The sequence below is a fragment of the Carassius auratus genome, chromosome 19 (genome assembly GCF_003368295.1).
Source record: "Carassius auratus strain Wakin chromosome 19, ASM336829v1, whole genome shotgun sequence".
Classification (NCBI taxonomy): domain Eukaryota; kingdom Metazoa; phylum Chordata; class Actinopteri; order Cypriniformes; family Cyprinidae; genus Carassius; species Carassius auratus.
The window spans coordinates 23,284,438-23,356,526 of NC_039261.1; the positions used below are offsets into that span (position 1 = coordinate 23,284,438).

Genomic DNA, 72,089 nt, shown 5'->3' on the forward strand with positions numbered 1-72,089 from the left:
TCGTTTTATAGAAAAAGCTGGAATCTAGTATACTAAAATAATTCCCTCAGACTGCATACAGTTAAGAAAGTAAAGTGCAGAAGATAACTTCAAACTTGAGACTCGTATCCACGTGTAATTATTTGTAAAACAGCGCCCTCTGCTGCTCAAATATTGCCATCGTTCACTTTTGTTTCGAAGCGGTTATCGAGGCTCTTATAAAGGCGAAGCGTCATTTTAAATATTTTAATACCGTTCATTTTCTAGTGTAATGTGCAAAGTCTATAAGTCAGCCACTCGTAGTCATCATTAATCACAATTTTTTGCAATTTGGCAAATGGTTTGACATCGCTAGTGGTGCAGAAACAGTTCACCTTTCAATTTAAATCATACTTTCATTTTAAACTTTAAATGTTTTTAAACCAATTACAAGATGTGAAAGAAATTCCGAAGTCTTAGGGATGCCTCAAAGTTAATATTGTTTGTTTTTATTATTATTAGAAAACTAGTATATTCACAATCTAAAAATGTTTTTAAGACCGTTATTTCTATCTTTTGTCTATTCTATATTTTTTGTCAGAAAGCAGTCAGTGCTGCACACAGAGATCTGATCTGATCATCATCAGTCTGTCTGGAAGAAACTGAACAAACTGAGACAGACTCAATCCAGAGGAACTGTGACAATGTCTCCAAGATGCTTCAAGAGACCTTCCTGGAAAGCTCCAGTACTGTTAAAAGTTTTAGTCACTTGTGTAAAAATGCTATAAAATGAGGATGCTTTCAAAAATAATGTCATAAATCGATTTTCTTTAACAAATAACTTCTATTAACTAAATTAAATCACCCTCACTTGTGCATAGTTATAAAGCGTCTTGGAGTCATTCCCACAGTTCTTCTGGATTGCATATTCTCTTTAGGTTTTTCTTTCTTCACCCTGAACTAATCAAATGTTTTACAGAGGAGTGGGGGGTGGAGGTCACTCACTGCTTGACAGTGAAACCTGGACCCTTGCTGTGAGGGCTTGTTGACCTGGTAAGCGTGGGTCAAAGGTTAAGTTTTCCTGGAGAACCAGTGGTTGTTTGTAACAAAGAGGCCTGATTTGTCTATGATTGCGATTGTTTGTGTGTTTTGAAGACACCGTGCATATCTGTGCTATTTGACTTGATTGACTGACACTGACAGGCTTTTGACTTTCTTTAAATGTATCCAAATAAAAGAGACAGAAAATACAGGGAGATAATGGAGATAATGCAGTTGTATACAGCCATAAATGAAGAATAAATAAATAAATATTTTAGAATTATTCATTTTCAATTATATATATAATGTATATATAAATATATTTAATTTATGTATATATTGAAAAATAAATAAATACATAATTGCAGCGAACATATGATTTTTGTTTTAAAAGTATAATTTTTTAAAACGTATTTAAAAAAAATTGTGCTCATGAAAGTTTACTGTACGGTGTGTTTATATGTGAATTTTCTAATGATAGCCTACATTTCATAATATTAATTTTTCAAAATGTTATCTTTCTTCACTATGTCCTCTCAAGACTTTTGTCCTAGAGCATAGTATGTTGGAAAGAGAATGCCAAAAGTCCCCGGATTGTTTACTATTTCAGATCTATTTTTTAAAGTGTGGATTCGTGCACACTCTAGTGGCTAATATTGCCCACAATCCAATGCGCTTTTGTGACGGATTCTGTCCAGAACTACAAACACGAATAAAACGCATAAAAAAACTACAAAGATGGCGGATGCGCGCGACCAGCGGTTAGGAAGAGAGGCTTCGAAAAAGGGGTTTGAGTTACTAATATTCAATTTTTAAGCTGGTATATATATATATATATATATATATATATAAAGTAGTCTGTGTTATATTTCATCTGCAACATCAATGTGAACCTTTCTAAACATCAGTTTGATCGTTAACTTTTAAATGCATCATGTATTAAATATTAGCAGAGTACTCGGCATAAAAGAGCCGCGACTGGCAGATCAGTGTGCTTCTTCTTTCTCTCAGATACGGTAGAAAGATAAATGAAATGCAATGTGACGGATGTTAACCGCAGTGTTGCCAACTTAGCAGTTTTGTTGCTAAATTTAATAACTTTTTTTCAGGCTACCCTGGCAATTTTTTCTTCCAAAAGCACCCTGCAACAAATTTTGCCACTTTAAAAATGTTTTGGCAACTTTTATTAACTTTTGATAAGTGTCTATAAGTGATCAAAGGCACACATTTTCCATCCAAATTACACTAACAGCGGAAACCAAAGATGCCTAACAGTACGAACATCACGTGGATTGAGTTAGCTACTATTTGCAATTGTTAAATGTAATAATAATAATTTAATAATAGTTCATTCATGATACACTTTGTTAGTAGCTTGTAGCTACTTGTGATTGTTGATCAGTTACAGTTATTAGTACGCTGTAAGAAAAATGGAAAAGATACTTGTCATTTTCCAAGTCATCCATTGTAACCCTGTTACCCAAAAACACAATGCGTAATTTAAAATGCAGGTAAAAAAAAACAATTTGTAAAATTATGTCATATTAATAGTAGATTGTGACTTTCGTGCAACATACTAAATAACTACTAATACACAGCGTAAAGCATAGGCTAATTGTTGAGAATGTGCATAGTATAACTAACATACCAGTTATAAAAAAATAAATAAATTGTAATCATCCAAAAATGTGTAAGTGTTCAATAATTCAAAGGATCTTGTAAACATCTTTGAGGGTTTGTTTTTAAGTCCGACCAGAGCCGTTGTTTGTTTCCTAATTGTTTGAGTCAAAAACTCAAAATTGGCCCTTTTATTATGTAGGCCTCATACCTTTTCTTTCCACTTCATAATATTTGTGTATAATTGTATTGTAATAAGTGTGTATCGAGTCAACCTGAAAGTCTCATTATGACTGAATAAGTGATATTTCGGCCTGCCTTTCTCTTTCGTTTTCACTTTGTTTTGTTGGTCAGGCCAAAACTGGCCTTTGAGCACTGGCATAGCTTTTGCTTCTCGTATTTAAATGTTAACCTTATACAAGACACACAAGTGAATACGTGTCTGTACTGAACAGGTCTTCTGAGGAGCTTGAACAGAACAACAGAACAGGGTGTGGCGTGGACTGAGAGATTACTGTCTCTGTGTGGATGACTGACTGCTTAAGTGTGTGTGTCTGTGTGTGTGCATGTTATGCAATTTTCCATTGCATGTCATAATTGCATGCAGAGTGCGTGACGGACGGTCCAGCTGAGCCGTGATACATGAACTGATCATCTCCAAAGTATGCAGTTCCACACACAAACATTTGCATTCGTCGAAACCACACATTTATTCCAACATGACTCAAAGGAGGCCACCCACAATGATCAAATCGCATCAAAACTGAATTTGAAATGCAGGAACCTATATCTGATGCACTCTGTGGCAGTGCATTTCAATTCCTCATTTAGACTTATTTACTCTCAAGCCTTCCTGTTTGGTTGTTGTGATGGCAACAGGCGTAATGAGCTCATCACACGGGCTAGGTCATTGGTCTGGAGACCCCTGCGGCTTGACCAATCACAGTTCGATTTGATGACGCGGAGGGCGGGCCCAAGACCGCCGCTGACGTCATAAGTAGTCTGAACGAGCCTCCGCGATTGGCTGGATTCGTGAAGGTATAGAATGTGTAAAATGAAAGAGTAGTAGTTTGTTGTTGTTTTTTCCTGGAGTGCCACAACCCTGCATAAATTAGATTCAACACTAATTAAACACACACGTGACAGCTAATCAAGACTTTCAGGCTTATTTGAAACTTACGTGGTTATGAGTTTTGTAAAAAAAAACAAACAAAAAAAAAAAAACTGCAGGGCCCTCCAGGAATCGAGTTTGACAGTTTGAGGTTCTAGAGGTTTTTAAATAATTTAAGATTTTTTAAAAGATGTATACTTTCATATAACCACCACCAACTACGTTTTTTTGCAGTCTTCAATGCACGAATGTCCTGCTGAAGTGTATTTATTTATTTTGTAAACATTACTGGCTCGCTATTTTTTGTTTCATTCATTTATATTTTCTCTTTTATTTCACACTGGCAATAACGCTTTGCTCAGACTGACTACGAAAGTATTTTAGACGTCGCAAATTGTTAATATTCTCGATTTTGCCCACCTACTCCCTTCGGCTGCCCCTCCCTTCGAATCCCATTGGCTGATGCAGTTTCAGGATCGACCAGCTGTTTCTTGTTTTCCCATAGCGCGATTGGTCCGAGCGACCTGTCGATCAACCGGACTTTGACAGATGACTCCGCCCTCATCACCGCAGCTCGAATACTCATAGGCTACTGTACCCTTCTGTGAACGCTGATTGGCTGAGGGTGCTGGATGTCAAGGCTTAGAGCTTCATTCACCATTTTGCGACTATAGAGTACCCTGGAACACCGACGGCTGGACTTTTTCTCATTTTGCGGAAGAAAAACACTCTTTGCAAAAGCTTTCTTGGGGGTTCGTGGTTTTTATAGGCTTGGTTTTCGCCTTGACACCATTTCGACGGCACTGTAAATATTCACAGGGTGAGTTGAAACCTTTCATCTGCAGTACTGCAGTCATCTGCCTATAACGTTACATTTAACGCTGTGTTTCGCCTTTACGTCACGGATCCATCAAACGTTACAATGTTTCGCCGTCAGTTGTTTATTTTCCTCTTTATGGGTTCTATAAAATGGCGGAGTAAGCATTTTAACACACACTCACACACATTGAAAGGGAGGGGTGGAGGTGCACAGTCAGCCTAAAAACTTTCTTTCCTGAAAATATTTGTGTGACAACAGCTACAGCTTCAACGAACTGCCTTCATGTATTCCTTTGCCTTCCAGGAACTGTCACTGCTTATATCTATAGGTTTTTTACGTAAAGACAACGCGATTATTTTGGTCCTTAAACTTGTCTATATTATAATAATATGTTTTCAGATGCATTGAGTAAATTCAGTTCGGATGTTTTCATATTTATACCCTATAGGCGCATATATTTGAGAAGGATTGTTTGTTTGTTTTGTTTATCTCATGTTTAATAACACGGGTCGCCCTCGAGTCAGGATCCTCAGGGAGACGGGAACTGCTCTGCGGCCTTGTGTTCTGGAGGAGGCCTACAGCACTCGACTGTGTCATAGTGTGGTTGTAAGCGTAGAGTAGGGCACTACGACCAATAAAAGCGCTTGACACAGATACGGCGGTGTATGTACTACTCAGCAAAACTTTCGCAAGTCGACGACAGCAGCACCATTGTTGATGGCAAACAGGGCTGTTACTTTGTTTTAGAACATTTGTGTGTATTTGGAATCTTGCTGTTGCATGGGAACATTTCTTATTGTGCATTTGGCAAGTCATTACAAGATTGAGTTATAATTGTTACTTGAAGGGTCAGTGAGTGCGGTGGGCAGGCCAGGGAAGTTAAATACCCATTTAGTGCATTGCATATAAACCTTTTCTTTTGCCAGTTCAGATAGTTTTACACACATTAAAATAAATAAATAAATTACACTGTAAACTGTTTAAAGTTGTTACTGTACAAAGCACAGTAAACTATTTCTATAAAAATATCATTGCACTACTGTTATTTTGCATAGAATACATTGTTTGACAATACTATTGAACACTCATCCAACTGTATTTATTACCACCATTCTTACGTTGCTGCTGTTCATGAAGTATATATAATCCTACATTGCTCTGTTCATATTGTTCATATTGTACATATAATTCCTACATTACATTCCTATTTATATTCTGTATAAACTCTGCTCAATACTGTATATAGCAACTCCACTGTACATTCTGTAAATCATAGCTTCACTTACTCTGCACTTATATGTATATAAAACACTATATATTTAGGGGGAAGTCGTGGCCTAGTGGTTAGAGAGTTTGACTCCTAACCCTAGGGTTCGAATCCCGGACCGGCAATAACACGACTTAGGTGCCCTTGAGCAAGGCATTGAACCCCCAACTGCTCCCTGTACGCCTTAGCATAAATAGGTGTGTGTTCACACTGTGTGTGTGTGTGTGTGTTTGTGTGTTCACTGCTCTGTGTGTGTGCTCTTTGGATGGGTTAAATGCAGGGCACGAATTCTGAGTATGGGTTTCCATACTTGGCTGAATGTCACATCACTTTCACTTTTTTTTTTTTCACTATATTCTTGTACTTTTGGTTAGATGCTAACTGGATTTCATTAGATCTGTACTTGTACTCTGCATAATGACAATAAAGTTGAATCTAATCTAAATAAATAAATAAATTGTATTAATTTATGTATTTCGCAGACGTTTCGTTTTATGGTGACTCGTATAGCATTCAATGCATACTTTTTACCAGTTCATTGATTCCCTGGGAATCAAACACATAACCTTGATGTTGCTGGTGTCATGCTCTAGGGTTTGAGTTACAAAATCATTAACGTTATATACATTTCCTATATGAAGCTTATGGGCGTTGCCATGTTGACATCACATAACACAATGTGTCATGCAGATTTGACAGTAACTACTATATAATTATAAAACATATACAAGTTATATTCAATTAATAGCGTTTATAAAGTATTGAATTGTACAAGCATGACTTAAAAAAAAAGCACAAATATAATTGTATATATGAGCATGCAATCTACATGTCCATAAAAGGGTGCAATGATTAAAAAATAAAAAGTGATGTCAGGATAAAATCAGAACCGGTGGTACTATTGGTATAATAACTGAGTGGCCTTTTAAATAGAACCTTTCATTATTTAGTTTGTGTTATCTTATATGCAATGGAATAGTTTATTGACCCCAACATTTTACTCACCTACATAACCTAGCAATAAAAGTCATAGCAGGTCTTAGTAAACTATTTTATGATGGAATTTTCTTACTGAAGGTTATATACTGCATATCTTAGATTTGCATATTGCCTGCAAACTTGTCTTACAGTGCAAATGGCAGTGTGGTAATTGTGGTTTCTGCTCACAAGAATGGGACAGTTTTGCATTGCGGACCTAAAATGATCTGTTATATCTTCATCAATTCCAGCATGCACTGGCTTATCAAAAGAGGTCATTCATGTTCTGACCTTTAATCATCGTTAGATGCACATCCGTAATTTAATAAAAAACAGTCAGTCATATTTTATAGGCATAAACCCTGCATGCAGTATTTGGAGATATTAAAATTTTTAATTATTTGTCATTTGACTATACTGAATTATTTGTAATCTAATCTAAGAGTGTATTTAAACTGGGTTGTAGAAAGTGTATCAAAGTGTCTAAATATATATTTTGCAAACATTAATGTTGATAACATTTATGTGGGTTTTAAATGGACTTTAAACAGAAGTCTGGATGGTGTAGAAAATGGTGTTTTGGTAGGAGGAAAGAATGCGTAAGTAGTAATGTGTAAGGATGGTATTGTACATGGAGATGTTTGTAGTGTTGTGACAGGAAGTGAGGACTGTAGGGGTGGATTGTCTCTGTAACGAATGCAAAAAGGTCATTTGAAAGAGCGAGCGAGATAGAGCCTTAGAGTCACAGTAATACCACTGAACAAGGAATTCCCCCGCCTCCTCTGATCCAGCCAAAAACCAAAGTGTGTGTGTGACTTGTCTGGGCAAGCATTTTTCTTTGTGTTCTGTCGTTGTCAAATTTTCTTGTATTAAGTTGTGTTATATCCACTTTTTAAGACTACGTTATATAAATTCACACTTCTCAAGATGTTTAGATAAGATTAGGTACTAAACTTAAAACTTTATTTTGTGCACTAACTTGTTTTTGGTTGTATGCTCTGTTTTATATACTCCCAGTCCTCTATATGAGAATTGTAGTGCTGCATTACAAACTGCTCCATCTCATGTACTGTGTTTCATTGCAGGATCTAATTTAAGAAGGAAAGGACAGCGCAAACAGGAAGAGGCTTGGACAAGAACAGAAGAAAAAGAGAAGGGGCGGGATGCAAGAGGGAAACAGAGTGGAAGATATTGATAGGCTGGGACTCGCAGGAAATCAGGAGCATTAGAAACTCTCTTAGAGCAAGACAAGATGAAGCCCATTAAAAAGCAAGAAAGGCGGTCGCCCCCATCCACTCGTGCCAAGGGAGGTAAGAAGAGGACAGCGGACAGTAGCCCACAGGAAGAGAAGAGAAAAACAGAGGAAAAAACCCAAATTTCATCTACCTCTCCCAAGAGACATATCTCCTCAAATTCTGACTCATCACAGGAAGGGCCACTGACAAGAAGCGGGTCTCCGGAAAAGGTGGGGGCCCTCAGTATAGCAGTGGATTTTGGGAAGACAGAGGAATGCCCCAGAAGCTCAAAGTCTGGGGGAACACAGAGTGACAGCAACAGTAGTACGATCAGCGCCAGCAACAGCCCCAACCCTTCATCTAGTCGCAAGACAGCCACTTTTAAGGCCCGTGTGCCCAAGAAGAAGTACACCTCAGAGCACTATGCCGGAAACCATGGCAACGCCAGCACTCCCAGCACTCCCCCACAGAGCAGCAGCAGCTCTCATAACGGAAGTAGTGCTAGTCAGGGTCCAGCTTCCTCTGCTGCACACACGGACCTACACGGTCAAAGCCAGCTGGCTGAGGATAACATCACTGGGTACGGACACAATGATGTAACTGGGCCTACAGGTGGAACTGCAGGTGAGTGCAGAGAAAGGGACGGGCCGAGCGCATCCAGCCCACAGCGTTGCTCCTCAACCGACACAGCCAGCGAACACTCGGCTGACCTAGACGTGACAACTTCAAGACGTGATTCTAACTCCAACTCCCAAAAGCAACAAGCACATAGCACTTCGACATCCTCACAGGAGAGCCTGTCATCCGGTGTAGCCGGTGTCCTCGCCAAAGGTCTAAAAAATCAGAGAGTTCTGGCCCGACAGGGTCCAAGATTAGGGGAAGGCTGGCCTCACGATCGGGGCTGGGAAATATCTGGTGTGTTTCGCACTGGAGTTGTGCGGAGAGTTAGCGAGGAGCATGGGATTGTGGAGGTGCAACTTAATGGAGAAAAGACCATATGCAAGTACCCATTTCGAGTTGCTACTGATTCTGTTGATCTTATTTTAGATGCCTCACCTCCTGGTGTGGCCCCGGTGGCTATAGGATCACTAGTCTGCATCCCCTTCGGAGGAGGTGACGAGGGCAGTGAGGGAGCACAAAAGTGGTACAGAGAAGGTATAGTCACTCAAGTAGATTCACACCCAGCTGTGTCTTTCCCATACCGTGTTCAGCTAAGGGAAGATCGGTCTGATGAGAGAAAGGAGAGGAGTGGTGTGGAAGATGACGGAAGGGCTCAGGCCATTTGGGTTTCACGACAAAATCTCCGTCTTCTGGTTCCTCCTTGGGATTTTGAGCCAGCCCAGCCAGCAGAGCCAGGTATTGATGGAAGGAGGGTAAGAGAACGAGAGTGGGAGGAAAGAGAGGACATGGAAGTGGAGCAGGAGGTGGTTCAACTGACTAGACCAACGTTTGTTCAGAGTTTGCTGCAACCTTTCCCCTCACCCCATTCTTCGTCCTCTGTCGTTAACACTGCCATCACATCTGTACTCAGTGTGCCCCCAAACAGAGACTGGGAAAACCACAGAGAGAAGGATCAGGAAAGAGACTTGCATAGGCACTTAGAGAGAGAAAGGGAACGAGAACGAGAAAGGGAGAGGCAAAAGCATCATCAACCCCATCATCTTTATTCATCCACCCCAGATGGTGTGGACTTGGAAGTCAGCTGTCTTAGCCAGCTAAGGGATGGTGGCATCACTGCCTTGGAAAGCAAAGCTCTTGGGGCTCCTTCTCAGCATCGGCCCATTCTTTCTAAACCAAACTACCTCAGCCCTCACCTTTCTGTGGTGAGAGGGCTCAGTACCCCGATTGCACCCCATTTGCCCCTTGCTCCTCACCCAAATCACCCCCCTATGCTCTTGGGCCTGGGTTCAGCCACAGGTGCAGCAGTCATCTCATCCACGTCCCAGCTTCCTCACTTGCCCCCAAGCTCTTCTCAAAGCTCCCTGGACAAGACCCCCAGCTCCAACTTACATGGTGCATCAGGGGGTGGCTCTGGATCCTCATCCTCTTCGTCACGGTCCCGCACACCCCTCACGGCCGCTCAACAGAAGTACAAGAAGGGCGATGTGGTGTGCACCCCTACAGGCATCCGCAAGAAGTTCAACGGAAAGCAGTGGCGCAGACTTTGCTCACGTGAAGGCTGCTCGAAGGAGTCTCAGAGGCGTGGCTACTGCTCTCGGCATCTCTCCATGCGCACCAAAGAGATGGAATCCGGAGGCGGGGTTGGCCGAGACAGGAGTGGCGCCAGTAGCACTGGCACCATCACACCTGACCTTCGTTTAGGTGGACGCACCAGCAGTGAATATGACTGGGACGACAACTCAAGAGACAGCAGTGAAGCCAGCAGCCGTGGCGGGGACTCTCGACCACGTCTGGTGATGACTTCTCTTATACCACAAGAACTGACACGTGACATGTCGCGCTTTGACTTTGACGAGTGCGAGGCTGCAAATATGTTGGTCTCACTAGGAAGCTCACGCTCATGCACGCCCCCATTTTCACCTGTATCCAATCAGTCACCGTTCTCACCTGCGCCATCCCCCTCGCCCACGCTATTTGGCATCCGCCCAGATAATTTCAGCCCCATCACAGCACCACTGACCCCTCGCCGCCCTCGCCACCTCAGTGGCACTAAAATCCCTGGCACTCCCAGCTCAGAACGTGAGCGCCACATCTCTGGCATCGTCCCCACTTTTCAGAACAACTTGACATTCACTGTACCCATGAGTCCCAGTAAACGTAAACTTGATGTCCCCCCACCCCCGCTGCCTAGTACATCAGACTATGGGAAATCTGATCCCCAACTCAATGACCCCAGCCTCAGCCTCAACGCAGCAGCATTCAGGGTTCTATCCCCTCAAAGCCAGCCTACCACCCCCTCATATCTCTCATTTTCTCGACAGAGGAGCATCACAAGCCGGCCCTCATCCTCTGCCGCTTCCACTCCACCCCCTATGCTGGTTTCTCCCACACCACCCTCGCCACTGCCACAGGATCCCAGCTCACGTCGTATCGTTCCCCTACGCGATTCACCTGTCATTGTTCGTAATCCTGATGTGCCGTTGGCAAAATTCAGCGATGGTCCACTGAGTCGTAGAGCAAGCTCACGCTCTAGGGAGCACAGCCAGACCTTTCACCATGCCGTGGGCCTCCAGGCCCCTGTGCCCATAAATGGTGCTGCCACCAACGGAGCCGTTCTTCTTCGTAATCCTGCTCCCACCTTAGTCCTGGTGACTTCCTCTCAGTCATTGACAACTGTGGCTTCTGGGCATCCCGCCCATTCAAACTCTGCCGCTTTGAATGTGTCCACCTCTAATGCAACCACTGGACCTACCCTTGCACTAACTGGCTCAGGAGGTAAAGAGCAAGAGAGGAAGTTAGGTGGGCCTTCAGTTGCAGGTGGTGCTCTCCCACAGCCTGTGGCTTGCCATCCTTCACCCACTGCTCTGTTGCCCCTCATCCTACCAGCCGAGTCCCCTCACCCTGCTCCTCGCAAAGACATCATCATGGGACGGCCTGGCACTGGTAAGAAACCTTAAAGATGAATAAAACCAATTATAACACTAACGTTTGCGAATTATTAACATAGCGACTAACAGTTTAAAGTATGTAAAATAATTTTGGAATGTGAACGTGCTAACTTTATATTATTTGTAAACTACGATTCAAAAGCATTGTAAAAGTTATAGATTCTCATGTATCGCTAGTTTCAGAGTAAATCTCAGTGAAGTCCGTTTCAGTGTTCTTTTAAGTAGTATCAAATTCTTCCAAATGATCTAGGCAGTTATTCACATTTATCCAAATTGATTATTTGCACAATTTGTTTATAGTTTATTTTTACAAAAGAGATTTTTTTTTTCTGGATTAGTTTGTGCAGGCCAAAATATGTTTTGTAAGTTGGAGGACACCAACAAACACTTTCTATTTCCTCTCAGGCTGACAAACTGTAAAAATAAGGGGGGCTCAGAGTGACTTTGGTATGCTGGTCAGCAGCAGGTGTGTTTGGGTGTGTGTAGTGAAGAATGCACTGTGCTTTCAGGGTCAGTGTTTCTTTGGACAGTTGCAGCATGTCTGAAATGATACAAGGGAACTTGCCCAGACATGCATGGCTAGAGGGTGACTGGACCGCCCTGATTCTCATGAGTACTTAATCTGAGATACACAGATGCCTGGAATGACAGATGCACAAGACAGTTACACACTTTCTTTGTTTCACCAATCACCGATATACAGACATGTACATGAATGGCTTACATTCAGGTTCAGTCCGACATAGAAAGGCACCTTTTCACCAGTTCCCTCCTAAGAGAATAAAGAGGCTGTAGGTTTTCCGAAAGAGTGAATATATAATAGGCTTGTCTGTTTCTGCTTTTAGTTTGGACCAATGTGGAGCCCCGCTCTGTGCCAGTGTTCGCGTGGCATTCGTTGGTTCCTTTTTTGGAGACCAGCCAGACAAAAATGTCCATGCAGCCTGCAGATGGCCAAACACTTGTAAATCAGAGCAAAGGTAACTTCTGATCGCTAAAATTTGACATTGTAATATTTTCTTGTATAGAAATATAGACTTCATAGAATATACACAAAATCACATTCAGAATATGTTTTCTGTTGATGTTTTGAAACTGAATAAACTTGCAGAACCTCGCTGTGGAGTTGCCCTTGTGACTGAGGGACCTACTGACCATCCAACTCCACAGAGAGGTTCCCCGTCTTGCCCACCTCCTCCTGCTGAAGACCCACCCGTGGAGGGAGGAGGTGACAGTGAGACCGAGAGTGATGCTGATGACCTGTAAATATCTGTTTGCATTTCACCTCTTGACAATGACAGCAAACATTTAGATTACAATAGTAAAAAAAAATAGCTATAATATGCACATATTAGGGGGAAATGCCCTTTTATAAAAGTCACTATAATTTTTTCTTTAAATTTTTTTACGGTTTGCCTAATGTTTTTTATGCAATTTTGTTTTAAAAGTTTTTTCCCAGCTCAAGACACTGCTCCATCCACCAGTCCAGTGAAAAGACGCACACAATCTCTCAGTGCACTCCCAAAAGAAGGTGACAAGAAGGTAAATTTCGGTCTGCTATTAGTGTCCTTTTTTTAAAAAGATTTTATCAGTTGCCTTGTTTCCTTTGAATATCACTAGACAGCCTCGCCATTTTGGCCTCGCCAAAAATTACCCAGAAACTTGTCAAGGTTTTCAGGCCACAGAATTAAGCATTGCCATTGCCACATTTCCCTTTTTATCTTCTGTTGAAAGTGTGATAAAAATGTACACTCATTATTTCTCCAATCTCTGTCTCTTCTCGCTCAAACCACAAAGAGGGAAAAGGACCACATCAGACGGCCGATGAATGCATTTATGATCTTTAGTAAGCGGCACCGAGCACTTGTTCACCAGCGTCACCCCAACCAGGACAACCGTACCGTCAGTAAAATACTGGGTGAGTGGTGGTACGCGCTGGGACCCAAAGAGAAGAAGAAGTATCATGATCTTGCCTTCCAGGTACAGTCATTTTTGTGAAATATTATCAAATATATTGTCTTTCCTAAGACATAACGTGAAGTTAAAACTTGGTTTTACATCTGAATTTTGTGATAAACTGATTTTAGTTTTACAGTGGTCGATATACAGTATGTACTATAGATGCAAAAATCTGGAAAGCAGGATGGTTGATGGCCAAATTAATGCCAGTATGCACTAGAATCATTCAAATTGTTTTCATTTTTTTTCTTTCATTCTTCAAGGCTCCTTTCTTTGATCAAAAATACACTAAATCAGTAATATTGTGAAATATTATTACAATTACAACAACTGTTTTCTGTTTTGATTTATTTTAAAATGTAGTTTATTCCTGTGATGCAAAGCTGTATTTTCAGCATCATCACTCCAGTCTTCAGTGTCACATAATCCTTCAGAAATCATCCTAATATGCTAATTTGGAGCTCAACAAACATTTCTTCTTCTTCTTCTTCTTCTTCTTCTTCTTACCACCTTCTTACAAATGTATTAAATAAAATGGTCACAGATAAAAAATAATGCATTTACATTATTTTTGAGTAAGTAATATTAGAAATCGGAATATGTGCACGATCCAAGAGTTGCACTGTTATTATTGATTAAGCCTGTTACTTTACTATTAACTTATTAGTAACTCCCAGTGTAACAAAATTAATATATTTAAAATACATTTATTTCATATTAACCATAGTTTTATTAACATAATTAATGAAAAATACCTAGAGACTTACTGATAAAAAAATTATTCAACTTTATTTAGAGTGCCACTTCTTAATATTAAGCCTAAAATAGGTTTTAATGTCACTATTGATGAGGTTTGTATGATCTTTGAATAATATTGGTCTTTAAATGCAAGATATTTAAGGTGTACCTAAAGTATACTTTCAATAGATCCACAATCAAATATTCTTTAGTATATCTTTAAATGGACTTAAGCACTACTTTCTCACAATTAAAGTGCATTAAGTACAAAATTTGTTGTTGCAGTTTAGCATACCTAAAGTATAATTGCAGGGTATTTTAATTAAATACTTAAATATGTAAATGTATTTGTAGTATACTTAGCATAAAATAAATGTATTAAAAATGCTTTTAGTACACTTATTTTTCACATGCTCTCTTTTAGGTGAAGGAGGCTCATTTCCGAGCTCACCCTGATTGGAAATGGTGTAACAAGGACAGAAGGAAGTCCCTGTCTGAGGGCAGGGGAACTCCAGGGGCCAAAGAAGCTCGCGAGCGCAGCATGTCTGAAAGCACAGGTCTGTGTGGGAGTTTGTTTATATGCGTGGGTGTCTGTTGGTCGTGTGAAACTATGAGTGCATAGTAGTGTGAAACACAACTGATGCTGCATTAACTTTCTTTGTTTCCCCAGAGGCCCATTCTGCATCTCAGGGGGCTGACCACAAAGGAGCAGGACCCAGCTGGACTTCACCTCGGCCTGACGGTCACGGATCAATGGGAGGGCAGCTTCAACGGCCTCGCGCCTTTTCCCAGAGCGCTGTGCATACTTTGGAGAGGAGGGAGAAGGAGAGAGTGCTGGAAAGCACGGGACCGTTTCATCCCCGTGCCCCTGCTCACCCTCAACGACTGAGTGAGGATGTGACCAGTGATGAAGAGCCTATGGTGATCTGCGAAGAGGGGGATGATGATGTCCTAGGTAAATTATGTGCATCATATCCACCTCACTTTGCAACACAAAAGTGAGCTGTTTTCTGTGAATGTGATTCATTAGCCGCAGTAGGTAAATAACTGGAGTGTAGCAAATGGTACTGTTTACACTACAAACCGTAGTGTGTTTATAATACACTAAAATAAGATAAGAAATACAGGTTTGCAATATCAAGCAGATTTGTTTTGGGCTGCTACAAATAACTGGAAGTGAATGACATGGAAGGTCAAGTTACAAATTGTACATTAAATATAAGATGGATACATCTTTGGCAATATGATACATAGCAGCAACCTTGAACCATCCAGGACTCTTTAGCATCACTTTGGCTAGTTTTGCATATGCACCACTCGTAGTTTCTTCAGAAATGTACAAACTGATTACACTTTATTTTATGGTGTTGTCGTTACGGTGTAATTATACATTTAAGTATTGAGTAATATTAAAATAAAGTGTAATCTAAAAACATTCTAAGTAATGATATGTAATCTGTAATGAAATTATTATAAAGAATTGGCAAGAGAAAGCCTCACTTTTTATGCTTGAGGTCTGGATCTATTGAAAAAACATAGTGTTTTATGAAATCCACTTTATTTTTTCTGGATTCCATTTTTAATGGTTTAAATATATTTTAATGATTAAAAAGGATAACAAAATCAATTGAATTCATAAAGTTTTGACAATAAATTTTCTTTTCCCCAAAATTGAACGATATTGAAAGGTATTTTTGGGTCTCCTTAATTAAATGTAAATAATCAAAAAGTATAGCTAATCAATTAGATTCATAACCTTTTTATCATTTAATGATTTATTAAAAATGCAAATAATAGTTTTAAAAAAGTTTTTTTATTTTAATTTTAATTTTTTAATTCTGTGAAGTCTGTTTTCATTTCTCTGGATTCTGTGTTTTACAAATGTGTTATTGAAGTGATAAAGTGGTAATTATTGAATTGCTAATCAAATAAATATGTGACCCTGGACCAGGACCAGGGTTTTAAGTTGCTGGGGTATATTTGTTGCAAAAGCCAGCAATACATTGAATGGGTTAAAATTATAGATTTTTCTTTTATGCCAAAAATAATTAGGATATTAAATTAAAATCATGTTCCATTAAGATATTTTGTACATTTCCTACCATAAATATATCAAAACTTTAATTTTTGATTAGTAATATGCATTGCTAAGAACTTCATTTAGACAACTTTAAAGGTGATTTATTTCAGTATTTTAATTTTTAAGCACCCTCAGATTACCGATTTTCAAATAGTTGTATCTCAACCAAATATTGTCCGATCCTAACAAACCAAACCATAGATCAGTTGAAAGTTATTCATTCATTCATTCATTCAGCTTTCGTATGTTGTATAAATCTCAATTTAAACAATTGACCTTTTTGACTGGTTTTGTGGTCCAGGGACACATATGTAAAACCTTAACATATTAATTTAATTGAAAATATCTTAAAATGTAATCAAATTAAATTTGAACAGTTTATTTTATTTTTGGTAAACAAATTGTCATACAGCAGAAGCTGAATGTCCTCATATAGTGAAATGGTTGACGCTTAAGTGCAGTAGATGAGACTGCGTAACTCATTTACACAGACATGCAGAACATGCACACTTCATATTTAAACAGCCTTTTCATGGTTTAATAATCACAGACTCTATTTTATATCAGGATTTGTGTACAGCCCTACTTTTGATTTATTGATCCAGATTTAGTCAAGTTCTGTGTCATTCCGCGTTACACAGTAAATTCCATCTCTATGATTGAATTCTGCATTTTGGAAAACATAAGACCCCAAAACCCCCTGATCTGTAGATAATGCTGTGGAATGTACACAGCATCAGAAAATGATTATCTTTCAGCGATTCGGTTTTGATTTTACAAGTGTTTTGCATTCCATTCTTATTTTCTCATTATTAGTCAGTCCTGACTGATTCTTGAGTCTGTGTCTCCCACGAGCTCTGTGCTCTCTGATGCACCACCACCACCATCCAAACATCATTAATTCATTTTGGAAAGGCAAGCTCTCAGTCCCATGAGTGTGAGATTTGCAAGCCCTGGGCTCACAGCTAACGTGTGATTCCCCCACAGAAGACTCATTTGCAGACGGCTCCATTGACCTGAAGTGTAAAGAGAGAGTGACAGACAGCGATGATGAAAACGAGCATGCAGATGAAGCTGACAGCAAGGTAACACTTAATACATCACATGGGTAGTTTGCATGATATGTAAAGCAATATGTCCCACATTGCATCTGTTAGAGTTCGACTATTTTTAACCTTTTTTTTTATCCTCCCGTTATATTGATATTCATGCAGTTTTAGGTCATTTTTAAATGAATAAACGTTCTGTACTACATGCAAACTCCAAATTCACTTGGAAATCTGATTAAAAACAGTGACAAAAGCACACTTTCACATTACACAAGTTATAAAATCTTGATGTTTTAAAAATGTCAATTTTATTCGCCTCCTAACTACATCCAGCTGTCATTTGTCATCTAGAATAAAGTTAATGTTTATATTTAAATGATTGAAAAGACCATCTCTGTTTGTTAAGAAATATGCTTTAAATTAGATAAGCCTCATTTCCATAGCAACTGAAATTATATTGCTCTCATCTAGTTATTATTTATAAAACCAGATTATTTCTGCATCTGTGTGTTTGGTTGTCTGGCAAGTAACTATTATTTCTTCAGGATTTCCATGCCAGTGGATATACCCCACAAGGCAGCAGATGTCTCGAAGTGTTCTGTCTCTTAGATGGTTCACTAAACAACCTCTTTGCCTTAAAGGCATAGTTCACCCAATAATTAAAGTTCTGTCATTATTTACTCATCCTTGTGTCATTATTTTAGTATAATTGAGATACTGTTATAGCTTTTATCAGTATATTTGATTTCACTAATTCCATTCAAAAAGTGAAACTTGTATATCATATTCATACATTACACACATACTGATATATTTCAAATGTTTATTTCTTTTAATTTTGATGATTATAACTGACAACTAAGGAAAATCCCAAATTCAGTATTTCAGGAAATTAGAATATTGTGAAAAGGTTCAATATTGAAGACACCTGGTGCCACACTCTAATCAGCGAATTAACTCAAAACACCTGCAAATGCCTTTAAATGGTCTCTCAGTCTAGTTCTGTAGGCTACACAATCATGGGGAAGACTGCTGACTTGACAGTTGTCCAAAAGACAACCATTGACACCTTTCACAAGGAGGGCAAGACACAAAAGGTTATTGCAAAAGAGGCTGGCTGTTCACAGAGCTCTGTGTCCAAGCAAATTAATAGAGAGGTGAAGGGAAGGAAAAGATGTGGTGGAAAAAAGTGTACAAGCAATAGGGATAACCACACCCTGGAGAGGATTGTGAAACAAAACCCATTCAAAAATGTGGGGGAGATTCACAAAGAGTGGACTGCAGCTGGAGTCAGTGCTTCAAGAGCCACTACACACAGACGTATGCAAGACATTTAGTGAATTAGTGAAATAAATAAACTTTTGATGATATTCTAATTATATATATATATATGTGTGTGTGTGTGTGTGTGTGTGTGTGTGTGTGTGTGTGTATGTATGTATGTATGTATGTACAGTATATACAACATTTACTATGTTTTCTTCCAGAAACAACAAAACTGACTTAAAAAAGTAGTACATATGACATGTGACGTTGGCTCTATATTCCACATTGAGCCTTCCTGGAGCTAAAATAAAAAAAAAAAAAAAATCTGATGCAAACAATGCTAAGGTCATGCATCCCAGGGAATGCATGAACATTTAAAGATTATAGCTTGAAAAAAATGTTGGCCAAATGTGTAAATGTAATGTCAATATAAAATCACAGTGGTCTGAAGCCATACATGAACTTTGTGCATATTTGAATCGTAATTGTATGTGCAGTTATGAAACACACACACTGACACTGACATCAAATAAAGCATAAATGTGAATGAAATGATCAGATAATCAGAGTATAGTAGTGATCTTTTGCCACAAATTATCTTTTTCTCTTCAGCGCACCTTCCAACCAGTCCATTCCTCTTCGGCGCTCTCTCCAACTGGCACAACTGGCAACAAAGACATTGAAGATGGGGGTGAAAAGAACCTGGAGAAGAAGGAGAAGAGAGGCATGGGTGGTGCAGAACTGGATACTTGGGGAATTCAAGAAGGCAAAGGAGGAGGAGGAGGGCAGGTTTCGTTCCATGTTAATTCAGCCTCCGTCACTGGTATAACTACCACTTTTCCACACAATCCCGGGACATACCTTTCGCAAGGTGCTGTCAGGATGGCCCCCACCATGGTGACCAATGTTGTTCGTCCCATCACTAGCACCCCTATCCCCATCGCCAGCAAGCCAGCTGATGGGGGTGTGGCTGTTGGGACCCTTCCTCCAGACAGAAAGCCCAAGCTACTGATTGGTGCTGGCGGAGCAGGAGGAGGTGGGTACTTTCCCTCCTCTTCTCCCAAACCTAATGGGCAAGGAAGCTTAGTAACTAGCCTAGTCCTGGGAGGAGCCTTCCAAAACCAACCCACCGTTCAGCTCATCACCCCACCACAACCTACTCCATGCAACGGAGCCCCTAATAACAGCGCAGTTCCCCTTCCCCTGCTTCATCACCAGTTCCTCCCTGCTGCCTCTAGTGGTGGGAAACCCGTAACACAGGTGCAGTACATTCTTCCAACTCTACCTGCAACTGCCAATCCCAGCAGTCCCTCCTCCCAGCAGCCCTCCAGCATCCTAACCTTGTCCAGTGCCTCACCCACCCATGTGAGCCTGGCCAATGGTGTACATTCAGGGGCGGGGCAAGGATTAAGATATGCTTCAGTCCCAGCAGTGGGAGGAGTCAGCCCGGCAGGTGGAGGTGAGATTTGGGGCAGTTCACTTGTGGTGAAGAAACCCAGCACATGTTCAGATAAATTCAGGGTTCCCACAGGGATTTTCAGGACTTTAAAATTCATGGAAATCAATCAAATCTTTAAATCAATGGACATTTTTATAGTAAATAATAGACATTAGACTTTTTTTTTATAACATTTAATTTTCTCCCTTAAAAAAAAATTATTTGATCGGTGTAAATTACCGTACCGTTTAGGGATTAGTAAGAGTTTTTGAATGTTTTCATCTCTTAAACTCACCCAGGCTACATTTATTTGTTACAAATACAGTAAATATAGTAATATTCAGAAATGTTATTACAATATAAAATAATGGTTTTCTATTTTAATGTATTTTAAATAGTAAATTATTTCTGTAATCACATTAGAAGTCATTCTAATATGCTTGAATTGGTGCTCAAAACATTTACAAACATACACAAAACATACAACAAAAAAAGTGTAATTATGTTAACCTTTGGACAGCACTGATATTTTCAAGTTTCTGTTTTAGAGGTTTAACAGAGCAAAACCTATGGTTGTGTGTGACTGGACAGGATATTGCATTTGGTGTAAAATATTTGAAGTGTGAGTGAATTGGTTCAATGACTAAGTCGAACCACTTCACAAATGACTCATTCATGAACAAGTCAGTGAAATTCATTTCAAAACATGTGTGAACCCTGTATATTATTTGATGTGTCCCCATCCAAGGGAATGTGAGCTTTATTGATGCGTTTCAATAGATTTAATGAGGTTTCCCACACTTACAAGGATCAAGATTATGCACACAGTGTTTATCAAGTCTATTCTCGGTCTCTACTATATCAGTCCTTTTCATCTCTCTGCTCAGTTCATGCACAGTCCCCAGTCTTGCAGAGCAAGATGTTGGTTCCCATGGCAACAATGGGAACAGGATCTACACCTCCGCAGCCAATTTCCCTGGTGGGTCCACCCCTTCCTGTTCAACATGGGACTCAACCAGGAAGTAAGGTAGATTGGCTTGAGCTACTATCCCGCTACCGGAGTGAGAAGCATTTATTGTATTTGCAACAGATGTGTCGGCTTCATGCGCTTCTTTGCTTTTCAGATCATTCAAATTGCACCAATGCCTGTGGTCCAAACAAATGTGCATCCTGGAGGATCGGTGCATACCGGCAACTCGTTTCCTGTCTCTATGCCAACCGCGACTGTCATGGCCCCTGCGCCCACCCCTCCTCAGACGGTGCTCTTGACGCCACCACCTACAAGGTACTTTACTGCCCACTGTCTTTTTAAAACTGCTGCCAGACATCTGAGCACTGAAACATAACACAGTCTAACCTTCTGCTGACTGTGCCAAGTAGGACATGTTCGATATATATATATATACACATACATACATGTATACATACATACACATGCACACACACACACACATATATATATATATGTGTATGTATGTATGTATGTTTGTATGTACAGTATATAAATAAAAAAATAATTAATTTATGATTTTATTAAATATTTTTATATTTAATCATGGGCACCAAATGATAAGAAAATTACTGACAAATATGAAAATTCTGAAATGCATTGTTATTTCTAAAATTAGTTAGGAGTTTATTTCTTTTAAAGGAGTGTTAAGAGAGATCCAGATTCATGTCTGTCTTGGGAAAAGCCACTGTGTCTCCAATCTAACTTCTGCTGTGCTTTTGTTCACAGGATCACATATGTCCAGTCAACTCCTGGAGTTACAGCTCCTTTTCCATTGGGTTCAACACCTGCAGTCTCTTCCACCCACCAGACCCCGTCACCTGCGGCTCCATCTTTTTTGCAATCTCCAGTGGCGACCATTGGCTTCACTGCAATTGCCCCAGCCGGTCAGGCCTTGGTTCAACCTATTGTTGCAAGTGAGTGTTATAACTATGAGTTCTTTAAAACATCAACACATATTTAACACATCATGACAAACAACATTCAATTTCTACCTCAGGTCAGCCACCCCTCCTGGCTCCATGTCCACCCCTGGGTGGATTGTCACAACCTGCACAGGCCTCAACGGCTACCCATCAACTTGTGACCGCTATTTACCCCAGCGTCAGCTTAGCCGGAGGAGTTGTGTCAGTGACAGCCGTGCCACAAAGCACAGCAAGTTCCACATCAGCTCCAGCATCATCCTCAATGCATCAAGAGAAGACCCCCTCAGCTGCGGCTGCGCACCCACACGCACAGACAGACGCGCAGCTGCAGTCTCAGGGAAACATGCACATGGAAAACGAGAGAGGACCAGAAACTAGGAAGGACATGGAGAAACCGAGAGACCTGGTGGTGTCAAAGGATGGACATCAGACGCCACCTAGTGGTTTGGAGGAATCGGTGCAGCACGCACATAAAGGTGAAGTAACCTCATTCATTTCAGTTACAAATTTGGCTTTAAGTTAAGGTGTCTCCTTGTTATAGAGAAATTATACATAATGAGTAATAATTAACAACATGTACTTACTGTAAGGTCAGGATTAGGAATAGGGTTTGGTTTAGAGTTAGTTGCATATAATGATGCATAATTGACTGTTATTACCAAATGAGGGGCATGCAAAGTAAAAAGAACACTTTAAAATGTACATCAAAAATAGTTTTTATTGTACGTGAGTGTGTGTGTGTAAAGTGACTTTTAAAAAGTAAATTTATTAAATCAATTCTTATATTTAGCAAGGATGCATTAAATAGATCAAAAGTGACAATATAAACATTTATGTTGTTAGAAAAAAATATTTAATTTCAAATAAATGCTGTTCTTTTAAACTTTCTATTCATTAAAGTATAAAAAAAAAAAAAAGAAAATCTACAAAATATTTATTTTGTGCCATCACGGTTAGTATAAGCTTTTGGTTATACTACCCATCGATACTACAAAAGATACTACAAAATGGATATTATGGCTATTTCGAGATCTTTAACAGCATTGTCATTAAATGTCATTAAATATTGATTAAGCATTTGCATTTTACTGTATGTTCTTTCAGTCCCTTATGCTCAAAGTCATGTTCAAAATGTTCAATAGGTCAGCATTGTGAAGGGAAGGAGGATGGAAAGAAAGGGAGCGAACTGGAGCGAGAGTCTGAGAGAGATGTAGGAGGGGTCCCGTCTCAAACAGAGAGAGCTGAGAGAGCAAGAGCGATGGAAGGAGAGACCGAGAGTCAAGCTGAGATCAACAGCAAAGACGAGAGTCGAGAGGTAAGACGCTTCTCTCACACCGTTTTCAACTGTGCAGGTTCAGATCCCCACATTCTTCCATTATCACGTTTTGTTTTATTTCAGCCAGGACGCAGGGAAGCTTCTGTTTTGGACCCCCCACCACCCCCTTTGCAGACTGACTCCCCTTCAGTTAAAAAGACCAAATTCCGCCCACCTCCACTGAAAACCCCCACAGATGCTGGTGACAAGTGAGTGGCATTATTTGTAATAATTTGTTATTTAGCATTCATTTATTTTTATTTTATTTGTAGTTTAGCTGGAATATTAGCACTTCAACTCAAACTTGTTTATTTCAGTCAGTTGCCACGGAACATTTCTCATTTTCAGTTTCAAGTTAACATTTTTAAGATTGAGATTAGGTTTTCGGTTTGAAGGTCCGGTTTAAAGTTTACATTTTGGATCTAATATATTGCTTTGTTTCAGCTGTAATTCATTCAGTAAAGACTAGTTAAAGTTAAATTTACTCCAAATTAGAGCACTGGTTAGTCAAATCCTTTCATTTCTGCTCATATCTTTCGCAAAGTACTATTTACGTGATTTATAAGACAGTTGTTCTGCATTCTCTTTTTTACATAATTTCCCTCCTGATATGACAATTATTATTTCATTTTGTAACAGCTATATTTGCTCTTCCGCAGGGCGCTGTTTGGCTCCTCTTTTGAAGAGCGTCTTAAAGAGCTGCCAGAGTTCAAGCCTGAAGATGTGCTGCCTTCTCCCAATTTACAGAGTCTAGCAACTTCCCCTAGAGCCATCCTGGGCAGCTACCGCAGGAAGCGGAGGAACTCTACAGGTCAGAGAAGATTATAAATATAATGAAAAAATTGCATTCAAATACCATGTTTTTCTCAAACAATCACATGTACATTTATTCATTTAGCAAATGCTTTTATCCAAAGTGGCTTACAAAAGAGAAACAAAAGCCAGTAATATTTGTTATATACGATGTCAGGTTTATTAGACAACTACATTGGGAAGAAAGCTAGGGAAAGGGATCTAAGGGATACTTTTTGCCTAACGTTTGCTTTTTGTGTGATTTTGATCCCTTCTTTCATAACCTTTTCTTCCCTTCCTTAGATCTAGACTCTGTTGATGACCCCAGTTCACCTCGGAGGAAGAGTCGCTGCTTGTCCAGCTGCAGCTCAGAGCCCAACACACCCAAGAGTGCTGCCAAGTGTGAGGGGGACATCTTTACCTTCGACAGGGCTGGTGGGCTCAGTTTGATCTTTAAACTCAGTCTCATGAACCCGTGCATAGAAATATTTATTCATGTGTGTTTTCTTATCTTTTGTGTTTAGCAGGAGAGACAGAGCATATTTTGGAGGAGTTTGACCGTGTGCCGCCTTCCTCTCTGCGTAGGATGTTGGACCAGCGGCGTGCGCTCGTTATGCAGCTCTTCCAGGAGCACGGCTTCTTCCCCTCGGGTAACATCAAGTTAACCATCTCTCAGTACAGCACAGCCAGACTTTTGACTTGAATGGACCCTTTTAAAAACGGGGAAGTCATGGCCTAGTGGTTAGAGAGTTTAAGTTTCTGGCAATACCATGACTGAGGTGACCTTGAGCAAGGCTCCGAATCCCCAACTGCTCTGAAGGTGCTGTAGTATAAATGGCTGCCCACTGCTCCGGGTGTGTGTGTTCACTGTGTGTGTGTGTGTGTGTTCACTGCTGTATATGTGCACTTTGGATAGGTTAAAAGCAGAGCACGAATTCTGAGCATGGGTCACCATACACCTGGCTGTATGTCACGTCACTTTTAACATTTCCGGGTTTCTCAGCAGAGGAAGTCATCATAGGGAGAGTACCACAAATATATTTTTTGCATTCCCATTTCCTCAAATAGCAAAAGAAAACTCCACGATAGTGTTTTCAGAATAATGTCTAATGTACCGTCACTGCATCAGAAGCACCCCCGCATTTGCGTTATCAAATTTTTTGTAATTTGACGCAATGGTAATACAATATAAACTATAGTGTTATAAATGTACATACACTTTTTTTTTTTTGGAAGGATTTATGATGCTGCTGTCCAGTAAAAAACTGGACAAAACAAAGGGTCCATTGAATTTATACTTCTGTTGAGCGAAAAAATTGGTAAGAGAAAGAATTAACTGGGCAGCAAATTAGCATATAAGAATGTTTTCTGAAGGACCATGTGACACAGACGAGTGTAGTAATGTTAAAATGTACATTTTAAAAATGTTTCCACCAGAATTCAGAGTTTGTTTCAATTTTGACTTTACATATCAATTCTGAGAAAAAGCCAGATATAAACTTAAAAACGTGTGATAAAAGATCATTTTTATAAATGAATAAATATTTTTTTTTTTATATAATTAATATTTTTTTTTTTCAACTTTTTTTTTTTTTTTTTTTTTACAGTTATCTAATTCATCGTTTCAGAGGCTCAATGATATGCATATTTATTTTTGTTTTTAACTTTCAGTATAAAATGAAAAAAAACTCTCATATTTTTTTTCTTTCTGGTACAGCGCAAGCCACAGCTGCCTTCCAAGCTCGCCACTCGGACACGTTTCCCAGCAAGGTGTGCCTGCAGCTGAAGATCCGCGAGGTAAGGCAGAAGATCATGCAGAATGCCGGCAGTTCGGAAACCATGGGAGGCATGGCCAGCGGAAGCTCTGACTCCGCCTCTACTCCTGGACCATCCAATCCAGCGGCCAGGGAGAATTCCGAAGCGGACGAGAGGGGCAGGGACACGGAAGAGCCAAAGAAAGACATGGGCGAGCCGCAGGAGTCGAGATAAAGAACGACGAAGGAGACGAGCGAAACAAAAGAATGAAAGACGAATGTAGGGAAGGATTCTAGAAATGTGTAAACCCATTTCCGCTGGCGATATACAGTTCAGCACATATGTGGATTTTGCTTCGTTCCTAGTCTAACTGATTTCGTTTCCATTGCGTTCACTTCGTTGATGTTCTGTTGTTATGCACAGTAACACACACACACACGCGCGCGCACACACTTTATGCAATTACATAATAATATCACTTTCACACATTAACGACTTCCACAAGGAGCGCATGAGGTCACACTCATTTGCATATGCCACTCGTGTTAGGCCGTCATTGGTCCACCTCTGCATTAGGGCGTGGCTTCACTTTCTGTCGGAATTTTAGAGCCCTTCAATGCTGCACCACAGGCAGCACCAAACCAGCCTGTCTGCACACACTCAGTAGAGCCCCCTGCATGGGGCCAGCACAGATTTTATCAAATGGCTGAATGTTTTAGATAAGAGATTAGACTTTTTGAGGTACCGGTAACTTTCAATCCAAAATGGGGATAGGGTGGGTTGGGTGGGAGGGGGTACAAATGCGCTTGCACTTTTATTTGTAAAGGCCGAGAGACGGAGGAAAGCAATAGCCGGTGGAGGAGAAGGGTCTTCGTGCGAATGTTACACCCCCGTGATGGTGTACATGCATCGGCTGTTACTGTTCTTCAGCACGGGCTGTAAATTCACAGGGTTTTTTTTGTTTGTTTTTTGGTCCCAGAAGCAACAACTCGAGACTCGTAATCACGTAGACCAGCGGAGTAGAAAACAGAGGCTACGGCGACCACCACAATCGCATAAACAACAACAACAACAACACAGCACATTCAAAAGTGAGTGAGGAAAACATTGTCCTAGCCTCAAAAAGAAGACGCAAATGAATAGAGACACTACCCCTCTTCGAATCAACGTGTAGTTTTGCTTTGTCATTTTGTTGTTGTGTCGTAACGGTGGAACTGACTGATATCTTATTTTGTATTAGCTTGCGCCTCTCTTCTTCTTCTTCCTCTAGTAATATTTTCAGCATGGACTAATCCAGCTATCTAAGTGTTGAAGCGATTACATCGAAAATAAAAAAGACTCTGTTTTAGCCTCTTAGCTGAAGCTCCTCTTCTCTGGCCGCCAACTTAGGCTTTTCCCTGTACACTGTATATATATATATATATATATATATATATATATATATATATATATATATATATATATATATATATATATATATATATATATATATATCCGTGATGGCTGGGGAGGCTCTCTCTGTGTTCTTTTCCTTGTCTCTTTCTTTCGTTTTTATATTTCAATCAGGTGTTTGCACAATATATGGTCCTAGACCATGGTTTAAATCAGGAAAGTATTTGTTTTTAGATATTTAAAAACTAACCAACGACTTTGTTCCATTGCGTTCGATTCTCCCTTTCCACATCCCGTAAGGAAAGCCCTTGTTTTTTCATCTCCTTAAGACTTTTAACTGAAGTGTTGATGGAAAGCGCCACTTTAAGCACTGGTCTGGAGTCAGAGTAAGCTTTCATTTCGATTCAGGATTACGCAAGGGAAAGCTGACCCGAGACCAGTGCTGGGGCGGCATTTCTCAGGATCTCCTCTTTCATACTCTGCCTCTTCTTTCATTGGTGCAATAGGACGTGGGTGGGAATTTATTTTTGAAGTAGACGAGTGACCTGTTAGTGCCATAGATTTTCACTGTACAAGCTGTTATATAAAATATATATTGAAAGGAGAGTGGGGGGAAAAATCAATGAGTATCGAGAAAGAAATCCAAACTGAACAAACTAAAAAAAAGAAAAAAAAAAAAAAAAAAAGTAACCTAGCACTTTCTTGCGTCTGGTTTTGCTGAAAGAGAAGGAGTGATGAGTATAAAATGCTACTCAGTCTTCACTTGAATGTGTGACTATATAAATGTAAAAATATACCTATATATTTCTATATGTCCATGATATACAAATGTTTGTGTGTGTGTGTGAGCGTATGTGCTTAAAGATTACATTCACCCTGACAAATCAAACTTACTCCCGAGCAAATGCTGTTTGTATTTTCCCTCCTGAAAATGCAGTGGCACTACATTAAAAAGACTGTTAGCATATGCCTGAAAACTGGTGGCTACTGACGTGTGTGAGGAGAAACAGGCATATATAACCATTCTTCTCGATTCTGAACCTGATTGATCTGCCCTTTCTTTCCCTTCCCGCAGTGACAGACAAATGCTTGCACACACACACACATACCTGCACATGTATGCGTGTACACCTTATGATTGTGTATCCAATAAACTGTCTTTACTTTGGAGAAGGAGTTTTAGAATGAGAAAGGTGAGTGTAAACTCATCAACAGGCATGTTGACCATGTGCAATATTTCTAAACAAGAGATTATTGAAAAAATTAAAGACCTAACACAACACTTGTTTTTTGTGTAGTTCTTATCGCATGTATAATAAAGGTATGCGATGGATGGATGGATAGACACATTATTTTATTTGTTTCTTATATGAATTTTATTTGAATTAATGTACAATTATTTAATTATAATAGTTATTATTAGTATTATTATTATACGCAAATAACTTATTGTGCATGATAAATCAGAGGGATATTAAAAAAAGCATATGGATGCAGTGTTATTTTAATAATCTATTATAATATATTCTTCTTTATCAGTTCTTTTTTTTGTTATTTTATGTTTCTGTTATGTAAATCTGTTATCAGACTGATATTCATTGACTGATATATTCCAATAATTTAAATTATTTTGTCACAGATGCCCAAACATTTAAATTAAGCTTTGTCCTTGGATCTTCTAGCTTATTTATATATTGTCGTAAATTATTATCTGCTAATATTGCTTGTAAAGGAGTATTCTTTGTTGTACAACTTTCCATATCCTTCCAAGTAGCATTATAATATGGATCACACCAATTCACCACTGTCCTAATTTGCGTTGCATTATAGTAATCTTTTAATGAGGGAAGAGCCCACCCTCCTTTATCTTTTGGGAGCTGCAATGTTTTAAAGTGTACTCTGGGCTTTTTTCCTTGCCATATAAAACGTTAAAGCATTTTATCCCATTCTATTAATTGTTTTCCGGTTATTTCTACAGGTAGACCTTGGAATAAGTAAAGAAATTTTGGTAATACTTTAATTTTAATTGCTTCAATCCTTGAGCTAAAACTAAAAAAGGGGATTAGATTCATCTTTATCAGTTCTAACTTTTTATTTGCAATAAGGAACAGCTTTTTTTCTTTTAATATCTATCTATCTATCTATCTATCTATCTATCTATCTATCTATCTATCTATCTTTAAAGTATTATTTTGTTATTATTATTATTATTAACAACGTACAAAAATTACTACAGTAACTGTGCATGACAAAGTTAGAGGCAGTGACTCAGGTGTGTGACACCTGCTCCTGGAGTTGTTTAGAGTCCGGATCAATATAGCTCGAACTACATTTCCCATGAGGCTGCGCGTATTCTCAGCGCGTGAGAGAGTGAGTGAACGCTGAGGGTCGCGGAAAAAAGGTTTGTCATATTTTCGTTTTTAACCCAATGTTTCACCCCGCACCAGACAAAGTAGACGAGGGAACCGCTTATCGTCGCTCCACAGCCTCGGCACACTTTCAGACAGATATGAGCGGCAGCGGGCGGCCCAGGACGACCTCGTTTGCTGAGCCTCAGGGGGCGTCCGGAGCCGCTGCAGCATCCGCTGGAGCCGCCGCTGTCGTGGGGAGCAACGCAGGAAAGCCCGGGGTCTCGCAGGCCTTGGCGGACAGTTCCTCTGCTTGCGCAAATTTAAAACTGTCTAGTAAGTATAAAAGCGAAGTTATCTCATTTACGAGTGGACATATCGTATGGACACACTGTGTATATATCTGAACAGCACACCCATATTTTCCTGATATTGACAGTTATGTCATCTTCACGAAACTAGCCTAAGCTAATCAAAGAAAATTATTTATTTAAATTATAAACCGAGAAACACTGACCAACTGTGCGGCGTAGAGGCACATTAGGGACATAAAAAAAAAAAATCCAGTGGCGTTACCGTGGTACAGTGATGATAATACCATGGTACTTTTATATAACATGGTACTGATTTCCATATGAATGTGCATTTATGTTTAAATGGAACATATAATAATACAATGGAGCTACCAGAGGAAACTGTAGTACAATGGTCCCATATCCCAAAATAACCCAACTTTTCCATGATAAGATGTGAGAAAACATGGCAGTACCCTAGTCAGTGCAATAATGGATAATGGATAATGCTAAGTAGGCAGCACACTAGGATTTAAGACTCTATCATACACTCATAACAAGAACAGCTGGTTGACCAGCGTGTTTCTCCATGGTGCTGTTATTAAAGTGATTGTTTAACTGCTTTACTGGGCACCTTACTAGATTGTAGGGCATGATGTAGGGTGGTAACTACCCTTCCTGACACACCCTCTCATAATGTCCTTTGTGAAGGTCAGGCCCATATTTAGTGATATATGTGCCATGTTTCATTTAGACTTGCACACTGTTTTTACTAAGTACACTTGCATTAGGCTTTTTATTTTTAAGTTGATGTCCAATATGCATATCATTCTACAGCTTTTATACCACATTTGCAGTGGCAGTGATGCTTACAGGAAATGACCTTTTTTAAATCATAATATGTGAATATATTTCCTTAACAGTGTGTTTTGAATCAGTATACCCTGAATATGAAAAATCAGTAGGAGTATATTTATTTTAGAGAAAAGCATTGCTGAATGAATGTACTTGCTGCAAGAACATCATCCCTGACCAACATTTTCTGGTGCATAATTGTCTGTTTACACCCACGGAACAATCTGATCTAATCAGATCTAATGTCTCAAATGTGTTGTAGGAGACAGTGGGAAGGTGACCACAGTGGTTGCCACCCCAGGCCAGGGCCCGGATCGCCCGCAGGAGGTGTCCTACACTGATATCAAGGTAATCGGTAATGGCTCGTTTGGCGTGGTGTATCAGGCACGCCTCATTGACAGTCAGGAGTGGGTGGCCATCAAGAAGGTACTTCAGGACAAGCGCTTTAAGGTATGACACAGTCAAGCATATGAATACTTGCTGGCTCTTTCTGTTCAATAACACACATTTTTTAAGAGTAATTCCTGTGTACTAGTTCTCAACTGCATAATCTGGTACTAAATTACACATGAACTGTAATAGAGTTTGTCTCATAGTCTTTGACGTCAGCAACAACAAGAACACTGAAAATCCTAAGTTAGAAAAACAAAAATTATTTTAACAAACTACTAAATAAATAAGTAGAACTTCAGTCTATTTTTTTCTCTATTATACAAGCATGTTAATTGTAATTAAATTGAATTATTGACTAGCTCACAAACTCTATTTTATTGCGTAACATGGAATAGTAAATTTTTAATAGTTAACAGAACATATAAAAAATGTTATTTAGTAGTTAAAAATAAAGCAGAAAGAAATATAATAATAGATGGAAAACAAAAACTTTAACAAAAAAAAAAAAAAAAAAAAAAATAAAATTAATATGAAAAATAAAAGCAAATTCAAAATGTTAATAAATACTGTAATAATATATAAATAATATTAACCTAACACTGATTGTGACCCACCAGTTAGATTTGTTTAGATTAGATTAGTAAAGATTACTAAAAGAGCAATGTATTATGTAAATTCCAAGTGTTCTAAATTCTTTGTTACCTGTCAGTCAACAGATGCTTTTTATTCAGAGTGACTGGCCTTAAGGCCCGTTCACACCAAGCATGATAACTAAAAAGATAACGATAAAGATATAGTTCTAAATATCGTTCTCAATATTAAAGAATAGCAGAGTCCACACTACAACTATAACGATAAAGGCATAGAGAAACGGTATCGTTGGAATCATTTTCAGAACGATTTTTTTCCAGCTGATGAACGATACAAACATCGACATCCAATCAGAATCCACCCTGCTGTAACGAGCTCGAGGATTTAAAGCGGCAGACGCATGTGCGCTCAGAATACACAGACGATATTGTTCTCTGGTGTGGACGCTAATATCGTTATCTTTATAGTTATCTTTATAGTTATCGTTCTTGGTGTGAACGGGGCTTTACAGTAATTGGGATCAGTCTTGGGTTAAGAGACCTTCTCAGTCTCAGTATTCTGTATTGAATATTAGGGGTGGTGGAAAAAATCGATTATTGATTAATCGCGAGTATGTTATGGACGAGTATGAATCGATTATTAAATTTTCAAAAATCGATTTTTTTTTTTTTCATTATTTTATTTTGTAAACATTTTTATACCGGGAGTTGAACGTCAAGAACGCGCCCAGTTCCAGTTAGCAAGCAGCCAGAGCAGGTGAGTAAAATGGAAAAATCAGGAGCGAGCAACCAACCGTGTTGGAACTTCTATTCGTGGACACTGATTCTGAAGGGAAATATCTGTATTCAGAAGATGACGGCGATACTGAAAGTGAAAGTATTGCCCTACACCAAGCACAAACGGTGAATCCTTTGCCCAATGTAAATGGTCCTTTGCCAAATGTCAGAGGTGTGAACAATGTTTGCAGGGGTCGGAATGTTCATTGCGAAATTAGCAGGCGTGTTATTGTTGCGGGGACGAGGCGGGAGATTTTTTCCGCGCTAGACATGTATAGCCTATTTGTCTTCTGACCGCATTTCTCCGCAATCGCGGGGACGGTATTGTAGTGGAGACTTTGTCTAATGCCTCTGGGTATGTTAGACGAGGTCGAAGTATTCATAGGACAGTTAGGAGGCAAGGTGGAGAGTAGCAATGACACTGACAGTAGTCCGAGCTGTGCACACTCGGCGCGTGCGCGAGGCAGATCTGGCCGCGCTGCATAGCAGAAGCAGAGGCGATGTGACACGGGGCATAGATTTTGAACTAAAAAGGTCTTGTCTACTTGTGTTTGTGTGTCATATGAATAATATATATGTGCCCCATACATGGAATCAGAGTGCCTGCTGCATGTAGTAAACTGAAAATCCCAACCGCTACATGCATTCGGTTTGTTTCTACCATTTATTAGTAATGATTTACACAGTTTGTTTACTACTTACTGTTGTGAAATGGAAAATCAATAATCGCTAATCGAGAATCGTTAATAATCGAAAATCGACTGTAATCGAATCGGGACTTCAATAATCGTAATCGAATCGAATCGGGAAATCAGACAGATTAACCACCCCTATTGAATATCTCACGAGTATGTTATTTGACCGACACCATCCTCTATTTCAGCGTTACACCTTACACTACCAAACCCTACACTGTGTCCTTGAACGAGGCTCTTAAACCCAGGCTGCTGTAGGGGAATTGACTGTGTGTAAATACTGTGACTGCTAACAGTCTTTCTTCTGTGTTCATGAAGAACCGAGAACTTCAGATCATGAGAAAACTGGACCACTGCAATATAGTGAAGCTGCGCTATTTCTTCTATTGCAGTGGAGAGAAGGTAAAAGAACTGGGTCTATATTTACACCACTGTTGAAAAGTTTGGGGCCAGTAATGTTTAAAAAAAAATATATATATTATTAATATTTTCAGCATGAATGCGTAATGCATTAAAATGATTTACAGTGACAGTAAAGGCATTAATGATTTTAAAGAAAGATTCCTGGTTGCCACAAAAAATATGAACCAGGTCATCTGTTTTCAAAATTAGTAATAATAAGAAATGTTTCTTGAGCATATTAGAATGATTTCTGAAGGTGATACTGAATACTGGTGCAATGATGCTAAAAATTCAGTATTGCATTACACGGGAAGAAATTAAATTTTGAAATGTATTCAAATACAGTTGCTTTAACTGCAATGATTATATTTTGTGATTAAGCAAAATTAGGTAGTTTTATATGTTGTTCATGGTTAGCATCATCTGGTTATTGTTTGTCACAATTTTCAGAGATTAATGTGTCTTTATTCCACAGAAGGACGAGGTGTACCTCAATCTGGTGCTGGACTATGTGCCCGAGACGGTCTACAGGGTGGCACGGCACTTCAGCAAAGCTAAAACCATTATTCCCATCTGTTATGTGAAGGTGAAGTTGACTGAACAAACACTTCAATTCTTGAAATTTTAACAAAATTTTTAATCAAAATCTACCATTTTATTCTCTAGAAATGTATTCGGTGTAATTGTGCACAGTTCATCAGTTCATGCTGTTGATATGAAGCTATATTTGTACTTCCATGACTAACAAACACAAGCAGCTTTCAGTTAGGCTAATGTTACTACAGTTAGAATGAATCCCATCATGATTAATGCCTTTAACTGTTTGTCTACTGTTTGTCACTGACACACAGCCTCTCAAGGCTTATTGCTTTAATAACTTTTCATGCTTCTAAAACAACTCTTATTTTTGCTGACATAACCAAAGCCATAAGGACAGGAAATAAATTAGATAATAATATTACTGCCTATGTTTCCCAATCCAGTCCAGTCCCAAGGCCCGCCGTACATTATTTCCTGCATTTCACATTTGAAATGAGTCACATTGTAAGAATTTGTTTATTTATTTATATTTTTTTTAATGTATATTTTACTGCTCTTGCCAGAATGTGTGTGGGCCGAAATGTACAATTTGCATTAGTATAAATTTTTTTGTTAATGCTTTGGAAAGGATATAAAATAAATAATAATAATGAATAAGAAAACAAAAAAACAATAGCTAAATAATAAAAAAAACATTACTGAATCATGTTAATATAAATGAATAATAATTTAGTAATACAAAAATGCAGGCTGATTGAGACATTGCCTTTTTCTTGAATATAAAGATGCTTACTTGTCGTCTTGTTTTCTCTTAGGTGTATATGTATCAGCTTTTCCGCAGTTTGGCCTACATCCATTCCCAGGGTGTGTGTCACAGAGACATCAAGCCACAGAACCTTCTGGTGGATCCAGAAACAGCTGTTCTCAAGCTCTGTGACTTTGGCAGGTCAGCGATGTGTGTGTGAGAGAGAGCGTGATGGCTTCTGATGGCTTCTCAAATGTGTCCTTCTGCCCGCCAGTGAACATTATGTTCAGTTTTAATGGCTGTTACACTATAATAGTCATTTTATTTTGAGAGTGCAAGTGTGGGTCTTAGTTGGTGTCTAGATTTGATGTGTATTGGGCGATGCATTAACTCGCCCTGCCTCTGGTCTTTGTAAGTTATATTTGTTTTTGATAGTGCGATGTTAAATATGTTCTTGTCCACGGTTCATTGACAAAAGCAATATGCATTCAGATATTGATGGGGCCGGTCAGATTGTCTCTCTGATGTGATCTTTCGTCCTTCAGGCCAAACTCTGGCTGCTTTTTCTCATGGATATCAAAGCTGATTTTAAGAGAACCTTTTGAACCCTTGGTTGATAGGCAGATGGGTTGACCACAGTAATCCAGACCACATTTGTTTAATTCCTCGCAATTTTCAAGTATTTAATTTGTGATTGTGTAAGGCACTTGAAGGCATTCAAGCCATTAGGTTTTCTTTTGAGAGAACACGAACGCTGCTTTTTATGTCTGTAAAAAAGTGGACAATTTGGCAACTCAAGGGCTTGAAAATGGTTATTTGGCTGAGTGGAGAGATGCACATCAGACTGGAATAATCGCTTTGTTTGAAAGCAAAACAGCTGTATCGAATTGAGGAGCTATTTTTGCTCTCTTTTGTATTAGGATTGAGGGAGATTTTATGGTATTTTGTTGAGGAGCTATAAATAAAAAAAAAAAAATGTTGTACCGACTGTCTGATTAAAGTTTTTCTCAAAATTCAAATCTATCTCTCTCAGTGCAAAGCAGCTGGTGAGGGGTGAGCCCAACGTCTCTTATATCTGCTCACGATACTATCGCGCCCCTGAGCTCATCTTTGGTGCGACAGACTACACCTCTAACATTGACATCTGGTCAGCTGGATGTGTGCTGGCCGAACTGCTGCTGGGACAGCCCATCTTCCCTGGAGACAGTGGTGTGGACCAGCTAGTGGAGATCATAAAGGTAAACCTAACCCTTTTGAGATGTACTTTAAGATTCAGTTCAGTACTCTTAGGCAAGTGTTTCTTGTGGAGCAAATCAGCATATTAGAATTTTCAGCTGGAAAAATTACATTTTAAATATATATTATGTTATTATTAGGGTTAGGTTGTAAAACTATTATTATTTTAAAGGGGTCATATGATGCAATTTCAATTTTTCCTTTCTCTTTGGAGTGTTACAAGCTCTTGGTGAATACAGAAGATCTGTAAAGTTGCAAAAATCCAAAGAGAGATATTCTTTATAAAAGTTAAGAGTCAACTACACCTACCTAAAACAGTTCATTCTTACACACCCCGACATGTCTAGGTCACGATGTGGGAAGATTTACATGACACTGCCCAAATGTTCACGCAAAGAAAGAAGGCGTAACTTTTATTCTGTCTGTTGCCGCTGCCGTCATGCAGTGGAGACGCTGTTTCGTTGTGAAAGCAAAACTACTTTTTTGGTCTTTTGATAGAAGACACAACTAGAAATCAGTGATTAAGTTGTATTTACAGTACAACACTGTTCTGGAACAGTTCAACCCAAATATACAGAAGTGTGCAGCTCACTTTGTGGAGGACAAGGACTGTCTCCTGGAAAAGTAGCCTACAATGCCGGTGTCTGTTTCTGTTTCTGACAGTCTGGCGTTTCTGATTCACAGTCCGTAAGTACGTTTATATTCAAATGTAAGTTTGAGCAGTGTAGAGTAGTGTTTGTTGTTTCTCCGATCATAAATGCAGACATGGTTTAATGTTTACGCAGCGCAATACACAACACGTAAAAACACAGTATAAGTCATTATAATCAGTAATTATGTCCCCACTGGATGCAACCAATGCCTCGTTTGTAATGGGTTTTGTTGTTCTTGTCTCATCCAGCCGGGACACACTGCATCACTGTATGGTGAGGGGTGTAACATTTCTATCACGTGCTTGAGGTATTCTGCCAATCACAATGCACTGGATAGTTGGCCAATCACAGCACACCTCGCTTTTTCAGAACAATGACCTTTGTAAAGATCGACGGATTTCAGAAAGGCGGGGCATAGAGGAGAGACAATAATTTTATCTTAAACCACATAAAACACATTGCATTACACCAAATACAAAAAAATAATGATCTTTTTAGCAACATCCTATGACCCCTTTAAATTATAATAATATTTCACAGTATTGCTCTTTTAATTTTTCTGCAGCCTTGGTGAGCATCAGAGACTTTCAAAATCCATGAATGCTAGTGTTTTTTTTTTGTTTTTTTACTTTCACCCAGCATTCTTTACGGATGTTTCTGTCTGTCCGCTCAGATTCTTGGAACACCCACAAGAGAACAGATCCGTGAAATGAACCCGAACTACACGGAGTTCAAATTCCCACAGATCAAAGCACATCCATGGACCAAGGTAAAATCTCTCACAAATATCTGACTCTCATCTACAGCCAAAGCCATGAGCTATCGGTTAACAGTGTTACAAAACTGGCTTCTAAATATTCTCAAGTTACAACTTCTGCGAGTTTACTGCTTGTTCTGTCCAAGAGATGGGAAGAAACCATCTGACCGACATGTAATGAAACGATTTGAATAACTTACATAGGTTTTAGACTAGTTTACCAAATTCAGCAGTTACAATTACCTTTCATTTATCGTTTAATTCTCTACAGAGCCCCAGACAACAACAAAAAAAATCAATTAAGGAGCAATTGGCTCCTATAAGAAACAACTGACTAATGAGCTTCTAGATGCCACAAGGTTATTCTGAGGTCAGTGTAATGTTACATGGCATTGTTTACCTAAACTTTACACACTTTCCACAGTTTGAAACACTCAGTGAGTGCTTACACAAGACATTTCAATAAGTTCTACTGTATCTTATAAAATAGCTTACTTTTTGATGTTCATACATGTTAATTTCAGACTATAATAAAGAGAAGAAAAAGAGAAAGATATAACGGGTTCACGTTCCGCTTGAGCCGAGGCGCTAAAGCAATTGCTCATCACACATTAATGAGCACCAAAACTGTATTTATTTGTTGAATTTCGTTATAAATTGCTGATGATTTGTTTGATAAAGGGTAACATAGCACAAAGCTTATTGTGATTAATGGACAGGAAGTGTGCTACAAATAATATGAAGTTAATTAACAGAACACAGCATAGAGGCAAAAGATTGTGATAAGAATAAGCCATATTAGTAATGATTATAAATGAGAATTGTTAATGATGTTGTTAACTTTTATTTCACACGTCTTTGTCATCTTCAATCTCTCTCATGCAACACAACTGGAGATGAGGACTGTTTGAATACCTTTTTTCCACTAAAACTTTGATGCACATCATTTTATTTTATTTATTTAACCTTTATTTAACCAGGAGAATCCCACTGATATTAAAACCCTCTTTTGCAGGGGTGACCTGGCTTAGTTTCAAGTCTTTTTGCAACTTATTTCATGCCGAGGGTGCAGAATACAGAAATGACTTCTTTCTCAATTCTGAGTCTTTGGCACAGAGAGCATAAAAAAGCCCTGAGAATGCAAAAAGTGTCACCCATTGATTTTCTGTATGATATAGACACATAGGTAGCTTGGCAGCAGACAAAGAATTGCCTTCTATATAAAAGTGTACCAATGACATCGCCTTCAGGTGGCTAGAGGAGGCCATCCAACCCCAGAGTATAGCTCACAGTGGTGAGTCAGTGCTTTGCAATTTGTAATAAACCTCAACGAAGCATGGTAAGCTGTGTCAAGCAGATGAAAATTCTGTGCAGAAGTATGCATATATAAAATATTACCATAATCCAAAACAGATAAAAAAAGTGGCTTTTTTACATTAAAAGAAAAACTTATTTCAAAAATAAAAACCAAGTTTTAGCCTCAGCTTTTTCACCAGGTACAGCACATGTGATCTGAAAGTCAGGGAGTCATCTGTAGAAAAGAAAAAAAAACTGTCATCTCAATAGTAAAGTGACCACTATCCTCAATATTCACTTTAAGACCCTGTTTCAACAAAACCCAACTACAGACAACTTCACAAAGCCAACATCTGTGAAGGAGCTGCAATTGCTCTAAATGTAATCACAGACACCAGTGCTGTGATTCATTGGTGAATTCACACAGTGCATTTAACCTGGACACTGTTCAGAAGTTGTAGAAATCAATTCTAACAAGGTTAGATGTTGTATTAAAGGTAAAGAAACAGGTGTTCACATTATTTTGTCCTATTCTTTTGTGTGTGTATAAATAATTAGATACTCGCTGAAAAAATAAATATAATAAATAATGTGTATATATATTTGTTTATTAATTTTTTCAGCGAGTATCTAATTCCAGTCAGCTGTCTGTTAAGTCTAGCATGGCTTCCTCTTGATTGACGTTTCTCTTTCTTATGTCATTCCTCCACAGGTGTTTAAACCCAGAACTCCGCCTGAGGCGATCGCCCTGTGCTCTCGGCTGTTAGAGTACACACCAGTCACACGACTGACTCCGCTCCAGGCTTGTGCTCATGCCTTCTTTGACGAGCTGCGCCAGCCTGGCACCCGTCTGCCCAGCGGTCGAGAGCTGCCTCCGCTTTTCAACTTCACCAGCACAGGTGACTCAAACTCACTTTAGCCTGTGTAGAAAACACAGAACTCTCATTAAAACAAATAAAAACACTCCATGCTGTAGGGCAGGCTATGCCTAATGGAAAATAACAAATAACTTGCATAAAGTTTAAATAGGTACAAAACTGGAATTAGGCTAGGTAAACATGTATAATATATAGCATAACCAAATAAATAAGAAACGTAGAATGTTTATTAGCAAAATGAGTAAGAAAGCTTGAAGGCACGGCATACACCTTGATGTCAAATAAAATACATAAATGACACAAAGTTTAAATAAAGTAAAAATCAGCAAACAATGTGGAACCAAGTGAATAAGAAATGTTTTCCAAAATCTCCGTAGATACACGGCAAAAGTCAACAGGCTTTTCATAATCTAAAATATTGGCAAACAGGCGCTTTTGCATTTCGTTTGGAAACTAAATCATCCATCACCATCTTGTCTGTGTCTCCTCACTCTTCTTGTCAGTCATCTCGACTCACTGGAGAAATGAAAACTAATCTGTGATGCGACTTTCTTTCAGCACGCTGCATTGAGCAGCTGCGTTCAGTTTTTAATTGTAGTGTCTGTTCTTATACTGTACTATAATTATTTTTATTACTGTAAAAACATCTAAATGACGATGGGGGTCGGTGACACGGTGGGCAAGTGACGTGCACGGTGTTGTGGTTTAACACCGGTATCACCATGTCATCATTAATTACTCACCGTCATGTCTGTGTGCATGATTACATGTGTAATGTTCTTCAATGCAGCACAAGATGTTTATCACTGAATAGTGATTTAAATTTCAAATATCTTATGGTCGTTTATAATAATTTTTTGATACCTTTACATCCTTTTTTTTTGAAGCTTGAAAGCTTTAATCCCTATGGAAATGAATTGCACGGTCAGTACAAATCTCTTTTTGTGATCTGCATAAGAAATAAAATAATGCAAATTTGGAAAGACTTGAGTGTGCGTAAATGATGACAGATTTTTCATTTATGGATGAACCATTCCTTTAATTCTGAGGGTTAGAGAGAGGGCGGCAAATGGTCATGTAAAACTAAATTACAGCTACGTTTGATGCAAGAAACCTTGACTAATATAATTGGACTTCAGGGAAGAAAATGAAATGCATCAGAAGCGATTGAGGGGAGACTAGCAGCACTTGCTCAGCCCCTCCAAAATATCCTGTTGCTTTTCTTTCTTATTTAGATATTTTTTCTCTTTTGGTATAATAGTGATGCAGTGCTTGCACATGTTTTTTTACCATTCAACTCCGAGATGGTTTGTGTGAAACGTTTCTGTTCTTAAGAGCTTTCGATATAATTCTTCTTTGTTGGTTCCACTTCGAGGTCTGTCAACAGAGTGTGTTTCTCTTTATTTCAGAGCTGATGATTCAGCCGCAGCTCAATTCCTCTCTCATTCCACCTCATGCCCGCGCACAGACCGTAGCTTCCTCCAACGGTAATGTTCTTATCCTTCTCACTGATGCTCTGCGAGGGGATGGGGTTAAGACAACATGAAATCAAAACTCACCTTATTAACTTAATGTTAATAAAGCCTTCCTGTTTTGTATAGTGCACAATTAATCAGCGTATTTATTCCAATTTGAAAAATGCTGCTTCTCATTATCTTTCACGGACAATAACCAGCCCCTCCAGAAAAACACAGATTTTTTTGTGATTGTTGCAGGCAAAAAATCCTTGATTTTACGGCACGTTTTCTTAAAAAATGCGATGGAATATGCGGGATATTTTAGCAATTTTATGCGATGAAATTCTGTGAACTTGCAAAAACTGCGATTTGATGAAAAAGAGAGAAAAAGGTGATTCCCCCAACACCTTTTCTCACTAGGCTACTACCTTGATGTAAAGAGTAATTTCTTATTACTTCCCATGATAAGCGAGCATACTAAATCACAGAATATTTAAGTTGCAATCTCTTACTGCAACGTAAATTATTTTACAAACTACTAATATAATTACAACTGTAAGTTTTTGGTACTGTTCTGTAACAAAAAAGTGCAATCTTACAAGTGTAAAGTTGCATCAACTTCTGAATGAAACTACAACAGTGTTAGTAGCCTAGTGAGAAGGGGGTGTTGGGGAAATCACCTTTTTTTCTCTATTTCATCAAACCGCAGTTTTCGCAATTTAATTTGGCTCCACTGTCATGTAACAAATCGGGAAACTGCTTTGTGCGTTCTTTTGCGCTTATTTTTGTTGGCAAATAAGAATGATTTGTGTGCTTCAAGTTTCACCCTGGTTTCACCGCGGGGTTTGCAGATGATGTTCACGTCACGTAATTATGTCACTTCATAAGGTTCCCATGCCAATAGGGGGAACTTGTGTGAAGTAAACGCAACATTTTTCAACGTTCTGGTAATATATATGTGAGTTTTTTGCTACGAAAATACATATTTTGCTTTCTGAAATCGATAATTTATGTGGCAAAAGAGCAAAATATGCGGCCTTTGGCTGATTATGCATTAAATCAAGCGATTGCATAAACACGTTTTTCTGGAGGGACTGAATAACGTTCCCTGCTTCTGAAATTACTTTTCTGATGTAGTAACATCCTACTTTGGTATTAATTTAACTCCTGTTAATATACTATTCTTTTAAAGTAAAAAAAAAAAAAGTCTCTTTTGCTTTCCAAGGCTGCATTAATGTAACCCAAAATACATTAAAACTCTAATATGTGAATATATTATTACAATTTAAAATAACTGTTTTCTATTTTAATGTATTTTAAAATGTAATTTGTTTCTATGATGCGCAGCTGAATTTTCATCATCATTACTGCAGTCTTCTGTGTCACATGATCCTTCAGAAATCATTTTAATATGATTTGCTGCTCAAGGAATGTTTTATTGTTATAAATGTGTGGTGCCTAATATTTTTGTTGAACCGTTTTTTTTTTTTTTTCCGGATCCTCTGATGAAAAAGTTTAAAAGATCAGCATTTATTTGAAAAATGTCTTTACAGTCACTTTTGATCAATTTAATGAATCCATGCTAAAAAAAAGTATTATATATATAAGTGCTGTAAATCACAATTAAATTATATTAAATTATTAAATTATATATAAATACACACACATGCTTTTATATATTACATAAAAACTTGTGTATATATTAAATATATTTATATAAATATATAAATGCATATACATGTAAACAATTTTCTAAATATATACTGAATGTGTATGCATTTATAAAGATAATAAATAAACACAGTACACATAAATATATTATGTAAACAAAAACCTTTATTTACTTCCTTACTGTTTATATTTATCTTACTGACCCAAATGTTTAAACACTAGTGTATATAACATTTTGTGTGTTTGCTTATAACATGTCTTGTGTTTGCTGATCACACTGACAAATATTTTATTGATTTTGTCCCCTTTATTCTCTTCCAGATGTCTCTGAAGGTTCTGTACAGCCTGGATCTACTCTGACCAACAGCAACTGAGGCTTCCTCTCAAAAAAATCAAGCTTACACACCACAGCATCTGAGCTATCCAAGCGCACATCTCTCCCTCTGACCACACACACTCAGTCTTACACACTCTTTACCTCATACATGGCCTTTCCTCCCTATAGCTACATTTCCCGCCTGATTCTGGTGTCACGCGTGGAAGAATAACCAGTTTCAGCACGGCGGTCTGGGAACCCGATGTTTGCTGACTGTTGAACAAACTTACAGTCTACAGAGAAACATCCTGGACAAACACATACACCCCAACATACTGCCATACACATGCAAACAAACAACAACAACAAAAAGTTATACTGCTAATATTTGCTTCAGATAATAGAGGTAGTCGATCTCGAGAGCGCTGCGTACGCTCCTAGTAAAGCTCACGCGCAACTATAATACAACTCCATGTGTGTTTTGGAGGTCAAATATGATTGGTTCAGTGGCTAGGGGCGGGTCCTCTGTCTTAATTTGTATCTTAATTTATTTCAATCAGAGTGATCGATGGATGTTTGCCCTTGATTTGTTTAGGAGTAACACTCTTGTCCCTCTCAATAAACCCTATAGGGTGTAAAATAGATTTAGCAGGGAGCAAGCAGTCACGGTAAATGATGTGTCTTGTTGTAAATGTAAAGGAGAAGATGTGAGACTAAATGTGGTGGTTTTATACAGTTATTTTATTGTATTTAAAAAAGAAATGAGAATAATACCTTGCTTTTACCTTCTAGCAAATATATTTATTATTTTAAAATGGTGAATGGAATGGGCTTTTGGGCCAGCATCTGCAGTCGTTTCTCTGTGGAGCAAATGAAAAGCTAGTTGAGAAAAGGTTTAACGCTGTCGTTGACCATTAAGAAGGGAGAGAAAGAGATATGCAAGACTTTATTGTTGTACTGAACTGAAGTGACTTTATATTCCTGGGCATTTAATTATCATTAACTGTTAATAATCCTCTGGGTCTAGGCTTAATTTATGCTTGTGAGATTACCAAGTCTTTATATGTGTTTAGATGACGTCAGGTTTCATAATTCAGTGTTTCATTCAGTACGTCTTCAATCTTTCTGTGGTGCTCATGCTACTCTCAAGTTTTTTTTTATGTTGTTGAGTTTAAGCCCTGTTTAAGATGTAAATACAGACACTGTACGGATGTCTTTCTCTCCCTTCATCTCTCTTGGGCTGTCTTCTCTAAGCTCTGAAGAGCTTGACGTCCGTTTTGTTTGTCATTTACAGTATTTATTGTTTTGCACTGTAATGTTGGGGCAGAAAGTTTCACTTTTTTCTTTTATTTTTTTTGTGAAATAGTAAGCCTTGTCAGCGTACTGTATGTCAGTTCATAAGCTCATCTCTCAATCTGTGATAAAAGGGATTCATTTTTTGAGCGTGCGTGTCCAGAAGGGTCATGCTTTGTTCTTTACTTGGAAATTTGAGAAGGTTTTTGCTAAAGGTGCACTGGAAGCCATGCTCATACGGTCAGTTTTTCATGAAAGGGACGGTCTCTGAAGTGAATCGGCTGCTTCGTGGAGGTTTTGCCAGTCTGTGAATCCACACAGCATCATGTATGTGTACTCTTAGAATTTTTTATTTATATATATGTATGTATATGTATTTAAGAGTGTATTTGGCTTTGAAGTTTATTTTCCTCTCCTTGAAGGCTTGTTAAATGAATTGAGACCAGTCTGGAAGTCTCTTCCCCTTCATTGCTCCTATAATCCTTCCCTCCCTCCGTTCCTGCCTTAAGCCTGCCGTACAAACGTTCGTCTGTTATTACCTTTTTTTGTTAATTGTAAATTTCTGCCTCAGCGTTCTGGCCCAGGGGAATCGTGTCCTGAGAAAAAGAGAGAGACGAATGGAGAGAGCTTGTCAGAATAAACTGAATTCATTTAATAAAATGATGAAACTGAGTTTTCAGAGGCAGTGCTGGTGTGTGTGTGTGTGTGTGGTGCTGCAAGTGAATTTTAACGTCTTACCTGCTCAATTTACATCTATTTGAAAACATTTATGGTGCAGCCAAAAGTGAGACCACACTCAAAATTTGTGATGGAAAATCTGTTTTTAGAAAAAATTTGTATGTTTTCACTCAATTATAGAATTTGATATATTATATTATATTAATATATTATAATATTATATATTATAATTTACAACTAGTATTTTGTAATAAAAACGAATTGTATTCAAATAGAAAGCATTTTTACTAGTGGTCTTGAACCAATAAATTTAAATAATATATTAATTGTTGAAAACAAATTGTATTAATATAAAATCAATGGAAAATATTAGTATTCTTGAATGTTTGAACCCTGCTTAATGTATATACTTGTATATTATGTATACTAATGTATATGTTTGTGAAATATGCATTTGGTACAATATTTTTAATTGGCTTTTCATTTTATCAAGGCTGTTTGTCATTTAGCAGATGCTTTCTTGTTCAAAGCAACCTCTACTACAGGACGGGCAGTCTGAAAGTGACCTGGAGCTAAGGGACAGTCTCAAGGGAGTTAAAAAACAGTGAGTACAGAGTTATAACAATATTATTTTGTCACGTTCGGTTCTTCATGTGCGTTTTTTTTCCGACTTGTTGTGTAATGTTACAGCAGGTGAGGCTAATACATCTGAGAAAGTTACACTTTCTAAAGCTCTAGTGACCCTGCAGCACAAAAGCAGTCTTAAGTCTCTGGGGTATATTTGTAGCAATAGGCAAAAACACACTGTATGGGTCAAAATGATTGATTTTCATTTCATGACAAAAATCATTAAGATATTAAGTAAAGATCATATTCCATGGAGATATTTTGTAAATTTCCTACTGTAAATATATTAAAAACGTAATATTTGATTACTAATATGCATTGCTAAGGACGTCATTTGGAGTATTTTGTGTTATATGCGACCAAAAGCAATATTGTTTAGTCATTCAGCAAAGCACAATATTGACAAAACAAGGCCATCTGCTGTTTCTAATACAAAGACTTTAAAAATAGCTGTTTTGGATGTTATTCCACCTTCAAGCCTAAAACATTTTCAAATCACATTGTTGTAAATGAGCAATAAAAACAAGCGTGCACCAGAGGGCATCATCGCACAGAAATACGCAATGGCGGGCAATAAACAAGCTTGCATTCAATTCTGTTTATGGAGATGGTTTTTGAGGAACTTGTGGAGCCCATCAAATCTTGGCCTCACCGCACGCATTAGCATGCGACGCAGATTGTGTTAATAATTTCAGCCACCTCTGGCCTTTCCAGATTATCACTGTCTGATGTGTGCGAGCCTTAAGAGATGGTTGCCAGGAAACAACCTGCACATTAATTGCAAATGTTTCCGATAATTCAGTGTAATCTGTTCAGAAAATCGACTCGCCAGTTAAATGAATGGTAAGCCATGGAAAGCGGCCCATGTTCACATGTGCATGGGTGTTTCTGTCCATGTCCATGGGTCAGCGCTCGGCTGACAGGTCATTACTGGTAATACTTTGAGACGAGCCGTCAAGCGTCTGATGCTCTCTTCCACTGTTAATGCAGTGTATTGTGAGTAAACATGTTGACATCCAGGGAATTGCACTATGCATTTTAGTGTGTATTCTCTGCTGTTTTTAAAAATATATTTATAAAAAAGCGCCTGGTGTGATTTGCACCAATGCTGTTTCTTTTTTTTATTTTAAATGCTGAGTTTGGTAGTATGTCAGAATCTTAATTACAGTGGGGCTACAGTCCTCCCACTGAGGTCAAATATCCTCCAACCAGTGGGGTAAGATGGGGCAAAATGAACCTCCTTCCAGAATGTTTATCTCTTGTTCAGATGAAACAATCTCAACAGAATGGCTGTGCTATTTTTAATTTTATTTCATCAACATTTGTAAGATTTAGTCAACCACAATAGTTGTGAGGTTAACTTATCTCATTGTGTGTCTTTGTAATGAGAATCTATGACTTTAGAGTCTATTTGTTCATGTTTTTAGATTTATTAGTGTTATTATAGTTTATTTATTTTTTATTTATTTTTTAAGTAGAAGGATAAAAGTAGACTCTTGGGATAAAATGGGCATCCCAGAAGTCACATGATGTAAATTTAATACCTATTATAATTAATTGGGTTATTATTCAGTGCTTCTATGAATTAGATGTACATTATCTTTGCTTTTTATTTAAACCTATAGGCTATTTGAGTGAATTTAATTTGCATTTGTGTTGTTATTATGCATATTTTGAATATCTTTAGTTAAAACATGAGCAATTCAATGAAAATTGGCCAATATGCATGTCTGTATACACATCATATCTTTAAGATGAATGTCTTTTACTGGGATTCTGCTTTCTCTTATTATTCAGTTATTCTATCATTTGAAATAGAATAGTTTATTTAGTATTTACACTGTGTTGGTTTGACATGTTTTAGAATATATTTTTATATATTTAGTTTAAAACCACTCTTTCGAATATAACATTTTAAAAAGTTTAAAATATCATGGGAGTTCATAAAATGAGTGCACGTATATTGAGACAAAAGACTTTTTATGCTTTTGCTTTTATTCAGGGGAATTGAATCATTTTTTAGTAATTAAAATAAATGGTATGGTAATAATTGCATACCTGTAGAGCAAATTATTGAATAAAATTGATCATATAGGATTTGAAAAGTGAGCTCACATTGACTGTTTCAACACAAGACCTCTCTTGCTTTCTACATCAGCATGATTTTTGACTTAAAAACACTTCTTCTTATATAAACAATGTTCTTTGTTTTTTTGGCCAAAAAAAAAAAAGTATATCATATTTAGCTTAAAGGGGAGCCTTTAGCTTTGGTGCATCTTATATTTAAATGAGACTATTTATATAGCTTAGAAACGTGTTTCCTTTTGGCACTGAATCACAGTTCAAGGCATGAATGCATGACTTTTCCTCCCACTTCAAATATTCTGAGCTGTGCAAAAGAAAAACTAGTCAGGTATCTAGATAAAATGGCTCTGATGGAATTAAATGTTGGCAAAAAGTTTTTTAATACCTCATCCTTTGTTCGGCATGTATGAAGAAATTCTGAATTTGTGCTCCTGCAGTTAAGCAGTAAATTTCGGCTTTGTTAAACCTGCTCAAGGTGCACGAGGAGTCATTTTGTGAAAGTGAAGGTGGAAAGTGTTTTGCGAGAGCATACATTCATAATGAAGCGGATCCTTTGTATTTGTTGTTCCGAGAAACAAGAAAATGTCTTTTGCAAGCCACGTGGGAGTGAGTCATTAATTAACTTTCAGCAGCCTAATGAAAGACCTCGAAAGAAAGAAACACACTAATGAGATTAACAACAGTGTAAATAAACCAACTTCAGTCACCAGTGCTACTTTCAAGTCAGTCCGGACTGTTATCATCAGACGTTTCCGTATTGTAAAATGTGAGCGAAAACAATTGCTTGTGAGGTTTATAAATGCACAGCTCTTTTGAGGTTTTGTTCATGTTAAAAGGTCACATTTATCATTATCAGTATGGCTCTTTTATAAATACTTCTATGGTTATAAAGCTATTAATAGACACAAGGAAAAGTGACACTTAAAGTAACGCAAACACAGAAGGCTTGAATGCATTGGTGAATCGTAGGAAAGGCTATAAAGCAGAGAAATGGACTGAAATGACATCTTTAAAGTGTTTCCTCGTAAGCAGCGACAGTAATTTCAGCTTTATTACCACACTTTTCACTCTTTTAATTATATTATGGAAATGACAGGACAGAAAAAAACCAATATAGTTTGTAATATTTTTTTTAAAATCTGCTCATTATACCTTGAAACCAAAGCAGATATTCAGATGAGCTCATCGATTTGCGGTTTAATTATACCCCCCCCCCCCTTTTTTTTTAGATTAAATGAAGATTTCTTTCTAATTTTATGGTAGAATGGTATAATATTATAAAAATAAAAATATGGTCTACAGCTTTTTCACAGAATAAGAATAAAATATGGGTTACATTTTTAAATTATATTTCAACTTTCAATTTGAACATTTACTAATGCATTCTTAAAATCAAAAACTTAAATAGCTAACACAAACTAATTTTTAATACGTAAAATTACCAAAGATTAAATACTGTAACAAACACATTGCTCATGTTAGTTAATGCATTAAATAGTGTTACCTATTGAGACCTAATTGTAAAGCGTTCCCAAATTATTTATATGTATCATAGTTAATGCACTTACCAAAATAACAAATGGTCAAATGTCAAATGTTTTGGTTTAAATTACAAAAGTGAGCTTTTATAATGCTTCACTTCCAATCTGCAAAAGTGGGGGTACACAAGGTCTGCAATTTTCTGTTGCTGTTTGTATGGGAATAAAACTCACCGCAAACATCTGGGGCATGTTTGCATTTTCTTCACTTCTGTCACTATCATAAAATAATGTGTTTAGAATCATTCATATTCGAGAAGTTCAAGTAATCTGGCCCAGAGGTCAGGCGACGTCTCTTGTGGCAGTTTGTCTGCTGATTAGTGGAAAATACTTAACCTCTTTACCTTACAAATGCTATAAAATGCACATGGGTTTGTGAGAAAGTGTGACATGTTTGAACAAAACAGGCACTGCTTTTGGAATCAGCGCCGCAAAATGAGTAAAACACTAGTATTAGACTTCATCGGACAAATATGTTGCATAGTGGTGTGATGTACAGGATAATAAGTAGTCTCTCCCAAATTGTAGTTGATTAAAAAAATGTAAAGGTGCTTGCATAGCATACCATGTTCAAATGATTCTGTACATCCTTTTAGGCTATCTGGCTTGAATTGTCCAAACGTACAAAATCAGCATACTTTCCCTCTTTGTAGATGTATGCAAATTGCTTTTTAATCTAACATTAGCAGTCCTTGTGTTGGTGTTTGAGAAGGCTGCTGTTTAAACCACAATACTAGTCCTTGATTCTTTACAATTTATTTTAGCTTTTGAATGTGTTAGCAGTCATAACCTCGGCTTTATTAGTGCTGATAAGTGTGGACCCTTGTCTCTTTCTAATAAAAATGCAATGCATGCTTGTATTTTTTTTAAGCCTGCACATTTTCATTCAGAGCGCCGTACTGATCGTGACCCCAGACTGCACCTCCACAATCTGTTCTTGATGAATTATTTTATTGTTTCTGATGTGGGACTCGCCCGTCAAGATTTCATTCTCAAACCACTGAACTCCACGCAGAGAATTGGAAATGCATTTGTCATAATTGTACGCATCAGAGAATATCTTTCAAACTGTTATTTGAAAAATAATAACATAAATATATATCCTGATGATAATAATGTTGTTGTTTATAACAGTACATTTAAATTTGAAAGCAAAGTACAGAATTTGAAAGCAAATCATAAGATATTCAAAACATTGCAGAGGATATATACAGTGCCCTCAATACGTATTGGAATAGTAATGACAAAAAAATGAAAAATGAACCCTAAAATACATGTCTGTAAAATCACCAACAACCTCCGGAAAGCTGGGGTGACGCTCCGTCAATCTACAGTCCGCAGGAGAATTTGACACAGAATTACAGAAGCTACACAGCAAGATGCAAATCTCTGATCGGCACCAAAAATAGAAAGGCAAGATTCTTCAAATGTGTGCATTTAAATGGCAGAGTTTTGGAACTGAGTTGATGGACCGATGAGACAAAAAAGGTTAATCTTTATGTAAGTGATTGGAAAGCAAAAGTGTGGAGAAAAAAGGGAACTGCAAATGATCCTAAGCATACTGCCTCATCTGTAAAGCTCGATGGAGCTGGTGTCATGGCATGTGCATGCATGGCTGTCTCTAGAACAGGACCTCTTCATTTTAATGATGACTTCATGTATGATGAATGAATTTGGAAGTGAACAAAATCATCCTTGCTACCAATATTGAAGAAAATGGTGCCAAACTCATTAGAAAGCACTTAATATTGGATCAAGACAATGACCCAAAACACCCTGCCAGTTCAGTCAAGGACTTTATCAGAGCAAAGAAATGTAAAGTCTTAGATTGCCCAAATCAGTCTTTAAATCTGATTTACATTAATTTCACCAGCTGAAGAGGAGACCAATGGCAGAAACTCCCCACAACAAGCAAAAGTTGCAATCGGCTGCATTAAAGGCTGGAGAAAAGCATTTCAAAGCATAAGACCAAGAGTCTGGTGATGTCTATGGGTTGCAGACTCACTGCTCTGATTGCAAGGAATCCGCAACTAAATATCAGCTTTTTACATCGGTCTTAAATTCAACTGTTCAAAAACTCATGCTCACATCAAATAGTGGGATGAACTCTAAAAGAGCTGTCCTTTTTATTTGGTAAAACATATGTGACAAAGACCTAATAATAAAATGTGACATTCTGTAGTTTTGTTGCATATTCATCTTTTAATCATATTTGCAAATGTATTGATTCCACAGCTGAGAAAGCAATTTTGTCTTTACTGTTCCAATAGTTATGGAGGGCACTGTATGTGTGTGTGTGTCTCTCTCTCTCTCTCTCTCTCTCTCTCTCTCTCTCTCTCTCTCTCTCTCTCTATATATATATATATATATATATATATATATATATATATATATATATATATATATATCCTCACAAACACACTGTATCCTGTTGAGTCAAATGATGCTTGCTGTGATGAATGTTTATCTTATAAGTGTTTTAACTGTGTAGCAGCAACAAACCTTTGGGGGTTATCAAGCATTACGACTTACAAAAATGTACCATGGTAACCATATTTTCTGCCAAAATACTTTAGTAACTGCATTTTTTTAGCCCTAAAACACCATACCTAAATTATTAAATGTAGTTTTATAAGGTCTTGTGGATGCTTATGGGGAAGTTAGTTATAAGATGTTCTGTTTGTTTACTGGCCAAAAGTAAGAAGATCCCTCCCTAACGTCTCTGTTATTCATGTCTGTAGATATTGCTGGATTCCCTCCTTCAGTATAAATATAAGGCTGGAAACTTTCTCTTTTATATTGCTTTAATGAGTTGCTTAAACATTACCGTAAGACGGTCTGTTATGCAACTACCCAGTAGAGTGACACTGAGAATGCATCATGCACTTGCATTATGTAATAAAATGCATTTGGACACATTTTGTCTGCAAACATTAAGTGTACTTGAGTTTGATTTGGACTAAAGGGTGTTCATTTTACTCTTAAAATAAAGATTCTTTATTGGCATCTCTGGCCCTCTTTACATTTGGGATTAAGATGCATTTTTGGCAATGCAGTCAAATTTGGACAATGTTAAATAGAGGTGTAAACGGTATGACGAAACATTTTAAGCTTGTCCAGAGGTAGTTGACAAATGCTTTCAAACAAATTGTTTTCATTTGGATGAATGCGCTCTAATGGCCACAAAAGACCATCTACTCACCAACCTGACTTTTGAGAAGTTGCACCATAAAAACCCATTCCAACTTCACTGTTGTGCTTAAAATAACTCCAGATATGATACCATTTCATCCTTCCTTTCCTGCATGCTTGTAAGCATTGTTATGGCCAATGCAATTTGTTCAATAATATTTGTTTGCTTTGTGTTTAATAGTATTTGGCTTTCTTATGAAAGTTGTAGATCTATGTAGATATATGAATGTAGAGTTTGACATAATTCTAGGGAAGTGTCTAAATGAAATACGAACACAAGTGGTCACACAAGACTCATTAAAATGCATGAAAGACCTCGCCTGACCACTTGATCATATCTCTGAATATACATCTTAATTCCAGGTGTAAACAGGGCCTAATATTACATAAAAAAATCTTTAAAGGGGTTGTTCACCCAAAAATGACTTAGTTTCTAACCCTGAGGATGTTTCAAACCTGTATGAGTTTGTTTCTTCTCTTCGCAGAAAATAATATATTTTGAAGAATGCTGGTAACCAGACATTTGATTGTAGCCAGTAACTTCCATAGTATGGTGAGAAAAAATCCTATGGAAGCCGATGGCTACCGTCAGTTGTTTGGAACATCTTGCAGGTGAGTAAATGATTTCAGATCCCCTAAAACCTTTCCATTGCACAAAAGCTTCTTTATAGTGCAAATAGATACTTAAATTTATTAAAATGTTCTTCACGCTAAGAAAAAGTTGTTCTTTAAAGAACTGTTCACTGAAAGGTTGTTTGGGAACCCAGAATAGTTCTTCTATGACATCACTGTGGGAAACACAAACTTTTTGGAACCTTTATTTTTAATAGTGTAGGGGAAAATTCTAATCACTAACATGAGCAATATTAGTACTAATGTTTGTCATCGCAATAATAAAGTATGCCAAGAAATCTTACCATATTATGGGATCTCAGTCAAAGGAAGAGTTCGGCTTTCTTCAGAACCTTTATTCAAACTGATTTATTAAAATGGCAGTGGTGTCTATCACAAGCAGGCGGCAAGGAAGTCGACCGGAAGTTGAAGTCGGCCGCGTGCCGCCATCTTGTAGCATAACTTCACTTGCGTTAGCATCTCATTGACTCCCATTCATTTTGGCGTCACTTTGACGGCGAATAACTTTACATCTGAGGCGTTTAAAGACTCAATTTGTCCATTATTTATTTCTAAAGATACACAACAATGTATAAAGGGCTCCATTACCTTCTATGTTACATTATGGCCCCGTAGAAACAGTTTTTTTTAAAATAGGCTAACGATTGCGTCATAACCACTCGATTCTCTGTCGCATTACAGTACAGACAGGAGGAGAAGCTCGCAGGCAATTAACTTAATATGGCGTACTGGCGTTACATTTTAAAATACTATACAAAATAATTAATCAGAATATTTACTCCTGCTCAATCACGCCAAAGAACTCCCTGCTCAATCTCGCCGTCTCTGCAAGATTAACGATGGCAGTTTGCACGCACAGCTACTAGAACATTTACATCTGGCAGACAGGTTGCTGATGTCGTCAAGCTTCGTTTGAGTCTGCGCGTCAGAAACGGAAGTGCTAAAAATAGCTAAAAATAGGCTTCACTTGTCTCAACTGAGTTCCAATGGGGTCGCTGTGTCCATTTCTTTTACTGTCTATGATCACAAGTTAACACTATTTTACTGTAGTAATGACAACAGCTAGTCAGTATGGTGTTTAGGTGGATGCTATGGTTACAAAGCTAATTTTTGAACCCCTTAAAGGTGTTACATGCATAAAATGCATACATATTGTTATGGCAACCCGAGAAGATATTTTGGAAAAAAAATTGTAAACAAAAAAACAAGATGAAATGTGCTTTCTTGTCACACATTCTCTAGTGATGACAGAGACTGAGTGCAGAAAGAGAAGAAGGTGGGTTATCGCAGGTTATCAGTCGATTTGTACGAACATGCTCCGGTAGTTAAAAATCCATTGTTGTTAAATCAACAAAGCAGCACCTCGGATATATTTTGCTGAGATGAGATTTGAGTGTGGAGGTGCGGATCACAGTGAAAAAACGTCAACAAAAGCACCCATATCTAAGATCTCTCATAGACCCTTCGGGATGTTTGTCTTTTGTATGTCGTTCATTATATTCATTCCTATTGACTGCGGAAATTACATCTGTATCGGCAACAGGCAAGGCTTTCATTTTCAACCTAACCCGATCTGTTCATTCAATACGACGGGATTCACAAAGTGAGACTGACAGAAGAACACTCATATTTCTTTGTTTTTATTTTCATTTTGCATGTCATTGTCTTCGTTGTACATATGCTAGCGGGGGTGGCTAGTGGCGTGCGTCGCCAGAGCGTTGCAAAACGGCCATCTGTCTGCAATGTCTGTCAATAAGCACAATCCAATAAGACAGGCAATGTAATTCACAGGAGTCCTTTCACACCTCTAGAGTCCAAAGGGAGCGCAGACATGCCTCAGGTTTGGATAGTGTCACTAAGCCACCGTTCATCCTCTCTGAACGTGTGCACGGCATGATAGCAGGTATTTAGCACTCGTAAAACCAATCGTATTATATGGATGTGTGTGTTGTTCTGATTCGTTCTCATTATGGCTGCCTCTCTCATGCATTACTTTCATGCTCTCTGTTACTTGGGTAATCGTTTGTGAGTGTGTTTTTTTTTAAGGTCTGCTGGGATGGACTGTAATTCCTCCCCGTTCATGTTCCTCAACCTTTCGGCAGCTGTTTGGATCCCTGGAGGAAGTTCACCTGTAACTCCTTTTATACAGCATCAAATGGGGCTCTGTAACATCTGCTCAGCCACTGAAACCTCTCTGAGAATAATGAATTTAAACAGGGTTTCAAATCTTAATCGACAAATCTTAAAATCATAGTCATGGCATTAAATGGTGAATGCATTGCAATACTACTACTACTACTACTACTAATAATAATAATTTCCTTAGTATTTTTCTCTTGTTTTCCTGTTCAAATATCTAGACATCCTTGGTTTACATTTCTTCGAGATGGAAAATGGAGATGAGAAGTCTTATTTTCTGAGAAATTGATCAATATGAAGCAAGTTTTTACTTGAAGCAAGAACACATCTGTCAGTGGACAAAGAAGAGTCCCTTTGAATCAGGTTTTTCTGATCCCACTGCCATATCTTTGTTCTGGTTCTCAGAAAACAACAATTCATAGCTTATGTCATTTTTATACTTAAGTAAATGCATATTGATTAAAGAATCTTTGGACATTTTTAACTGGAAAATGTGACAAAAACACTGAGGAGAGACAGCTCGGTTTGCAGTATGATCAGATCTTTTGGAAGTTGTATTTTTAACCTGTTATTAATAAAATGTTATTGAGATAACTAATTGTATACAATAACTTTAATCACAATAATATTTATTATAAATACATTGCTATTTTTATGCAATGTGAATTTGTAAATTGTGTTTGTTACAGTTGGACTTTTATTATTATTATTATTATTATTATTTGCATGTCACCTAAAATTCATTTTCATTGAGAGATAATTTTTTTTTTTTTAAGTTAAAATAATGAATGGGACATGATAAATTATTGACTAGGACATACATTATACCTAAAACCTAAAAAAAAAAAAGAACACTGTCTGTGTTTAAAAATGGTCATATACTGTAAATGTTACATGAAACATTCATGCAACTGTTGTTTAAACTGGTGCACACTGTTAATGATAACTTCAGGTACTGAATATCAAGCTCAAGTCTAGAAAATTATGCAGTTGTACATAAAAAAAACCTTTATGTCAGGCATCATATAGCAGACGTACTGTATTTTCTTGTGTGTTCAATTACCAAGCGGTTTTCTTTTGTTCTGAGACATTGCTGGTGAGGTTTGTTTTCTCTTATGATCTGGGCAATAAGGGCATTTTTCCTCTCTTAAAGTGGCTGATTGCACGTCTCTTTACCCACTGTTGAAGCATCTGGCTGTCACAAGGTCCTGTCACAATTACCTTCTGAATTTTCTTCTAATTAAGGGCTAGACTGCATGCTCATTATTTAGCATAAAGGGCCATTTCCAATGTTTATTAGCATTTATTTATTTAATTATTTGTGAAAAGAGTGCTCCATGAATGACGTGACGTGAACACAGCACACATTTATCCCATTTTTGAAAGGAACTGAATTAAGGTGATTAATGACAATTAAAGCTGCTTTTACCCCAGATATTTAATTAAAACCATGCTTATGTTCAGATGTGGTGTTAATAGTGTGTCACCTTTATCAAAACTCAAGTGACTCTTTTGACTTAGCAGCGTTAATTGAAATGAGATTCTTGTATAATTGGTTTAATCTGTTTATTGCAGATATATTCCTGATCCACCAGCTGAAAACCTGTTATTAACCGCTGGTATGAGCATTTGATCCAGTCAGAAATGCTCTACATGCAGGTATGAACAGTGTCCAAAATAATTAATGAAACTGCATTTGGAGGTAGTTAGTAAAGCATATGAAATCTGAAAGCAAGCGGCCACGGGAGATGTGTGTTGCTATCAGGTGTAAACAGAAATCTGTCTCGCCTGGCCAGTTGTGATCGGATCACCCGAGACGGATTTTAATCCCAGGTGTAAACGGGGCACACGGCTTATCTTCAGCACATCCTCTCATCCGTTACCGGTGTCAGGAGTGCAGGACTTGTTTTTGTTTGTTTGTTTGTTTCTGTCCAAGCCTGTCAGAGCAAGAACGCTGCTGTTCTTCACCACTGCTTTATCTGTGCCTGTGATTGTTACAAAAGCTCACTGGGGCGGTAGCCTTTCAGAAGGTTTTAATATGCATCTTTTGGGTACTAATTTTCTCAGTTTACATACTAATAATGTACACTTGAGGTAATAATATGCACCCTATTAGAGGTCAATAAATACATCTTTTGTACCTTTTTTTCTGAGAGTTTACCACCAACTCCAGTAGCGATCTGAGAAAATGCTTCTGCACAATTACTGCCAATCTAAACATAATTAATATTTAAGCTGCTTTCACGTCATGTCTGAATAACAGACATGAATGACAGCAGTTAGTTCCTGCTGCTAGATGACGTGCTTGCGCTGTTGTGCAGGTAAAAAGGCATGTTTCATTATGTATTTGATCAATTCACACCTGCTTTTGAATAGTCATCTTATTTTAAGGCAGGTTTATATTGACAGACTACATTTATAGTCTACTGTTCAAAAGTTTAGTTTGGCAAGATTTCCAAATCTTTAAGAAGATTCTTCTGCTCACCAAGGCTACATTTATTTGTTCGAAAATACAGTAAAAACGAATATTGTGAAATATTATTACAAGTAATTTGTATTTGAACATTGTAACATAACATAAATTTATTCCTGTGTCACAAAGCTGAATTTTCAGCATCATATCTCCAGTCTTCAGTGTCACATGATCCTTCAGAATCATTCCATGTTGATTTAGTGCTCATGAATTAATAATAATAATAATACCATACAAATATTTAATATACATATTTAATATACACATTTGATCAAATCACTCAAAACTCTGCTGGTTGATATTTTTGTGATGTTCAGTAAACCGCATTTATTTGAAATGGAAAATTTTGTAAGATTATAAATGTTTTTGTTGTTTATCAATTGAATCCTTGCTGAATAAAAGCATTAATGTTTATATATATTTTTTGTAATCCACATTGCTGACTTAATTTTTAATGGTAGTGTAATATTTTCAATAGTGCCAGATATCTTTGGAGGGATTTTAATAGTGTGAAGCAGACTTGTATTTTTCCCTGTCTGTGGCGAGGAGCCATGTACAGAGTGATCAGTCACATGACATTTATGGCTTTGCAAAAAAGGGCAAAAAAATTATTTCTGGACCTGGTGTCCAGGCTGTGCACTTCAGGGCCAACCGAGCAATTGCTGTTGTGATGGATGGGAAATGCTTAATGGATATCTTCCAGGTATATTAGACCTCCTTGCAAGAGAGGCTCCCTGTCTGTCAGAAGACCAAACAGAAGCCATGGATCCCATCGTAAGACCACAGGAAATGTCAAGACCTCCATCACGGTGTTGCCTCAAGCCCCCTTACAGTATCTGTTCCCGCCTCCAGCCATCTCTTCATCTCATCATGTTTCATGGCCAACATGCAAGCAAGGTTTTTAAGGAATCCTCACTTCTACAAAGTGTACCATAGGTCATTTCCTATCATTTGAGATCTGGACCGACACTGACATGCTCAACAGACAGACTTCACCCAACTGCAGCGTGCAGGACTGTGAACGAAACACAGGAGTGGACAGAAGGAACGATGCTGGCCCAGAAGTAAGTATTCACTCAACATTGAGTTTTCATGACAACAGTAATTAAACTAATGAATAGGATTGAAGTAAGAAGTTATGATTATGATTAAGGTCACTTCAAACAATATGACAGCAGCATCAGTGATTTCATTGTTGGCAGATAATGATAACAGTGCCATTGCCCATGTATGGGGTCAGTCAGTAATGTCAATGACATTATTAATTATACTACTGATAATGCCCTTCCTAATGATTTCAGTTGCTGTGACACAAGCATGTGTGCAGTAGTCTGCTTGCAGTGCTGTGGTGGAAAATGTACACCCATCCTGTACAAAGATCCTGACGACAAAGTGTGACAGAACTTCAACTTACAGTATTTTAATTATTTTAGCACAAAAGCAAAAAGATATCCATTTACTGAACACTATCGTTCAAAAAGTTAGGGTTTTTAAAAAGTCTCCTATGCTCACCAAGGCTGTATTTATTAGATAAAAAATTAAAATATTATTTATTCTAAAATAATTTTTTTTTTGAATACATTATAAATTTATTTATGTCTATGATCAAAGCTGAATTTTCAGCATTATTAATCCAATTTTTTGTGACACATGATTCAGAAATCAGAAATCATTCTAATATACTGATTTGCTGCCCAAGAAACATCATTACGTTTATTATTATTATTAAACCTGTTTCATTGCAGTGGATGTGAATGTGATTTTTGTTTTTCAGGATTATTTAATGAACAGAAAGTTTCTTTTTTTTTTTTGTTTGTAATCCAAAGCTTTTGTAACATTATAAAAGTATTGCTGAATAAAAGTATTTTCTTTTAAATAAAATCTTACCGACCTTAAACTTTTGAACAGTTTTGTGCAAATCAAAAGTATTAATCAAAAGTAGACATAGACATTGTAAAGCCTCATATTCAGGCATGTCAAATATAATGTAAATGTGATTAAAGTGAAATTATTATGATTTGAAATGTAGTGAATGGAGCTTTTTTAATCCTTTTTTTGTAGTTTTACAGTTCCTGTACATTCTTCGAAATATCTCCAAGGATGAATCTCTTTTTGGAACAACACAAGGGTGAGTAAACTGTTCATTTTTTGGAGGATATGTCCTTTTAAGATATTTCCTCAAGACCACAATCTTAATAGCTCATAGCTTGCAGGGTTTACAACCTATGGTTGACCAACACAGTACACCAATGCAGTTTATCACTCGACCAGCATGACTCAAACCTCCTTTGGCCTAGTTACACGGCACAAATAACCTGCGACAGATTCGAGGTCTAATCGAGTTTAAACTCGCTGCTCGCCCTACAATGCATCTCCTTCAACCACCCACACAAACTTCTGCTCATACACACTCAGTTGGCCGCTGCAGATAAACATTGGCAGGGCTGGCTGAACCAGTCTGGCCATCCAAACAGGCCAGGCAAACACCCATAAATTAGGGTGTGCAAGCGGAAGTAATAGCGCAAGCAAAACGACTCATTGACTTTGATAGCAGGGGGTTTCTGATTGCACCAGTGGAGTACCCCGGCCCGCCACTGGGTGTGTGTGTCACTGACACAGTGTCCTCTGGCGGACGTGCTTTGAAAGGCAATAAGAGAACTAAAAAAGATGAGTGCTGTAATAGAGCCAGTGTCTATGAAATAATGGCAAGCCGGAGGATCGGTCGGACTGCTCAATGAGAAATAACACTAACTGGTTTATAGTCAATTTCTTAAATGAGGGAGCCGTAATGAACTTGTGATTAGCCATTTAACGAGTCCAGTGCATTATCATCTGAGCCAAAGCTGCTGAATTGAAAAAGTGAAGTGAAAAAATCCTTCCTAAGATGACTTCCCCAGAATAATTGGTATGGTACAAACCACATCTTTGTTGTGCTGATGCAAGAGTTTGCAAAAAGATTTGTTTAATTATTTACTTTTGCTTCAAGCATTGCATATAGCCCTCTGAAAATGACTGCTGACACGCTGGTGCACGGTGCAAATTTAAGCAATGTCCTCACTGTTGGTATGTTTCTTCTGCTCTCGATCAGTCGGCCTTAAGGGATTTAAAGAGTTTCTAATGCAATTTTACCATATCTACTAAAGATGCATTGGTTTGGTGAGTTACACACCATTGTTCATTCCAGAACGGTCTGTGATAAATCCTTCCCTCGCTACGAGCATCTACTGCCGCATTCGCTCTTCCGTCAAGGTCAGCAGGAGCATGGTAGTCTGAGGGTAAGATTGAAAGAGGGCGAATTAAAAAATAGTTTGGCCTGATGTCTTCGTAATGAGTCATATACCTTAAAGGCATAGTTCAGCCACAAATGAAATGGCGTATAGTGTTATTTCTTCAGTGGGGAAACAAAAGGAGACATTTTTGAAGACCAGTTCAGTGCTTGTTTTTATGCTATTAAAATGAAGAGGAATGGACATTTTTTTAGAGAGTAATGACTTAAATGTAAAGCTTGCATTTCACCACAAGAGTCCACTTTCAAGATCATTTTAAAGCATTCGTGCTCATTCATTGTGGATTATAGGACAATAAATGCAATTTTAGTCTCTAATTTACTGTTTAATTCAGTGTTGCTTAAACGACTAATCATTAAATGATTAATAATTTTGTTTAAAAATATAATCACAATTGTCATTAAATTGTCAGAATTATTGTACTTTCACAGAAGCACAAATCAAGAGAATGTCAACACGCATTAGTCGTAGCAAACTGCGTGAAAGACAACTGACTGGCTGTAATGTATTACACTTTTATTTGGGCAGGATATCTCAATCTAGATCACTTAACTCTAACTAAATTGTTTGGCAGTGATTTCGGTTCATCAGCACTTTTTCTGTAAAGCAGAAATAGCGCATGCTCGTGGTTGCCAGGTTGCAAACCACAGGCAAGGAAATGTTTTGATTAAAGCTTGTGGCGGCTTGAAACAAAAATAAAAAATAAAAAAATGCAATTGCAAAATTAAAAAGAAATATTTTGAGGGTAAAGAACCAGTGGGTAAATATTGCAGACAGTTTTGCTTAATAAATCAATATCTTAATCATCATGCATCCCTACCATGACATTCCTTTGTAACTATTTTTTAAAGATTTGCTAAGTGATAAAGGTTGCAAAGTAAAGTGTAAATGCATGCAACATACAGGGGCTGATCATATAATTAGAATATCATCAAAAAGTTAATTTATTTAACTAATTCCATTTCAAAAAGTGAAACTTGTATATTATATTCATTCATTACACACAGACTGATATATTGCAAATGTTTTATTTCTTTTAATTTTAATGATTATAACTGACAACTAAGGAAAATCCAAAATTCAGTATCTAAGAAAATTAGAATATAACTTAAGACCAATACAAAGAAAGGATTTTATGAAATCTTGGCCAACCGAAAAGTTATGAGCATGTACATCACTAAATACTTAGTTGGGGCTCCTTTTACCTAAATTACTGCAGTAATGCGGCGTGGCATGGAGTCGATCAGTCTGTGGCACTGCTCAGGTGTTATGAGAGCCCAGGTTGCTCTGATAGTGGCCTTCAGCTCTTTTGCGTTGTTGGGTCTGGCATATCGCATCATCTTCTTCACAATACTTAAGGTCAGGCAAGTTTGCTGGCCAATTAAGAACAGGGACACCGTGGTCCTTAAACCAGGTACTTTAAGCCTTGGCACTGTGTGCAGTGTATATGCATCTCCATAAAGTTGTCAGCAGCAGGAAGCATGAAGTGCTCTAAAACTTCCTGGTATACAGCTGCGTTGACTTTGGACCTCAGAAAACACAGTGGACCAACACCAGCAGATGACATGGCAGCTGAAACCCATGTCTTGCATACGTCTGTGTGTAGTGAAGTTCTTGAAGCACTGACTCCAGCTGCAGTCCACTCTTTGTGAATCTCCCCCACATTTTTGAATGGGTTTTGTTTCACAATCCTCTCTAGGGTACAGTTATCCCTATTGCTTGTACACTTTTTTTTCTACCACATCTTTTCCTTCCCTTCACCTCTCTATTAATATGCTTGGACACAGAGCTCTGTGAACAGCCAGCCTCTTTTGCAATGACCTTTTGTGTCTTGCCCTCCTTGTGCAAGGGGTCAATGGTCATTTTTTGGACAACTGTCAACTGTCTTCCCCATGATTGTGTAGCCTACAGAACTAGACTGAGAGACCATTTAAAGGCATTTGCAGGTGTTTTGAGTTAATTCGCTGATTAGAGTGTGGCACCAGGTGTCTTCAATATTGAACCTTTTCACAATATTCTAATTTTCTGAGATACTGAATTTGGGATTTTCCTTAGTTGTCAGTTATAATCATCAAAATTAAAAGAAATAAACATTTGAAATATATCAGTCTATGTGTAATAAATGAATATAATATACAAGTTTCACTTTTTGAATGGAATTAGTGAAATTAACTTTTCGATTATATTCTAATTATATGACCAGCACCTGTAGAAGAAAGACAGGCATATGGTTAATAAATGACACAACTTTCTTTTCGTGTGAAATATTCCTTTAACTGTGGATTTAAAAAGTTTCACCTGGAGGCCGAGGGGATGATTCACATCCTGTGAATGTATTTTGGCTTGTTTGTTTTTATTCATGTGGGATATGGCACACGGTGGAAGTATCTATCTGGTTTTAGTGCGTGTGCTGCTAAGCCAAACTGAATACATTTTACTGTTGCATCACATGTTTTTTATTCTGAATGCCTCCTTTCCACCTTCATGCACATGTTTGTAAAGTTTCTCTCTGTCTTCCTCTACCTGTCTTTGTGAATAAATCAAATTGTTTTACATTCCCACTGAGCTGCTTTTCTCCACATTTCTACCTCGGCTGCTTTTGGCAGAATCGTGTTAATAAACGGCGATCTTTTCCTCCTGCTCATCCAGAAAACGCTGAACACACAGCAGCAGCGGCAGAGGGAGAGATGAAGAAGAGATGTAGTGGAGCGTAACACATTGAGTCGTCCTGTGGCCCGCAGCAGAACTCGTCACACTACCCACTGCCAAAGCTCATGATGGCTCTGCAAAACAGCTCCACTGCCTCTCCAGCTCGTCCTGTTAGCTGCTGCTGTACATCATCTCTGTCTTGCTTGGTTATTGTTATTAAGAGAGTTTGTGCAGGGTGCAGCGCTCTTGGGTGTCAGGAATGTTTCAGAGTTTTGTGAGAAATCATTCTGAAAGTTAGTCTGGGGTAGTTATCATGGCTGGCACGCAATTTGGAGGAAACGCTGTCATTTTAATAATAATACTGATAATGCATTTTATTCAAAGAGTACTTTTCAAGGTATTCAAAGGCGGTTATTAATTATTAGTGATTCTTAGTAAGCCATTTTTATCAACATCTTATCCTGAAGCGTTCGTGCTATGAATATGAATGATGGCTTAAGTCATTAGACTTGAGGCTTGTTTACATCAAGAAAGATAACTATAACTATATTAGCGTCCACACCGATGGACCGTTACATTTTATTTAAAGGTCCTTAAAGTTCAGTGTTTTCTGATTGGCCGTCAATATTTTTATTTATCATTCATCAGCTGGAGAAAATTGTCCTGTTTCCAATAAGATTCTATTATATTTTTTTCTGAACATTCTGAATATATTTTAATATATTTCTCTGTTTTAATTTTAATTTTAGTTAATTTTAGTAATTTTGGATGTATGTATACTGCCATTCAAAAGTTTTTATTTGATCAAAAATACAGTTTTAATATACTTTAAAATAAAATGTATTTCTGTGATCCAAGGTGAATTTTCAGCATAATTACTCCAGTCTTCAGTCACATGTTCTTTCAGAATTCATTCTAATATGCTAATTTCTTATCAGTGCTGGAAACGGTTTCTTCATGTTTTTTTTTTTCTGAATTATTTTCTGAATAAAAAGTTAAAAACAAAAGAATGTTTTTAATATCCATTTTAGCTTTATGATTTAAAAATATAATTCCTTTTTGTTGTTATCATTGTAGTTATTTTTTATAGAATTAGAATGATTATTAAAACTAACTATATAAACTACAACTATAGTTTTCATTCTTCTGGGCATCCCTTTACTATTATTAAATTACTGTATAATTAAAATGAAATCCTTAGCTTTTTTATGGTTATTTTAGTCTTGGTTCTCTGCTTGTATCTTGCGATGCACTTCAAAGCTATTGAATTGGGTTTTAAAAGCCTGTATATCTGTTATTTGAATCAGAATCTTTATTTCTGATTTGAAAGTTTACATTTCTGTTTTGTGAACATTCAGTGAAGGTCAGTCAGAAATGGCAGGGCCATAGCAGGATAAAACCTCAACCAACTTGGCAAGGCTGGTGGTGCTCGGTGAATAGTAAGGTCGCATTGTGACCTATGTGCTCATCACAGTGTGACTCAAAAAGGAGCTTGACCTTCATTGGCTCTCTCACTCCAGGCTGAAACCACTGTTCTGTGTGTTGCGTATGCCGTGCACACAACGCTTTGCTTTCACATCTGTCCTTCAGCAGCACCTACTCATCACCACGACCCATCATCCTCCACAACCACTGGAATCTACAAATTTGCAAAGCCACATCCAATAATACCGTAAAATACTTCCTCGCTCAGTACAATACAATACAATACAATAGCTCATTCATTTTTTGAAAAAAAAATAAATAAATAGTTTCCACCAAAATCTGATGCAGCAAAACCGTTTTCAACATTGATGATAATAATAAGTAGTGTTTCTTGAACAGCAAATCAGTTGGAGTGAGTATAAATCTGCATTACTAAAGTTTGCTTTGCTACAAAAGTTTTATACATTTGCAGATCACTTGCACATTTAGAAACCTGTATTTTGACAATGTTGCTTTTGCTGTCATCTTCTATTTCCTTCTCCATCTGCTTCAGTGGTTAGTGTGGGAAGCGTTTCCAGCAGAACATTCACCTGCGGAAGGGCAGGCCTTCTGGCCTTCTGCGTGTAGCATGTGCAGTCACAGGCTGGCAGATCATCCATGCCCACACAATGGAAAGAATTGGCACCTGTGCGACCTGGCCTTCCAGCCGATGTCCAGCCTGGACAAACACAGCTGCTGCTTGTGCTGTGTACTGTCCACAACGCTAGAGCAGCCGTTCTCAAATCAGTGAGTACAACTCAATCACCTGATTACATATCATGATCATTAACATTTCAAACAAATTATGAGTTTTAATAGAAATGTGCATTTTATTTCTAATTTCATGGTGCTGCAATGAATCACAAAATAGTATTGACCCTAAAATGAGAAGTAAAATAAAATGGCTTTTCTAATAAGCAATTGAAAGCTCTCTGGGTTCACTTTACTTGCATATTTGTGTGAAAATAAAAAAATGAAGGACTGAGGGTTTAACAAGGATTTTTCACTGAAATGTTGTGAAGTTTATGGTCATTGTTTTTTTTTTTTATATATTTTTGAATTGTCTCTTGAGGTCAACAAAGGCTGCATTTGATCAAAAATGTAGTAAAACACTAATATTGTGAAATAGTATTACAATTTATGTATGTGATCAAAGCTGTATTTTCAGCATCATTGCTCCAGTATTCAGGGTCACATGATCCTTCAGACATTATTCTAATATGCTGATTTACTTATCAAGAAAAACATTCTGATTATTATCAATGTTAAAAATTGCTTAATATTTTTGTGGAAACCCATGAAATTTTGAAGAAAAAAGTTACAATTTTAGATTAAAATTTAAAATATAAATCTTTTTATTTTTCAATAAAATGTTTCTAATGAAATATTTAATTGAATGAATGCATCATTACGGAATAATAAAAAAAAAAAGTACTGATTTTTTTAAATTAGTTTCCCAAACTATTGAGTGTAATGTATTCCCAAAGCAGAGTAAAATCCCTCGGATCAAATTACATTTGCCTTCATCTTGCCATCTTTAATAACATTACTATTTTAATAACACAATTAAATAAAATCTTAAGCATATATTGACATGATTAGCAAATATCAGCCAAGTAAGTATTAGCCAGATTCTTCCTATTTGATAATAATATTGGTGAGGCAGTTCTCTGATATTTATCAGTTTATCTGAACTAGGGCATTTACTGATAACATAGCAACTGGATGAAGCAGCATTCTGCTTACCTGCCATTTAGCATATCAGCAGGGCTATTGGCTGAACGTTACATCGCCTAATTAATATTCATGAGCCAGCCACATAAGTTCTATAATGTGTCCCTCCCACTTTTCAAACTGCTTACACGCCTCCTCCTCTGAACCGCTGCTTTGTGGAACCACTATAGAGACTGATATGTGTGGTGGGATTAGTATTATGGGATGGTTGAGACAATGGATGTGGACAGTTGGCAGCTGCCCGGGAATGCCGGCCAAACTCTAATGGTGTCAGTCTTCCAGCATTGTCCTCTTCCTAATGCCCAGCACATTGACCTCACAGTGTCATGATACTGGCTCCGGCCTGCCTCCACCACTTAGGCCTGAGTCTGCAATGCAGGGGAAGAAAAAAGGTGGGAAGGCAGAAGGGATCGAAAAAATAAGCACGCAAGTTTCATTGCACGCAATGACACTGTCGTGATGCCCACAGGGTCCTTCGACATTTATTGCTGCCTCCACTTTGCAGGCAAATAGCATTATCTTAACATTATGGACAACCAGCCAAATGACATTTGCAAAATGATGCTCTTGAAACTGATCTGAGATCTGTCCTCAGGGGAGTGAGGTAGGCAGTCACCTTTTGCAACTATCAGCATTTATCAAGAGCAACATTACATTAGGTGCTAACTCCTCAGCCACGCACGTTCTCACGGAAAGCTGATCCCAGCAAATCTCTGACTCAATGTGAGAGCACGTTTTAATGCCCATTTTCCGTTAATTCATCATTGCTTGAGCCTCGTGTCTGTTTGCAAATGTCCAAGGTGCCTGGAGCGTTGTGATAGTCTTTGGTTGGGTGGAGCGGTTGAAGAGCAGGGTCAGAAATGTTCCAATATTAAAGGAAAGGATGGTAATTTGAATTGTGTTTTTGCAGATGTTTCTGATCATATATTGTGTGTGATTTAAAGTCACTTTTTTGCATTTGATGTTGATTTGATTTGATAGACCAAGCCAATAACTGGGTATTGTATTTCAGTTATTAAAATCGATTGAGTCATTTGACAAAAAAAAAAAAAAAAGTGTAATATATTTTGAAAGAAGTCATCATGAAGCTACAAATTACCCCTGAAAATCAATTTAAATGGTAATTCAGTCATCTTTTACTCATCCTCATGTCATTTCACACCCATATGACCTTTTTTCTTTTGTGAAAGACTAAGGAATTTTTTACAGAATATCTTGGCTGCTCTTTTCAGTATAATGAAAGTTAATGAGGATTGTGAACGTGCCAGTTATCATATGGCTTCAAAAGACTTTGAATATATGAATGATTTTATATGCTTTTGTGTTTTTTGTCATTTTGGAGTTTAAAGTCGGCATGAAATGAAAAGTCTATTTTCTAAATGCAAGTTATAGAGCTTATTGTGATTAATTCATCCATGCACGCACACGCACACACACACACACGTGTATGTTTATATGTATGGATCAAAATAATTTTTATTTCATACAACTTTCAGAAAAACTATTCAAAAATGTAATTGAATTAAAAAAGTCTGTTTCAAGTCCTATAGAAGACAGTAACTTTGTGAACATACAGTACATTTAACTTATTGCAAGTAAGTTACAAGTCAGTCATCTTTCTGAAAGTAGTTAAAATGTAGTTAAAAGGTAATTTGAAGAATTCATGAACAAATCATTCTTTTGAATCATATCGTTACAATTATTTTTAAAATATATTTCACAAGACTAGTCTAAATAAATTGAATCTTGATTGGTATGATATTTTCAAGCAAAAATATACATTTCAGTTAGTTTCACACAAAAAGCTATCAGTTACTTTCAGGTTACTTGGAATATAGTGCACAACTCATTTAGACAATTATTTATATGTCAGTGTAATGCTTTTGTGTTCCTTTATTTGTAATGAATTGTATTTGGAAACATTATACAAAAAAATCCTTTTGTGTTCCTTTGAGAGAGTCTCACAGGTTTGGAACGATATGCTTTTGAACTTTTAATCTCTTGAATAAAAAGCTTAATGTGAACAACAGAGACAGGGCACTTAACCTCATATAGACCTGGAGGGCCCAGGTGTCTTGTGGTACATGGACAGTTCAAGTGTCAGGTTAAATGTAGTGACCTTCTGTGTAGACAGCGCGTGGGAGTCTTGAATGACAGGAGTGCAATTATTTCCAAGCCATGTTCTCACCTCGGTTATGGCTGCTTGCTTTGTGCAATGCTGCTTCAGGTGGTCACCGTGTCATTTTCAGCTACGTCACCTAAAAGCAAGAAGGGGCTAAGCACGAAATGAGCCTTCACATGCCACTGAAGGTTAAGGGTTCCACCAGTGGCAGTGAAAAGTGTTGCGGCGTTAAAAATGTGGTCATAGTAGACAAATACCAAGAAGCAAGAAAAAGAAGTGAGAAACAAACCAATGGCAAAGCTAATCAAGTCAAGGCTAACAGACAAACTCATAAAGAGTCCTAAAAGCTCTTGAAATGCCCTTCTCCTTAAATGCTTCCATCCTAAATGTTGCCCTTCGCGCCACTAAGCCCTGCATCGAGAGCTTTGATTGCTTCTATCAGATGTTTTATTCACATTATGCTGAGAAGGAATGCTACTGAAGTTATATTGATGCGTTGAAACCTCAATTATTTGTGTTGAAACCTCAATTTCACGTGAGACTGGCGTACTGTTGAACGGATGGATTTTAAATTGACTGGAGATTTGGTGACCATGTTTATTTGAAGAGGAGCAAGATTTCCGAGAGAGTTTATAATGGTGCAACATTGCGTGCTTTGTACATTTTCACTGTTTTACATTTGCCAGAATTGAAGAGTAGAAATTTTCTGTAACCTTCATTTGAGTGTGGTGTCTTGCTTTGTTTAGAGTTGTGCTGTAAAGAAATAAAAACATTTTATTTTTTATTATTTGTTATAATAACACTAAAGAACTTTTCCATGATGTTCACATTTTGTGAGATGCACCTGTACATCCACAGGAATGTTATATAAAATATGAATGCTAAAATGCCGTCTAGTCAAATCAGTGAACTGGAGTTAATTGTATAATTTAAATAAAATATATATATTTTTTATAATAAAGGATCACATAAGCCACGTCTCATAGACAGATAATGTGAACATGTGGTAGAGCATATTGCAGGATGTAATCTCCACCATGCTTGGTTGCATATTCCGTATGTCCAGAGCATTACATCATGAAATGATGCACTGGAGACTCACCTTCCCCCACGCCGTCCCACAAAACACTGCGTGCTTTTGAAGTGAAAATGTTACATAATTGCAGATGGTCGTCCAGATGGTGATTATGCTCACCTTGAAGATGACCACATGTTTCGGCGATGCTCACATTGAGCTGCTCTGCTTTCAGAAGTCATTGGGAAGACTGCACACTCAAGCCTGTGTAGATTTCTCCGTCACATGGAGCCTGAACCGCGCTGAACTTTTGTAGCGCTTCATTAATTGCAGTGAGCCTCCGGTGCTGTCGGACTGCAGTGCTGCTTCAGTGGCGTGTGTTTGGAAGAGCTGCTGTGAGATCATTTTTCCTCTCGCAGATTCCTATCATCACATTGATCACTGCATGTAGCACATATACAGCGAATGATGGATCCCCGCTGAACACTCTGTGAGAGATGATTCCCTCCTCTCATCCCTCTCGTTCTTCCGCTGTCAATTCTTCATCTCATCTCTTTCATCTTTTTCTCTCTGTTGTCTCTTCTTTGTCTCTTCCCTTTTTCTATCATCTCTTCTTTCTTTCTTTTTATTCGTCTGTTCCCTTCATCTCTTCTTGTCCAATCCAATCTCTTTTCTCTCTGTTGTCTCTTCTTTTTCTCATCCCTCGTACGCTTGCATTTTTCATTCCATTTCTTTCTTTCACTTCTCTTGCCTTTCATCTTTTCTTATTCCTATTTCTTCTATCTCTTCTTTTCATGTCAACTATTTTCTCTTGTTGAATCTACTTCATCCTCATCACTTTTTCTTTCATCTTTTTTTCATGCCATCTGTTTTCTCAGCTGTCTCATCTTCATCTCTTCTGCATTCATTTTATTTTTTCCTTTTTTTTAAGTCTGAATTCAAATTATAATACATTATTATTGCACACTGTTTTAAAATGTACTACACTACAGAGGAGCAGATCATTGCCTCTATTTGCATTAAGTAGTATAAATAGCAGCTATTTTAACAATAATCTATAAATATTTGCACTTAGTGTAAATAACATATCTTTAAAAAATACCGCTTTTTTAACATAGTGTAAATATAATCCATTGCTATCTGCACTTAGTGTAAATATATCACTATTTACACACTGCAAATAGCCGCTGCTTTTATTTATTCCACCTATTTTTATTCACCTTTTGTAATATCACTTATTCTGTCTTTTATCTCTTTCGTCTAATTTCTATTTTTTATTCCATCTTTTTCTCTCTCTTGTCTCTTCTCCATCTCATCTTGCCTTTCTCTTCTCATTATTTTCTCCTTCTTGTCATTCATCTCATCCTCCAGTCTGTCATATTTTATCTCGAACCTTCTTTCTCATATCTTATCGCCTTTTTCTTTTCATTGTCTAATTTCATCCCTCTTTCAGTCTTTCACCCCTACAGGAAATCAAACAAAATCTCTTTAATATCCCAATAGTTTTTTCTTACACTAGAGAGCAAACGGAGAGACATTTACTGCTTTCCTCCTGAGAACAAGACCTCAGTAATCTCTTTATATCGTTTCCTTCTCTTTACCTTTCCCCTCTGTGTTCCACCTCGTTCCAGCGCACACACACACACACACAGTCCTCTGTATCCTAATATCCGTATCTCCGTGGCCTTGCTAAGGTGACTCTGCCTGCAGTATCTCTGCCAGCGAGTGTAGAGAGAGGGAGTGAGCGCACATCTGCACATGCGTGTGGACCTGTCGGCCTGTGCCCCTCTCGCTCTCCCGTCTTCTGTGAGGCAGTATGAGTCAACACGGTGAACGTGCATGAATTTAGCTGTCCTGTGGTTTGTGTGTGTGAGTGTGCATGTGCGCTCACCATACATCTTCATCAGTCACGCTTAATGCTTCATCTCCGCATTTGTCTGTACTTT

At 37.7% G+C, this 72,089-nt stretch overlaps 2 protein-coding genes across 5 annotated transcripts; both read left to right on the forward strand.

Moving 5' to 3' along the window:
- The first annotated feature begins 4,407 nt into the window (after window positions 1-4,407).
- On the forward strand, window positions 4,408-27,366 carry LOC113119859 (protein capicua homolog). Of its 4 annotated transcripts, none has more exons than XM_026289563.1 (20): window positions 4,408-4,547; window positions 7,878-11,591; window positions 12,442-12,573; window positions 12,705-12,855; window positions 13,042-13,135; window positions 13,391-13,573; window positions 14,715-14,847; window positions 14,961-15,245; window positions 17,361-17,455; window positions 19,298-20,144; window positions 21,011-21,150; window positions 21,248-21,408; window positions 21,862-22,049; window positions 22,133-22,534; window positions 23,201-23,373; window positions 23,458-23,582; window positions 24,033-24,184; window positions 24,469-24,600; window positions 24,690-24,815; window positions 25,883-27,366. In XM_026289563.1, the coding sequence occupies exons 2-20, from the start codon at window positions 8,045-8,047 to the stop codon at window positions 26,152-26,154; spliced, it is 7,338 nt and encodes a 2,445-aa protein (XP_026145348.1). In that variant the 5' UTR covers window positions 4,408-4,547; window positions 7,878-8,044; the 3' UTR covers window positions 26,155-27,366. The 4 variants fall into 4 exon arrangements, with proteins under 4 accessions (XP_026145348.1, XP_026145347.1, XP_026145344.1 ...); XM_026289562.1 differs by having other exon boundaries at window positions 17,358-17,455; window positions 24,693-24,815; window positions 25,883-27,365; XM_026289559.1 differs by having other exon boundaries at window positions 17,358-17,455; window positions 25,883-26,154.
- Window positions 27,367-29,672: 2,306 nt separating this feature from the next.
- On the forward strand, window positions 29,673-45,176 carry LOC113119873 (glycogen synthase kinase-3 beta-like). The gene is made up of 10 exons (XM_026289586.1): window positions 29,673-29,996; window positions 31,071-31,258; window positions 33,582-33,665; window positions 34,141-34,251; window positions 35,021-35,151; window positions 35,984-36,188; window positions 37,513-37,608; window positions 39,605-39,791; window positions 41,180-41,257; window positions 43,220-45,176. The coding sequence occupies exons 1-10, from the start codon at window positions 29,741-29,743 to the stop codon at window positions 43,270-43,272; spliced, it is 1,389 nt and encodes a 462-aa protein (XP_026145371.1). The 5' UTR covers window positions 29,673-29,740; the 3' UTR covers window positions 43,273-45,176.
- The last annotated feature ends 26,913 nt before the right edge of the window (window positions 45,177-72,089 follow it).

What these genes read in the sequence shown, in the direction of transcription:
- LOC113119859 (XM_026289559.1), top strand. Translation starts at nt 8,045, where the DNA reads ATGAAGCCCATTAAAAAGCAAGAAAGGCGGTCGCCCCCATCCACTCGT. An exon ending in GGGGGATGATGATGTCCTAG is followed by an intron (nt 15,246 to 17,357) that starts GTAAATTATGTG and finishes ATTCCCCCACAG; the next exon opens with AAGACTCATTTGCAGACGGC. An exon ending in CAGATGAAGCTGACAGCAAG is followed by an intron (nt 17,456 to 19,297) that starts GTAACACTTAAT and finishes TTTTCTCTTCAG; the next exon opens with CGCACCTTCCAACCAGTCCA.
- LOC113119873 (XM_026289586.1), top strand. Translation starts at nt 29,741, where the DNA reads ATGTTTCACCCCGCACCAGACAAAGTAGACGAGGGAACCGCTTATCGT. An exon ending in AAGCTCTGTGACTTTGGCAG is followed by an intron (nt 35,152 to 35,983) that starts GTCAGCGATGTG and finishes TATCTCTCTCAG; the next exon opens with TGCAAAGCAGCTGGTGAGGG. An exon ending in AAGCACATCCATGGACCAAG is followed by an intron (nt 37,609 to 39,604) that starts GTAAAATCTCTC and finishes ATTCCTCCACAG; the next exon opens with GTGTTTAAACCCAGAACTCC.